The 72,089-nt window shown below is 39.1% G+C and overlaps 1 protein-coding gene across 1 annotated transcript; it reads right to left on the bottom strand.

Moving 5' to 3' along the window:
• Positions 1–34,222: 34,222 nt before the first annotated feature.
• On the bottom strand, positions 34,223–37,981 carry LOC147616686 (uncharacterized). The gene is made up of 2 exons (XM_086777182.1): positions 36,881–37,981; positions 34,223–34,303 (listed from the first exon to the last, which is right to left on the bottom strand). The coding sequence occupies exons 1-2, from the start codon at positions 37,979–37,981 to the stop codon at positions 34,223–34,225; spliced, it is 1,182 nt and encodes a 393-aa protein (XP_086633308.1).
• Positions 37,982–72,089: the final 34,108 nt, after the last annotated feature.

Below are 72,089 nucleotides of genomic sequence, written 5' to 3'. Positions count from 1 at the left end.
AGCAGATAAGATGGCAGGAGAGTGTTGGAAAAAAAAACTAGAAATAGTCTCGAAGGTAGACAACATGATCCCACAAGTGACAGTCATGCTTCGAGGATAGGATATAATTGGAGTCCTACTAGATTGATAACTATGAGTAAATATTATCTCAAAACAGACCACCTATAAGATTCCTCCCTAGAACACCATATTCGAGAATTTGGGAATCTCCCAATAGTTTGGGAATTCCAAATCAAAATGAATCCCGTGAATTTGGGAATTTCATTAATTTGGAACCTTGAATACTGGTGAAGTATATTTATTGTATATGTAGAAGATATTGATAAAATCTTAAATAGGTGGTGTTAATAAACACCTTATCTTTGGCACCCTCTCCAGCATGGAAGTCTTTAGCCCAATGATTCTTGTAGATTGGCTTTAGCCTTCAAGACAACCTTTGGAGGGATTTTAATTTTTTTGGGAACTTTGGTAGCTTTTGTTATCCAAGAGAAAACAATTGTATCCACTCTCTCCCAACGTTGAGGGTCTTTCTTGTTGCACATCCAGTATTTATCCCAGCAATTTTGATATACCTCTTCATCTGTAGCATTTTGTCGACCACAAACTGGTGCCCAATATTGTATACAGATCTTTTGATAGTTGCTTGATTTTTTATTTGTATCAACCTCACTTTGTGCAACACCAAGCCATACTGGATATATTGGATGTGAAGGTCAAACAAATACAAAGTCGTCTTTCTTGACATCTATCATTGGTTGAAATGCATCTTTTGGTCGCTTGCTGAGAGGACCACAGTAGTGGGCCATTAAATTTGGCTATCTCTTGTGCCGTGCTCATGATTATGTGAAGGGGGTCTTACCTCGATCTAATTTCAAGATTCAAGGGTAGTGTCTACCCTTTTACAACTCAATCTGGTGTTTAGGTGATGATTACAATAGATTTATCATCAGCATAAATTCACCAATCTGTACATAAAGCAAAGGGTAACAAATCTGTACTGAATGGTTGGGAGTATCAAACCATCTCTGAATTGTAATATGAAGTTATAGGGATTTGTATCAGATACCCAATGGTTAATTTGAACCCTCAATTGTACCAAAATACAATGATTAGTGCTGATTAATCACACCGATTTAGCAAAATAATCCTCTATTTTGTGTGCAAAAAACAAAGTATGCAGGGAATCCAGATCTGGGGCCTTAGAGTTCAAATGAGCTCAACCCCTTTCAAAGCCATCAATAGCAGTTAGTCTAGTAGAGGATTAAGCCAAGAAACACAAGATTTGACCAAACATTGAATGCTTAATCTCTGTTTTACCAAAGTCACCTGCAGATTTGATACAGAGCTTGGATCTCACTGTAGACTTGATGAAATCAAAAACTATCTTCACCAACTTGTAGAGCACCCTTGAAAACCCATGGGGCCAAGAGGAATTAGGCCAATTGTATCTGGTCGAGAGGGGATCTCAGTTTTCCTTTAGAAAAATGACACTTGAAGAATCGCTAAAATCAGCAGCAGCAGCTACAAAAGGCGGTTTGGCGATTCGAGTTGATGGGCTGAAGCACAGGGATGTAGCTATGTTTGGCTAAAAGGGTTTGATCCAATGTTATGTGTGAAGGGAGAGAGAGCTCCTCCACCAGCTGGGGGTGCAGAGGTTAATTGAAAAAGAGCAAAAAAAAATTGATTTTTTTAAAATCCTAAATAACTAGGTGATTAGCAAGATAATGGGCTCATAAATTTGATAGATTCTAAGCTAGCCTCTGATACCATGTTAAATTTGCAGCAATGTGATGAGCTATGGTGGATCAAATGCTAGAATCAACATCATTAACAAAGAGATTAGATGATGATTAAGACAAGATTAGTGAGCAATTAATTGATAGCTTAATGTAGGCATGGATAATCAAAAACCAAAAAATTCTCATTAGGCCAATGCCTCAATTTATAGAGTTTATATCCAAGCATCTAATCCCACTGATCTCTCCTTGATTCACTCCACCTCTTTTGCTTGATTCTCTCCACCTCTTCCCACAATATCTCCACTTATCCTAAATATTCTCATGCTACCCTTTATTCTCTCCCAGTAGATACTTATCACCTTTTCACAGCTTCTCTCTCATTTACAGATTCTCTTTTATAGCCTCTTGCTAAGGGCTTGTTCCCGCACACACCATATTCACTTGTATATTTCAACAAACAAGTGCTGCTAGAATTTGTTAAGGAGTGGGCAGAGGTCTGACCATCTTCACGAGGTTCGATGACACTTTGATTAAGGGTAGATCCCATGGATCACAACTCCTAGAATTCCTTATGGTTTTTCATCATCAACCTTTTGTCCTTGTCATAGGAAGGACTAGTATAGAGGTGGAGGTGGTATATAACTACACTAGTAGGTTTCCAAGCTTCTCCCTTTTCTCTTTGTCTCCTCTCCACTTCATAAGGTTCTGTATATTTTGTGATGCACCCTAAACCACCTTTAATTATGGATCCTTTGATCTAATTAAATGGATTCTCCATGGATAGGAGAAAGCTTTGATATATAGAAATGTGGACATAAGATTTTCTTCCATTTGAAATTTTGTTGAGGGGTCTAAAATCTATTTATCCCCTTTATCTAGGATAAATGGACTAACACCTTTGGATGCAAAAGTAGCTCCTTCTTTTGTTGTCAAAAAGGTAGTACTACTTCCTACACCTAAAGTAGCTAGTCATAAGATGTGATCGCCTGATTAAACAACAACTCTACTTGGCTGAGCACGATTGAGTTTGTGTTAATGATGCACATTGTTGTGGAGAATTGGAAGGTTTATACGTTTGAATAAATTTCTATAACTTCTCTTTGACTGACATTGGCAAATTATCTTTGGCATAACCTTATGCTAGACTTGTTAGACACTATGCTGCATACTCTAAACATTAGCCTTAAGCTTGTATTTACCAAGTTTTCATTATGTATTCTTGCATGCATTTGCAGAATTTTTTGTTGAAGTTCTTTTACTTTTGAATCCACTGCCTTTGTAGATTATGTAAACAAGGTCTTCCTTCCAACTTCTAATATTAATGTTAGTTTCTTTACTTTTTCTTTGCCCTCAATAGATCCACATATATTTTCATTCGGCTACTTTCTAATTGCATTACTTTCGTTCGGAGTCTCTGAGTTTTAGAATGTGCTACTGTTGACTGATTAATGGCTATTTTCAAGTGGTATTTGGGGCTCTCTAGATCCTCCTTCATGATTGACTTTATAGGGCATGAGCAATGGATAGGAGGTAGGACCATGAAGCCAGTTTAGATCACCTTCAGGTCAATAGCTTGCTTTTTAGCATCTTTGTAGGGTGGGTCCTTACCTCCTACATTGGTCTCTTCTCTGCAAGTATAGCAATATTGCAAAGGGGTTGAACTGATGGTAGTATCAGTCATTTTTAGAGTGTTTAGTTATGTGGTTAGTGTGATTTGGAGTGGATTTTTACATTCTCGTGTGTTATGGGGCATTTAGTGTAATTAGGAGTGGATTTTTACATTCTCTTGTGTTTTTTAGCTCTTTGAAAAAGACTATGTATTAGTGTGTTAATTAGGAAAAAAAATTAATCAGATAGCCATGCCATTGAAAACGTGTAAAGTGACTTCAAAAATCCAATTAAAAAAATTAAACTAGATATTAGTTCTCACTATTGGAATTCTAAGCATGTTCTTGAAACTTCTTATACTCATATTCTTCTTAGCTTTTCCTAAAGTGTAAACCCCCATATTGGAATTCTAAGCATGTTCTTAAAGCTTATATTCATTATCCAGCCCAACTCTTATTATTTGCATACTATGAATCTATATAATTAGTAAACATAACTTTACTTTTATTTATGCCAATTAAAAGTAGTTGCTATGCCATCAAAAAAACTTGTTCACAAAATCAATACAAAAAAACAAACTAGATACTAGTTATCACTAGTTGTTGAAAATTTATTCAAAGATTTTCCTTAAAATTATAATATTTATGGTATAGAGAACTTATCAGAGTTGATGCTTTGCATGGTCAGATGACATGTGCCACAAATTCTGAGTTTCAACTTAACCTTGTTTTGGTGCGATTCACAAACGTTATAGAGTGATTTGCTGACCTTGTTTTGATGTGATTTGCAGATGTCATGGAGTGATTTGTTGACGTAGCAAATCGCTCTATGATGTCTATAAATCGCACCAAAACAAGGTCATGTTGTAACTCAGAATTTGTGGAACATTGTTTGAGCATGACCACGCGGACGAAATCTCAACATCAGGCTATTTGTGAAAATCAACCTCCAATCCTCCAACTTTCTTCTCCAAAGCTATAAACTGATAGTTTTTTATAGTTTCACTCTGCAGCACATCCTCAATCGTGCTAACATGGCACTAGACCCAAGGAGTCTAAGCTTCAAGTGTACACATAGAAGAAAAAAATATATATGTGGATAGTGAAGAAGAGGATGCCTCGTCTACCTTCTCAGGGGAAGGCACATCAACTAGTGATGGTGATGGTATACATAGTAATGATCATGAGGAACCATAACTATGACATTAGTTGTATGTATAGAAAATAGCTCCTTTTTGCAGTTGTATCATTTTTTTCTGGATTGAAGATGCTAATGATAAACAATGTATCTATTTTGGCATGTTTTTGAAAACTTAGTATTATATTTTCAATTATAATCTCAAAAAGTAAGAAAAACCAACTTTTTGTTTTTCATGTCAATTTTGTAAGAAACGTGCAAAGTTCCCAAAATATTAAGATTTTTTTGTGGTGTTGTACGCATATGTAGATCACTTTTCAAAAAGAGGTAAAAGTGAAACTTTTTGATGGAATCTTTGAAAGATGCCAAATGTTTCTCATTTTCGGGAAATACTACCTATTTTTTTCGTAATAGTGTTTACCCTTAAAATGCTAAAAAAGGAAATTCCCTTTTAACTATCCAAGTTTTTTTTCATGTGGGTACTTAAATTTCTTACCAAATAAATTCTTAATAATTTAATAGCTTCTTTGTGGTCCAACAAACTCATCAATATCCTCCCCACTAGTAGGAGGAAAGTTGATCTCACAAATTTAGTTTCCATCATTACAAAAAAATTCAAACTTCCACCAAAGCCACTCAAAATGGAACCAAGAAATATTGCACCAAAATCACTCAAAAAATAATTAGAGACATGTCTTTTTAGGGCACCCATTTTCTTTTCTTTTTAACAAAAATCATCTTACATTTATCAAGTCCTTATCCTTAAAATTTCTAGCTTGTCAACCATGCTTTCATGCATTCACACTTTATCTTTTACATCATGTGATGACTATGTGCAAACTTGCATACATGAAAAAGTATATCACCTTGATTCTATGATTTTAGGAAACAAAAATGTTACCACCTTGTAAGTGGAGGGGTGATTACTTGTATTGATATAATAAACAATTTGTTGCACATTCTATAATTACATTTTGTTGTAACTACTAAAGATATTTCTTTAGTAATTTTCATTATGCATTGATTTTTTAAACTATAATTTCCCAATAAAAGTAGGATCTAGTGTTGAATTTTCATGTTAGCTTACTACTTCCACATTTACAAAGCTCTTGCATTATATGATTCTTTTTTTTTTGCATAAACTAGCTAGATCCACGTTAATGTTCTACAGCTTCTTAAAAACTTGCAAAAACATATATACAAACATTTTATGCATTTTTTAATACACGATGTTGATCCATGGGATGATCCACTCTTACCCGAAGTGCTACTGGATCTCATGAAGGTGGTTAGCCACTCCCTTAATAGACTCTGGCATTGACAATGCATCCACATGGTTGACTTCATAACGCCATCTACTAATAGCCGCCGATGTACCCACTACCTTATACAATACCTTATAGTCTGTTAGAATCTTAAATGTAATCAACAAAAGCACATATGTATAAGTAACATGTGTAGACGTAGAAATTTTAGTGAATGGATAACTAGCTAGTGAGTTATTCAATTAGAGAGAGAGGTAGATTCTCACTCACTCACTCACACTATAGTGTATTCTGATACAGTACACTAGCTCCCTTATAGTCTTGTCTTATAATAGTACAATCCTATTACATTTGTGTAATATTCTTTCATTGCATTTGCTTAGTCTCTTGCACTAGTTCATCGATGTACTTCTCTACATATGTGTGCATGTCGGACTGCACTATTTGACTGGTGATGATGCATATTGGGCATCCAAGCATTATTGATCTTCCCTAATCATGAGACACATGTCTTACTATGTTGGTTAACCCCTGACACTTTTGGCAATCGTGTTGGATATACATAGCTACCGTCAAGCTGCTGCCACACCAGAGGATCATCCAAGTTGCCGAAGTAGAATTAATAAATAAGGGAAAATTTCTAGCACTGAGGCCATTAATTTTGGTAGAATCCTGGCAAACAGAGAAGGAGCACTAGAGGATCTTGGCAAATAGAGAAGGAGCACTAGAGGATCTTGAAAAGTAACAACCAGCACAAAATAATGATGAAGAATCATGAAGACGATCAAGAACAAAAGGCATAGTAGCAGCATAAGGGGTATTCAGGATTTCATGAACTATTCCATTTGCAGCCACCTTTGGTGATGTGACAACAATGGAGTAGTTCATTGAGTTTGATGTTGACCACTTCGATAGACAATGAGGACATGAGGCATGCATTCTTCAGATATTCCAAAAGGTCAAGACTTCAGGTTACCTTATAGACATCATGAGAGAACTAAAGCAAGAAGACATGAGAGAACTTTAGTTTTATGTTGACCACTTCGACACATAATGAGGAGCTGAGGAATGAATTCTTGAAGAGGTTCTAGAAGGTCATGACTTTAGGTTATCTTACAGACATCATGGAGAAAACTACATCAAGAAGACATGGATGTCGAGGCCTATGTGACAAAATTCAAATCCATCAGGAAGAGACTAGAGCCAACAACAACGGGTCCTTTTAAGAATTGATGAGGGAATTATTCATAAGCGTGATAAATCCTAAGCTCAAACAATCATTGTGGATCTGTAAGAGACCTAGGGTTTAACAAGCTAGAAGAGGCGGCAACCACTAAGAGGAGTGAGAAGAACTTGTACAAGAAAACCAAGTGCAAGCAAAAGAACAAAGCAATGGTTGAGGATTTATCAAATAATGAAATAAAGGAATTGAATAAAATGTAATAAAATCAAAAGAGGAGTTGGAATTGAATAAAATGCAATAAAAGAGGAGTCGGAATCGAGACATCCTGGCAACAAATAATAAAGGTAAAATGGGTATGGTAAGGTGCAAAAAGCAAGGTGCTACTCCGAGAGATGAGAGACCTTACAACCATGACGACCGTCTAGATTTTGAGAGAGAGTGTACTTTGGAAGATGCATGCAAGGAAGGGCACCTCAAGGAAGATTTCACCTCTAAGTTGAGGTATTTGATATGTTTGCCATCATGAAATCACAAGACACAAAACTATAGATATAACAGATGAAATAGAGCCCCTGTAGTAAATCAAAAAATAGGTGATGAGAATAATTACGAGGAAAATATGCCTCTATCAATACTATAGTAGAGGATGAGGAAGAGGAACACAACCCCTTAGAGAAGGATACCTACTTATACTGTAGAGGTGCACGAAAAATAAAAAACAACTACCAAATTTTCATGCGGCATTAGCAAAAATAGCATAGTTTGTTAGTTTGAATTTAGCATTTCTAGGGAGGCTCATAGCAAGCAATAAACATCATGATTAGATAATAAGAACATCATTCCTATAAAGATTAATTAAATCATAATCAAGATACTAATCACATGATGATTGCATTAAACCTCCTAAAATAAGCCAAGGACTACATGGTTTAATAGCTCTCAAGGATCCCTCATCCACAGTTAAAACACAACCTAGTACGAAAGAATACGTAAAGTGTTAATTATACACTCACAAGAAACTATATATTTAAAGAGCTAAAATTTCTTGATAGTGAGGGTTCTATTTACAATATAATTTACAGTTTATTATGGCCCAAAAATATTAACGTATTTCTTTCTCATTCATCAATGCATGAGTAACTTCTGCAATATGCATGTTCTTTCTTTCTTTAACCCCAATATGGGGTGAACCTATACTGCTTAATTGATAAATTCAATGGAGAAGTATTCTCCCCTACCATCTCATCTTAGGTATTTTATGTGCATGCCTTTGTCTCTCTCAACCGTAGCCTTAAAGCCCTAAAAGTGCATAAACACTTCACTTTTCTCCTTCATGAAGTAGATCCACATGATGAATGAAAGATACACATCAGTGGCATCCTTTAATTCATAGCATGTTTGTTGGTCCCCAAACATCAAAATGACTTACATTATTACATGTGGAGCTACATGCTTAGATTGTTTTCCCAAATTGTCTACTTCACATACTTTATGCATTCCATCCACTTGGAAGTTAGGCAAACAACACTTTTAGGCCTACATATTTTTTAGCCATTAAAGTTTGATATGGCCAATAGGTTTATTCCATTAGAATTTGACATGATTAATGAGTTTATGCCAAATATAAATGTCTACAACCACACCCATATAATGTTCAAACATTGCAACTTTTACTTTAGGCATTCTCTTCTGTTCCTAGATCCATTGTAAACATTCTACCAATTCTGTTCCGACACAATATAAAGCCCATCTAATTCACTATAAAAGGAATCTCAAGATGTACACAATCTTATCCATAAAGGGATTTAAATGGACTCATTCCTATGCTTCAATGATGAGATAAATTACAAGAAACTCGAGAACCCTCAATCCCTCAAGCCAAATGAGAGCTTACAAGCTCCATGTAAGCTAATTTTCTTACTTTGTTTATGAATTTTAATAATGAAAAATCTATGATTTTCTTGATTTTTATGTTTTGCAAATGATTGAATTAAATTCAAATGCTATGCCTTTCATGAAAAGGCCACCCCCTTCTCTTCTTTACATTCCAACCTTTCTTAATCCTAGAAAGATTAACTAAGTGATTAATTAAACTCTTCTTATTGTTTACTCTCTTGAATTTAGAAAATTGTGTAGATTAGAGTTCTATAATTCTAAATTGGGTTAATTAAGTTAAGTGAAGAAAGATAAAAATGAGAAATGGTCAGCCATACAAAGGAGGTTATGGCAAACTTTTCTAGAATTTTGTGAAAAAGAAAGTTTGTTTTTATGTTATTCCAAAAGAGTAATTCCCACCATTTTTGCATCTAAAAGAAATATTCTAATTACTCCATGTACATATTCACCTATGATTATGCATGGATATGACTGATATTAATTATTAAAATTGATTTCTATGCATAGAAAGATGCATAAAGGAACTTTTTTATTATAAAAGTGTTATTCTTATTAAAATTGGTTTCTATGCATAGAAAGATCCATAAAGGAAATTTTTTAATTATAAAAGTGTTATTCTTATTAAAATTGATTTCTATGCATAGAAAGATGCATAAAGAAACTTTTTTATTATAAAAGTATTATTCTTATTAAAATTGATTTCTATGCATAGAAAGATCCATAAAGGAATATTTTTTATTACAAAAGTGTTATTCTTATTAAAATTGATTTCTATGCATAGAAAGATGCATAAAGGAACTTTTTTATTATAAAAGTGTTATTCTTATTAAAATTGATTTCTATGGATAGAAAGAGGCATAATGGATTTTTTTTAAAATAAAAGTGTTATTCTTATCAAATTTGATTTCTATGCATAGAAAGATGCATAATGGAATTCTTTTATTATAAAAGTGTTATTCTTATTAAATTTGTTTTTTATGCATAGAAAGATGCATAAAGAAATTATTTTTATTTTAAAAGTGTTATTCTTATTAAATTTGATTTTATGCATAAAGGGATTTTTTTTAAAATAAAAGTGTTATTCCCATTGAAGTTGATTTTTATGTTTAAATAGATGCATAAAGAATTTTTATATCAAAATTAGAATTCTCTTAAATTATATGTTTAAATTCTATGAGTATTTGATAAATGAATAATTAAATACTCTAAGAGAGAAATTAAATGAATAATTAAATACTCTAAGAGAGAAATTTCTATCGTTCTATATTCACACGGATTGTAAAAAAAGAAAATTTAAGAAATCTATCGAGATCAAAATATTCAGATAAATGATTAATTTATTCCTCATTGGAATTCCTAACTAAATTAGAAATCAGTTAAGTGAATATTCAAAGAAAGAAATTCAGTAAAATAGTAACTGAATTACCAAACCTTTTCGAGAAAGATAGTTCAGGAAAAATCTTATACGACTCGAACCTTGAATCAGACTATGACCAAGACGACCAAACTCTTTCGTCATTTTTGAGGAAAGAAAGTGTGACCAGTTTAGAAAAATACACTTAAACTCCTGCCAAATCTGAAACTAAGTTTGAGACCCTTCGAATTGATCTGTGGATCAAGGTTATAGAATTCGAGGAATTCTGGTATGAAATTCAGAATTCTGATCAAGAAGTTTTGGGGATACTAATTCAAGAAATACTCCTTGTATTCAAAAGAAAATCAAACTAAAAACTTGCTTATAAACCCTATTTTCTTAAAGGACTATCTTACGCCAGAATGCTGGAGGGAGCATTTGGTATATGTTTTTCTAAGGGAAGTTTGGTTGTAACAGCTGGCGGGGAGAGTGTTCAAAGGACGGCTCACGCGGGCAAAGCCTGCCAGGTCTTGACCAGCCTCGGTATGGTGAAAAAATGGTGCACTTCCGGTACGATGGGTGAGGGCTGATGAAGCGGTCCCTAAGTGAAATGCTAGGACACCTAAGAAGGATCTTGGAGGGTTTTAACCAGGAGATGCACGGGCTCGCAGTGCCTATGACACCCGTGCGTATGTCATGGAAGATATGTATGACGGACAAAATGATTATTGTAATATGTTACTGGATCTCGTTTTGCTGACCAGTTGGTCTCAATGGAGAGTCCAGAGTGATACTGTTTTTTTAAAAAACGAGGAACTGGATGGAATTTTTGAGTTATGACATCTCTAACCAATAACTGTTTGTTAATGGATTATTTTATATGTTAAAGTTTTAAAGAGGAGTGTGTGCGTATCTATATTCGAAAGCAAAATTTAAGAAAGACATTCAATTATGGGTGGGTGAGTAATTGTCTGGCTCTACCGATTCTAGTGGTTGGGTGGTGGCTAACCCATGGGCCGGATGGGGTTAGGCTAGAATCACTGGAGTTTGAATTAAATTGAAATAATAGGAATACACTTAGAATTTGAGTAGTTAAATAAAAACCTGAAGAATTTCTCAAATGAGTATATCAATGGCTAATTTCTCGGTTTTGGTTTCGGAATGACCACCAGATTAGTCTCATGTTCGGACATTCGAGGGCAAGGCCCCGAGTGGGAAACCCTACCCCGCGTAAGAGGAAGGTACTTCTGCTTGCTAGCAACTGGGAATCCGGTGCACGGAGGGGGCAGAGGGGTCTCACACAACCAGGAAGTTAGGTATGATGAACTAGAAAGAAATGCCATTCAACATAAGAATGTAAAATTAGAGGATAGTGGAACCATTAGGCAGAATAAAAAATGAGGAGATGGTTGGTGGTGGCAAGTGTTGGGGGGGTCACCGATATAGCAAGAAGACATACGTCCCCATTGATTAGATTCAAAAATACTTGATGTTTAATGTGCAGGATCACAACAGTCAGATGATGCAGTCCATTGTACACACTCACATAGATGTACTCTAATGGACTATTAGAAGAAACTAAAAGTAGATGTAGTGAAAGAAGATTACACATTTAAGATGTATAGAAATATATCATTAGCTATAAGAAATGAATCTAAAAGGAGTATTGTACATTATTGTATCAGGATACATTATGGAGTGAGTGAGTGAGTGTACTCCTCTCTATTCACTACTCTTTACTCACACTAACTATCTCAATGTATCTAAGTGTGCACATGCCTGTGCATGTTATGTTATATATATTAGTGTATCACAATACACTATAGAGTGAGTGAGTGAGTGAGTGTGTACATCTCTTTGTTAGCTAAATACTCTCTATTCACTATTCTTTACTCACACTAACTAGCTCAACGTATCTAAGCCTACATAGGTCTATGCATGTTAATTACATTCTAGATCCTAGCTAATCTATGTCTATTAGTTACATTCTAGATGCTAACTAATTGATGATTACAAAGTCTCTTGCATGATCTTCTCTCTTGCTTCATTAATCAATGGATTTGACACCACTGTGATTGCAAGCAAGGAGGCTTTTCTGTTGAGGGCATCTGCTACCACATTTTCTTTGCCTGGGTGGTACTTGATTTTAAAATCAAATTCCTGCAGGGTCTGCATCCACCTTCTTTGGTGCATGTTGAGATCCTTCTGAGTGAAGATCCACTTTAAGCTCTGATGATCTGTCATCAAAGTGAATCTTTGACCCAGCAGGTAATGTCTCCACAACTTCACGGCATAGACTACTGAAAGTGGCTCCAGGTCGTGGTGGACAGCATAGACTACTGAAAGTAGCTCCAGGTCGTGGTGGACAACATAATTTCTCTCATGCGTTCTGAGTTTTCGAGATTCATAGGCCCCTACATGATGTTCGTGCATGAGCGCACCTCCCAGGGCAAAACCACTGGCATCAGTTACTACCTCAAAGGGTAGAGAGAAATTTGGCAACTTTAGAATGGGATTGGTTACCAAGGCAGTCCTCAGCTTATCAAAAGCGCTCTAACACCTGGCAGACCATTGAAACAGGGTATTCTTCTTGAGAAGATCAGTTAGGGGGGAAGATATGAGAGCAAACTTAGGTATAAAAATTCTATACCAACCAGTTAATCCCAAGAATCCCTTGACTTCTTTCATTGTCTTTGGTTCAGGCCAATCTATGACTGCTTGGACTTTTGCTGAATCTGGAGAAATTCCGTCTTTGGATACCAAAAAGCCCAAGTATTCAACATGGTCAACAAAGAAAGTGCATTTTCTCTTTTTTACAAAGAGTTGGTGCTTCCTTAGAATCTCAAGAACTTTACGAACGTGAGCTTCATGGTCAGCTGCTTTCTTTGAGTGAATCAGAATATCATCAAAGAAAACAAGAACAAAATCATCCAAGTATTCTCTGAGAATGTCCTGCATTAGGCGATTGAATATAACTGGGGCACTTGTCAATCCAAATGGCATGACAGTAAATTCATAGGGCCCATAGCGAGTATTGATGGGGGCTGTCTTCGGGATATCTTGATCATTAATCCTGATCTGGTAATACCCTGATTTGGGATCTATCTTTGTGAAGATCTCGGCTCCATTTAGCCTGTCCAGAAGCTCATCAATTATGGGGATAGGATACTTATTCTTAACTGTGAGCTGATTGAGACCTCTGTAATCCACACATAGTCTTAACGTTCCATCCTTCTTTTTTTGAAAGAGAACTGGCGATCCCCAAGGTGAAACACTGGGTCTTACAAACCCTTGTTCTAACAACTGCCTAAGCTGTTCCTTGAGTTCAATGGCTTCAGGGACTGGCATTTTGTACGTGCGCTTGGGCTACTGGCTGAGCTCCGGGGGTCAATTCTATCTCATGATCTACTTCCCGAATAGGAGGCATCTCAGTTAGCTCTGCTGGGAAGAAATCATCATACTCACTTAACCATTCTGGTTCTTTAGCCTTTAACTTTGTGTCTACCAGATTCTACAACATAAATGAGCTACTTCTTTCTAAGTCCTTTTAGTAACCTAGAAGCTTTTACTAAATGCAGATCTAGGGATCCAAAAATTCCAGTTCCTTGAACTTTGTTCCTGTGAAGGTCACGGAAGGAAATGGTTCCATTGTGACGGTGAATGTCAGTTTGATTTTTGTGGAGCCAATCCATTCTAAGGATTCCGTCGAAAACTCCCAAAGGTAAGACTCTGAACTGGAAGTCAGTTACATTCCCATCTAGATGAAAGTGAATATGATCTGTCTCATGTGGTGAGTGAAAAGAATCTTCCCACTGGCCAATTCAACTTGCATAGGTTTCCTTGATTTCTGTTCTAAGACTACTAGATTACGCAAGAATCCTAGGGAAATAAATGAATGAGTACTGCCTGAATCAATCAAAAGCTTAAATGGCTTACCCTTATACTCAGCTAGAGTATGGATGACAGAGAATTGACGATTTGGCCCTTGGTTCTCAATCGCGGCATAAATCTGACCTCTTTTGCTCTCCCACTACTTCTGCCATCGTAAACTGCTCTGGCTGCAGATTGGGGTGGAACTCTTTCTCTTTGGTTACCCCAGTTCTAGGAGGGAGTTTTGAGATTACTCTGAACAAAGGCAGATGGTTGAGCTAGAGTCCTACTGGGATTGCCCTGACTTTGGCGAGACGGACCTTGATTTGACGAACCCTGATTTGACTGATACGAAGGGGCTGGTCTTTGCACTCTGGGTCCTTGACTTCCATGTCCTCTTGACATGGCAGGAGTCTGGCAGTCTTTAAACTGGTGACCAAACCCTGACACCCAAAACACCTGTTCTCACTTCTAAGCCCATCCCTTTGAATCCTTGAAAGAGGTGGGACTCCTGAGGGAAGGGTCTTCCTTCACTTCTGAATTTCCCAACATCTTGATTCTAATTAGGGCCTTGTTGCCTCTTTGGGGGTGGAAAGTTTGAAGCACTTCCTAGGGTTTAGAACCTTTTAAATTTTGAGGGTGCAGGCTTTGGCAGGACCTTAACAACAAATGATTTAGCAAATTCCTTTGCCATTCTAACAGCTTCTGCCACCATTGAGACTGGTTTGGCATTTTTCACTAAAGTGTCCAATGGCTCGTTCATCCCTCGAATGAATCTGGCCATCATCAACTGCTCTTCATCCACAAAAGTGGAGAATATTTGAGGAGAAGGGCAAATGCCTGATGGTATTCTTCAATCGTCCGACTATCCTACTTCAGTTCCAAGAACTCGTTCATTTTGGTTTCCAGGAAGCCCGGAGGACAGAACCTCTTCTTGAGGTAAGCTTTAAGATCTGACCAGGTCTGGGTATTTTGGTCGAGACGGTTTGTCTTACAATGGTTCCTCCATGCGACCCTGGCCGTTTCCACAATTTTCAATCTGGCGAGAGCCATCTTGATCTTCTCGTTATAACCGGTTACATCAAAATTCTCTTCCATTGCCTCGATCCATTTTTCCACTACTTCTCCTAACCGTTTCTCTTCACCCTTGAAGGGACCACGTTGGGATCGGTGCAGGGCTTTACGAACGTCCGGATCTGACTCTTCATCATCGGTAAGAGGATCCTGTTGCCTACCATAGCCCGCGCGCCTCATGATTCTAACAAAACGATATTTTTGTCAACTTAACTTTGTCATCAGATTTATGACTATTTAATTTTTGAGATTTATTTCTCAAACAAATAAATATTCCATCATAATTCTTGAAAACAAGATTCACTCTGATAATTTTATTAACCAATATTCTTAACCACGAAAACAATTTAGAATCTTTTGCAAAACATCATTTATTATCAAAAGCTTTTGATATATACATAGAGCGTCTCAGCTCCAAAAGTCACCGCTTCAATTGCGTACGCATAAAAAGGTGATACTGCGATGGAGACATGCTATGATATACATGATTCATCACTGATAATGGTGCTGTAATTCTTCTCCTAGGAATAAAGCAGCTAAGAAGTCTAAATATACGACAAGAATTTCTAAAATTTTGAGGTGAGTGATTATAGAATTATACATAATGAATAACTCCTAGCCTTAACAAGATCATGGCTAGCGAGATATTCTGTCTGAGTCTCTGTCGTTGATTGGTATTGACGCGAATACTTCGCCCTCCAGAGAACCACATATGCTGACATCGCTCTACTGGATCAAGAAAATATAGATCCTCAAAGTGACGAGCGAGTCTCACTCTGCTTTCTTGGAGTTGATGAGATTTTCGAAGGCAAAGGCGATCATATCCTGACTCTGGGGAGAGTCCAGGAATGCTAGATAGATTTGGGGTATCCATCTAAAAATCTAGTTTAATTTATGAGTTTTTAATTCATGAAGTTCATTTCAAACATAATCTTAACAAGTGAAAACATTATTTCCTAGATTTACTTTAAAATTTTAGGCAATTTCTGCTACTATTTTGTAAGTTTACAACAACGCTCTGATACCAGCTATGAGACCCCCCTGCCCCCTACGTGCACCGGATTCCCGGTTGCTAGCAACAGTGGAAGTAGCTTCCTCTTGTGCAGGGCAGGGTTTCCCACTCGGGGCCTTGCCCTCGAATGTCTGGACACGAGACTAATCTGTGATCTACTCATTTGAGAAATTCTTCAGGTTTTTATTTAACTACTCGAATTCTAAGTCTAAGTGTGTTCATATTATTTCAATTTAATTATTAAAACTCCACTGATTCTAGCCTAACCCCATATGGCCCATGGGTTAGCCACCACAACCAATGGAATCGGTAGAACCAAACAATTACTAACCCACCCATAATTGAATGCCTTTCTTAACTTTTGCTTTCGAATATAGATACGCACACACTCCTCTTTAAAAATTTAACATATAAAATAATCCATTAACAAACAGTTATTGGTTACAGATGTCAACTCAAAATTTCCATCCAGTTCCTCGTTTCTCAAAAAAATAGTATCACTCTGGACCCTCCGTTTTGAGACCAACTAGTCAGCAAAACGAGATCCAATAACAGATTACAATAATCATTTCGTTCAGCATACATATCTTCCACGACATACACACGGGTGTCATAGGCACCGCGAGCCCGTGCATCTCTTGGTCAGAACCCTCTAGGATCCTTCTTAGGTGTCCTAGCACTTCACTCAGGGATTGCTTTGTCGGCCCTCACTAATCGTACCGGAAGTGCACCATTTTTCAACCATACCAAGGCTGGCCAAGACCTGGGTAGGCTTTCCCACGTGAGTCGTCCTTTAAACACTCCTCGCCAGCTATTGCAACCGAACATCCCTTAGAAAAATATATACCAAATGCTCCCTCCAGCATTCTGGCGTAAGACAGTCCAACAAGAAAACAGGGTTTCTAAGCAAGTTTTTAGTTTGATTTTCTTTTGAATACAAGGAGTATTTCTTGAATCAGTATCCCCAAAACTTTTTGATCGAAATTCTGAATTTCAAACCAGAATTCCTCGAATTCTATAACCTTGATCCATAGATTAATTCGAAGGGTCTCAAACTTAGTTTCAGATTTGGCGGGAGTTTGAGTGTATTTTTCTAAACTGGTCACACTTTCTTTCCTCGAAACTGACGAAAGAGTTTGGTCTTGGTCATAGTCTGATTCAAGGTTCGAGTCGGATAAGATTTTTCTTGAACTATCTTTCTCGAAAAGGTTTGGTAATTCAGTTACTATTTTACTGAATTTCTTTCTTTGAATATTCACTTAACTGATTTCTAAATTAGTTACGAATTCCAATGAGGAATAAATTAATTATTTATCTAAATATTTCGATCTCGATAGATTTCTTGAATTTTCTTTTTTTACAATCGGTGTGAATATAAAATGATAGAAATTTCTCTCTTAGAATATTTAATTATTCATTTATCAAATACTCATAGAATTTAAGAGAATTCTAATTTTGATATAAAAATTCTTTATGCATCTATTTAAACATAAAAATCAACTTCAATGGGAATAACACTTTTATTTTAAAGAAAAATCTATTTATGCATAAAATCAAATTTAATAGGAATAATGCTTTTAAAATAAAAAGAATTTCTTTATGCATCTTTCTATGCATAAAAATAAAATTTAATAAGAATAACACTTTTATAATAAAAAAATTCCATTATGCATCTTTCTATGCATAGAAATCAAATTTAATAAGAATAACACTTTTATAAAAAAAAATCTATTATGCATCTTTCTATGCATAGAAATCAAATTTAATAAGAATAACACTTTTATATAAAAAAAAATCCATTATGCATCTTTCTATGCATAGAAATCAATTTTAATAAAAATAACACTTTTATAATAAAAAAATTCTTTTATGCATCTTTCTATGCATAGAAATCTAATTTTAATAAGAATAACACTCTTGTAATAACAAAAATTCCTTTATGGATCTTTCTATGCATAGAAATCAATTTTAATAAGAATATCACTTTTATAATAAAAAAGTTCCTTTATGCATCTTTCTATGCATAGAAATCAATTTTAATAAGAATAACACTTTTATAATTAAAAAATTTCCTTTATGGATCTTTCTATGCATAGAAACCAATTTTAATAAGAATAACACTTTTATAATAAAAAAAGTTCCTTTATGCATCTTTCTATGCATAGAAATCAATTTTAATAATTAATATCAGTCATATCCATGCATAATCATAGGTGAATATGTACATGGAGTAATTAGAATATTTCTTTTAGATGCAAAAATGGTGGTAATTACTCTTTTGGAATAACATAAAAACAAACTTTCTTTTTCATAAAATTCTAGAAAATTTTGCCATAACCTCCTTTGTATGGCTGACCATTTCTCATTTTTATCTTTCTTCACTTAACCCAATTTAGAATTATAGAACTCTAATCTACACAATTTTCTAAATTCAAGAGAGTAAACAATAAGAAGAGTTTAATTAATCACTTAGTTAATCTTTCTAGGATTAAGAAAGGTTGGAATGTAAAGAAGAGAAGGGGGTGGCCTTTTCATGAAAGGCATAGCATTTGAATTTAATTCAATCATTTGCAAAACATAAAAATCAAGAAAATCATAGATTTTTCATTATTAAAATTCATAAACAAAGTAAGAAAATTAGCTTACATGGAGCTTGTAAGCTCTCATTTGGCTTGAGAGATTGAGGGTTCTACTCTTGTTTGAAGCAATAGTGGCCACCAATTCACTTTGTGGAGAGGATTAGGCCAAAAACAATTGAATTATTAAAAAATTCAATATAGATGTCTCAGGGACAGGAGTAAAGTAATAGTGCATAAACACCATTAAGCTTTTACAAAAGGGGGAGGCTTCTATTTATAGGAAAAAGTGAGCCTCTAACCAAGCAAACTGATTTTAGAATTTTCCAGATCAGTTTGGTCAATTTTTGACCATTTTTGGGTCAGTTCAGCTTACCTTTTGGATCTAGTTTTGAAACAGGAGAGAGGAGAGATGAAAATATCTCATTTTATTGATTAAAGATTGGGGGTAATGATGAAAAAAAGGTTCCTACTTTATGAGGGGAGATGAGGTGTCAAAATTCAGTTTTTTAATTCTTTTCTTTGGTCCTTAGTCCACTCTTCATCTTATGTGAATATTTACTCATTTTTGGGGGATTTTTCTTTTATTCTTCAATTTATCTCCTCCCTAAATTTGTATTAATCTCATTGGCTTGTCAAACCTTTGTCTGGACCTTAATCCAAAATTTTCTGAAAACAGGGGCCCTTAGGCTAAGGTCTTTTGTGCACATTATAATTTATTTCTAATGCACCTTAGGAATTTCTTTTTAAACTTCTGTTTTGGGGGAATTTATTTTAATAAGAAGGGATATTTTTCCATCCAAAGATATCTAAAAACTAAATTATCTCTCTCTAGAATATTTTCTCTCTCTAGGCCAAAACAGGTAAAAACAAGATCTTTTATTATTCTGAAAAGGGGATTGATTACAGGGGAAGAACTGGACATCTTGAGGGGCTAGAACACCATATTGGGAAATTTGGGAATTTCCTAAGTCCCACTTTGAGAAATAGACCTATTTTTTGTGCATTTTGTATAGAAATATTTGTATTTTTATAGCCAAACCTAAAAGTTTACCTTATCTATGAGAATAAAGCAAATTAAATGTTGAAAAAATAACTAGAAAACTATAGAGTATGTGTGTTTTTCTAAGGAATTTCTTCTTTACTTCACTTTATATTAATACATGATGCTTGGACGTCAATGCATTCTCTCTCTCTCTCTCTCTCTCTCTCTCTCTCTCTCTCTCTCTCTCTCTCTCTCTCTCTCCAACCCTTGACCTTTGACTACATTGTGCGCTTTTGCCGCACAGGTCATAGCTGGGGACTTGCCGGACACCGTATGCGAGCCACGAATGGCTGCAAGCATACAACCAGGGAAGGAAGCTCAAACAGAATGCCAAAGGGTGTGTCACTCACCGCTTAACTGCTGCCTTGAAGGATTCCCGCGTCGCAGCCGTGAAGGAGGAGCCGCCGTCGCCGCTCTACCGCCTCTCCGCCGCCGTGCCGCTACACAGTGCTCGATCGCTCTCTCACTCTCTCTCTCTCTCTCTCACACACGCAGGAGAAGGAAACCAAAGAGATAAGGCAAGAACACTCTTGTATTCACAACACATGAGAATGAGGATTTTAGGGTTACATTTGACTCTTATAGGTGACTTGGCCATTCACACTTGGGCGCCCATACATGGCCGGCCGACCCTAACCCTTATCCTACTGATATCCAAGGTGCGCCTCTCATCGGCGATCACCCAATCCCTTTATCCTTAACATATGGTGCCGACAAGCCCGGCCCATGACTTAGAATATTTAAATTAATGATGTAAAACATAGTGCGTCCGCCATGGGTTAACATGCCCCCCTTCCTGATGTAGATTCCGTCCTCGGAAGCTATGGTATGGTAAGCTCGAGAGGGTTGTTGTGGTAGACCGTCTGCAAAATAGGGAAGTAGAGTGAAAGTATGCTAGAATTCAAAAGATATAAATTGTAGAAATTCAAGCATGCTAGACCACAATGGATGATGAGAACTTAGTTTAAGGGTTACATGAATGAGCTAGTGTAGTAAATTAACAGGAGTTTAAAATTATTGAAAGTAAATCAAGAGTTAGCAAGGTGTCAAAGGTTAATCAAGGTTTATAACTGGCCTAAGTCAAGGAAAAGAACCAAGCTTAATAAATAAACAGATGACCACACTGTGTTTACTCTAAGAACAAGTTTATACCACGAGCCTAGGGACACAAGAAACATTAGAGTTACAGGAGTCTTTTGCCTTTATTTCTTCACGCACGTGACAATTTTTATACACAATGGCGACCTTCCTAAGGCAAAACGAACATCGATCCTGGTACCATGTTTAACACAAGGCATTATCCAGGAATCTATTAGCTCACTTTAGGCAAGGCTACCCCCTACCAACCAAGGCATCGGTCTGGAGTAGAATACTCCTCGCCTACCAAGTATCAATAAGGCGATAGGCCAACATTAAAGCACATCATAGACTTGTATTGCCATTTATTGTAGGCTTGTTTTTTTTTTTTTTAATAAAGTTTCTTTTGATCTTCGCTCCTGAACTAAAATGTGTTCTTACATCCTTTCGACAAGGGGTAAAAGCTATGTCCTAGAGGTCAACACACACACAGCCAGGTGTTCAAACATTAAGATGGTTTGACCTTAGACCTAAGACAATCGTATTCCAAGGTTAACTAAAGACGTCATGCTGCCTAGGAATATTTCCAATAAAGTTAAGCTCATTAATGATTTACACTAGCATGCAAGCAACTTCAAAAACTAAGTAGTACATTGACAATTTCCATGTGGTCATGCCTTATAGTTTATGAAATTAATTGAACAGTAAAAACGAAAGAGAGTGGGTATGGAAGAATTACACCTGTTATTGGAGATCTCCTTGATTTGACGAGACAGCTTGCAATTTGATGTAGATATATTTTGATGAACGTTGCGGCAGTCTCAGGACTTGAAAGCGAACCCACCTCAAACCTTTTAACCTGTACAATCAACTAACAAGCACTATACCTCGAGAGGCACATCAGTGTGGAAAATTTCAAGACTCGTTTAAGGAATCTAAACTAGAAAAAACTTGAAAACACTAACCTACCTACCAGTCACCACACTACTACTGAGGATACGGTAAGAGGATGTTGTAGAGTCCTGGCTCTAGCCCTAAGGCTAAGCCTCTATCCGCATCATCCAAATAAATAAAATCAACCTCAGTAGTGCCATGAGTTTCATCCGTCCATTCATCATTGTCAGATATTTCCTTTTCATTTTCCCATCCACATAGACTCATCAAGAATGTAACCATGCGAGGATAGTCGTCTTGTGGAAAAGGAAAGCATTGGGCTATCGGGGATATGTCCTCTACGGAGTAGGGGTCAGTCATGGTCAATAGGCGAATTAGCCATTCTAATTCCTCAACATTTTCCTCATTGGCTAGTACATCTATATGATCCCATTCAGTTTCAATTACAGGATAGCACATGTGGAATATCTGAGAAAGGTACAGATGATACCTCTCACCAAAGGTAGGAGTGGATGAAGTGTATGATGATCGTGCATCTGCCATATCTGCAAACACAGATATAGCATCAGTAGGTTTGTGAGACAGGTCAATCTAGTTCTTGATTGTATACAGATATTTATCCTCTTTTTGTGCTCTTGCTCTTTTTACTATTTTTTGTTTTTCTTTTCTTTGTTTTTGTTTTTTTTTATTTTTAAAAATGTATGAAGCTATATATATACATCCCCTTGAATTTGGCAATTACATGGTCAGGGGAGAAGGTTAAGGAGGAAGCATTAGAATGTCGAGCATGAGTACATGCTCCCCCTTTCCTTGGGTAGATCATATTATTTGCAATGATGTTGCAGCCTCTTGGAACCAATTTGTCCAGCGGGTCATAGGTTGTGATGTGGGCAGATAGCTTTTTATGACCCTTGTGGCCACATCCAATTGTAGAGATGGTAGTGTACGCTCCCATTGACGAATGGAGGAAATGGTTTCCGACGATGCTATTACAAGGGGAGACGTGGACTCATCGGTTTTTTGTTGGATGTTGACAAGAGTAGGTGTAGAGCATGTAGAAACTTCTATATGATTGTGTGCCTGGCATGAGGAGCTAGAAGCTTCATGTGGCTCCCCCCTTCCTGAGCTAGGTGGTAATGATCGATATCGTTTGGGAATCCAAACTAACTCTGGAAGTGGTGCGGAGCACTCTGTTACCTTTCCCTTACCACGGTCTTGAATTGTCATTGGGGTGGCAACAATTGGTTTGCAAGGTTTTATAGGTGATGTAGAGGGATTCACCTTATGTTTAGGGACCCAAATCTGGTCATTCCCCTCGTAGTACCCTTGGGCTACTAATAATTTTTTAGGGATCCATCGCGATGTTACATTGCCCTTTCTCGGGTGGGTAGCTACTTTCCTTTTACGAGGCTTCTTGGTGGCTGAACGAGATTGAGCAGGGGAAGTAGCTGTTAACGAAGCTTTGGGGACCCATTTGTATGTACTCTTTGGCATAGTAAGCGAAGCTTTAGGGACCACCTTGCCTGTTTCCACTCTTGGCGTTGAAGCGTTAGAGGGGTGGCCAACAATCGAAGATGGTTTTGCCACTGGACTTTGTGATTTTTCGTTATCTAATATTTGAGTGGATGACTTAGGTGCGGGATTTTGAGCGGTCAGACCTAGTGTTGGTTCTTGCGTTGTGACTTGTCTGGTTGCCCAATCGATATTGCACTTGGTGGCCATCATCCATTTGCGCCCTAAGATTACAGTCCCTTCCATGGTACCAGCAGGCATAACCAAAAAGCTTTGAATTATGGTTCCCTTGTCATAAGCAACCGGAGTGTGCAGAATTCCTGAGACAGGGGTTTTCTTCTTGTTGATTCCTTGAACTTGGATAGAACTCTTGGATAAAGGTGGTTTTCCGAGTTGACACCACACGCCATATGATAGCAAATTGTGTTGAGCTCCTGTATCCAATAATGCATTATACAGCACCTCCCCGTAAGGACTCTGTAACTCAATTGGGTATCTTAGAGGTGGGTCAGATTCCAATGCATCCTCCTCTGCTTCCTCGAAAAATACTTGCGTAATTCCCAAGTTGGCTTCTCGTTGTCTCCTAGCACGCTGTTGACGTTCTTTGGCTTCGACTCTTGCTTGTATCTTTTTAAGCTCAGCCTGTTCTTTAGCTGCCTTCTTTTGATGGATTGCGTGTAACTCCTCCTGGCTCAGGGGGTCATAGTATCTTTTGAATTTACTCCCATTAAGGAATCCAATGGTTTCAACTCCGTCGAGAGTCTCCACTCTGATGGTACCTTGCGGTGTAATTTCACATACTCTATACGGTCCCTTACCAGCATATTTGAGCTTCTTCTTTTCGTTCCGCACTCCATACATCAAGACTTTATCCCCAACCTTGATGTCCTTGTCCTTTAGATGGCGATCAAACCATTTTTTCCTTCTATCCTTCTCCACAAGGGCATTGTATACAGCCAATTGTCTTTCTTCGTTTAGCCGCTCAAGGATATATAGACGCTCTACTAAGGGATTACCATCCCAACCCTCTTGAGTAGCAACACGAAGACTAGGAATGACAAATTCCCATGGCATGACTGCTTCTTGGCCATATACCATTTTGAATGGTGTGCAATTAATAGCCACTTTGTACGCAGTACGATAGGCCCATAAAGCTGTCGTGAGCTTTAGATCCCAATCCGTGCGATGAGCTTCAACTGTCTTTGTCAAAACAGAGATTAATGTCTTGTTTGTACTCTCGGCTTGGCCATTCGCTTGCGGATAATAAGGAGTAGATTTATGATGGGATATCATGAAATTTGTTGTGAGCTCCTTAATCACTTCATTTATAAAATGCGTACCATTGTCGCTCACAAGTTCAAAAGGACAACCGAAGCGTGTGATTATATTTTCAAAGAGGAACTTGGCTGTTGTCCTCGCATCTGCCTTACGTGTCGCTTTCGCTTCAGCCCATTTGGTCATATAGTCAGTGGCCACAATAATATAGCGAGATTGTGTGTTTCGGGCCGCTGGGCTAATTGGACCTACAAAGTCTAAACCCCACTTTTCAAATGGTTGGTTTACTTTGATTGGATGTAGGGGCATCTGATCTTTCCTCTGGGGTTTCTTATATCGTTGGCATTCATCGCAACCCTTCACAAAGAGTGATGCATCTTGGAACATAGTGGGCCACCAATACCCTGATTGTAAGATCTTTCGCGCAGTTAAGTCTCCTGAGAAGTGACCACCGGCTACGCCCATATGTGCCTCTTGCAAAATGTATAGATACTCATCCTCTCGGGCACAACGCCTAAGAACGTCATCCTTTCCTCTTTTATAAAGAGTCCCGGCTATCAGGCAATAGGGTTCGCATTCTTTGATCAGCTTCCGAGCTAGATCTTTACGAAGCTCCTTGGGTGGAAAGCCATTAACCAAAAAGTTAACAATCTTCTCACTCCATTCAGGCATTGTCTCCACCATGAACAGGGAAGTGTCAGGTATGCGAGACAAATGATCAGCCATAATATGTTTTTTGCCAGGTCTCACAACAACAGTGAAATCAAACTCAAGAAGAATCAATAGCCATCGTGTGATTCTTCCTGTGGAGCATGGTTTGTTTACCAGATACAACAATGCTTGATGATCCACATAGAAAACAAACTTGGTGGCAAGGAGGTAATAACGAAATTTCCTTACTGCATATATCATTGCCAACCCTTCTCGCTCCGTAGTGGTGTAGTTCATCTCAGCATCGTTCAACTGGCGACTGGCAAAGCTAATGGGGTAGTCTAGCTTATGTTCTCCAGGTTGAGTTAACACACACCCAATAGCAAAGTTTGATGCATCAATATGCACATGGAAGAGTAAATCCCAGTTAGGCATTCTCAAGATTGGAGCACTCGCCAAGGCCTTCTTTAATAGCTCATAGGCACGGTCACATTCTTAGGTCCAAATAAACTCGATGAGAAGCTTATACAATGGTCGAGCTATCTCGGCGAAGAAGAGAATAAACCTTCGATAATAACCAACGTGGCCCATAAAGCGTTGGACTCCCTTGTAGTTGGTGGGTGGTGGCAGTTCCAGAATGACCTTGATTTTACTCTCGTCTGTGGAAATCCCATTTTTGGACACTATATGCCCTAAGATAACTCCGTGTTTAACCCAGAATTGGCATTTGAAAGGATTCAATGAGATGCGATATAATCTACACCTTTCAAATATTTTTCGTAAACACATCAAGTGCTCATCCCAAGAGGAATGAACACAAAGATCATCTAAGAAAGCTTCACAGAAGTCCCTTAGATATTCCTTAAAGGCCGTGTTTATCAATCGTTGGAATGTTGCAGGTGCATTGGTCAAGCCAAAAGCCATGACGCGAAAGGCAAACACTCCAAACTCCGTGATAAATGCTGTTTTAGCTTGGTCCTCGACTGCAATTGTGATCTGATTGTAACCCGAGTACCCATCTAAAAAGCTATATGCCTCCTTGCCTGCCACTCTTTCAAGCACATGTTCAGAATATGGCAAGGGGTAATGATCCCTTCTGGTGGCTGCATTAACCTTTTTGAGATCAACGCACACTCTGAGTTTCCCATTCTTCTTTGGCACGATGACTATCGGAGAAACCCATTCTGAGTGCTCAATTGGGTATATGAATCCACATTTTACCAGCTTTTCAATTTCCTCTTGTACAATCTTTGCGTACTTAGGATTCATTGGGTAGGGACGTTGCTGGACTGGTTTAGCAGTGCTAATCATTGGAATCGTGTGTTGCACCACCGAGGGTGGGACACCCTTCATATCATGATATGTCCAGGCAAATATGTCCTTGAATTCCTTAAGAAGCTTCATAAGTGCAGCTTCTTCCGCCTTGGTGAGGTCTTGAGCAATAAAAACTGGTTTAGACTCCTCACCCGGATCTGCTAAGTCTATCTCCTTGACTACCGCAGGGCCATCGTAGACACCGCTACTCCCATTGGTAGGCGTTCGTTGGGCTTTTGTGTAGACTACTTTACGTTCCCCTGTGGTGAATGATTTGAAATGCTCGGGTGCGGGATGTAAGTCTACTGGTTCTTGTTGTGCCCGGTTTTTTTCTTTTAATTCCGCCTCCTTTTGTTGTTGAGCCAACTCTTGGTTTTGCCGCCTTCTTGCAGTACGACTTAGTTTTGGCTTCTCTTCGATTTCTAATTGGGCGACGTCATGAGGTTTCAGAATACACCACATGACACTTTGGAGGTATTGTCCCCAATTATCCGCTATCTTCCGGTGAGCATCAATGGCTCCTACATAACTAAGCCATTCTGCAGTGGATCGCTCCTTGTTTATTGCAGTTCGTACATTAGCTCGATAGCGTTGGCGCTTATGTCTCGTTTTCTTCTTACCAAGTTTTTGATTTTTGTTTCTATCAGATTCGAACTCACTTGGTCGATCTTCACTTTCGGATGAACTGCAAGAGGTCACTATCCTAGGCCTTGAGCACCTTGCTTCCACCTTTGGGTGAATATTTGATTCATTTTCCCCATCAGGCTCAGGGTCAGTTTCTTCTTGAGATTCATACTCAGAGTTGCATTGGTCAGAGTCTTCGCTACTTTCAGTGTCGGTGGAGTTTGCCACGTTCTCGCCATCAGGAGTCAAGTGCATAACACCTATCATGTTTATTGGCACTAACGGTGGCATATCTTGCCCCTCAGGTGTTACCCAACTTGTGCCTCTATTTCTCCATGTGTCTATGGTTGCCGCTAGGTGTACCCAATCCACGTTATCCGACTCAGTCATACCCGGTAGGACATCCATATAAGGAGAATCTTTCCCATCATCAGTCTCTTTTTTGCATGTATAGCAATACCTTAATGGGGCGGAGTGAATAGTGGTATCCGATCGATTATCAATGATAACCTTGCTTCCTAAAGGATGTGCACGACCATTCTCAAGATCAACTCGAATGACAGAGTCCTGGAATTGTAGGTAGACATGGTTTTTCGACCAGTCATGCACCATTTGTGCTTCCCTCATGAAAGGACGTCCTAAGATCATTTGATATGACATAGGATGCTTGGAGAAATCCATTACAATGAAGGTATGTTTTACCTTGTATCCCAGGACCTTGATCTTAAGGTCCCTTAACATTCCAATAGATTTAGCAATAGTTCCGTTTGCCATCTTAACCACTATGTTTGTGACTTCGAGGTGAGGTCTCCCCATAGATTCCTAACAGTTTTTAGTCACAATGCTCACTCCAGCACCACCATCAAGGATTCCCTTTAGAGTTAATCCCTTGGTAGTAATGGGGAGGGTTGCATTAGATTCGTCACCTTCAAAGTACTGTCCCAACTTGTTCACAGGTATTTCAACGACCGAATCTTCATCAAAGTTGGGTTGTAGATCCCAATGCTCCCCTTCATCTTGAAGCGTGTCGGGTCTATCCATATTTGCAAATTGTGGTAACCCCGCCTTTAGTTCTCCATTGAGAAATGCCCGAAGAGCTAAGAATAGCTCAGGATCTCCGTATAATTTGGATATGATCGTGGTTCTGATCTCAGAGGACATGAAATCCATTAGCTTGGACACATTCAATGGTACTTTTCGAGACATCGCCCCTTGACTAGGGACTGGTGAAGATGGAATCACTTCCTCTTCGATGGGGTCAGGCATTCCCTCACTAAACATTCTTTCCAGCAAGAAGGGTGTTTGCCCACTTCCGGATGTCCTATCCTCACTTTCTTCCCGAATGATACTCGGTATAGCTAACGGTTTATGGTTCCGGTGAGGCTGAACTTGCGTAGGAAACACTGTGTCTGAAATTTTGACTTTTCTCGGGTTTGGCTCTAGTTCTCTTTGTGTTTCTTCCACCAAACCCCTTAAGTGTTGTACTTGTTCAATCTCCTCAACTGGGTTTGGGTAAGTTCCAATCTTTTTCTTGAGGGTTTTTGGCCCACGTGGCTTGTCTTGGGGAGTCTCAGTCAGTTTGGGTGGTCGAAAGGGCATTAACTGACTTGGTTGTGGGGCCGAGGAAGTTTCCTTCTGTTTCCCCTTATTTATGTACTCGCTTGATTCTCCTTCATTGATCTCCCGTGTGGGTTCCTCCCTTAAGGTAGTGGCTTTGGTCCCCATGGTTTCTATTGAATCAGAATCGTCTTCAGGATCATTCATATACACGGGGTCGTCTCCTGTCCCTATGTTAGTCTTTGAACTAGGCTTGGAGCTCGTGGCATTAAGCGATCTCTTCCGCCGTGTTTTCTTTTTCTTTGCCTGAGCGATTGATGCAGTATCCCTCTCTTCAAGAATGTAGTTTTGATTTTGAAGCATTGACCGTGTAACTACATTCGCGGGTACAACGGGTGTGGTTCCTCGTGCTTGGTTGGTGACCTCAACCAAATTCAATGGCGTAATCTTGGGTGCATTAGGATTATGTGGACATTGAGCGATCAAATGATCTATGCCACAACGATTACATGTAAGTACCGGCATTCCCGATGTGCTCCCTTGATTTGGTTGCATTTGAGTAGCGATCTTCTGTAGCCTATTAGGGCACTCCGCTACACGATGCGGTCCACCACACTCATAGCATTGAAGAGGTGGTCTCCTCGCCAAGGTATTAAGGTTTTGCCCTCTTGTGGCGAGAGCAGCCGCTTGATATACAGGCTTAACTTGCCCGAAATGATCCTCCATGTAGTACTGGGGAATCATTTCAAACGTATCAATCCCGTATGGAGCAGTAGGGTCTATCTCCTCTTCATAATCCCCACATGCACTATGTGACTCACAACCCATCTGGTTTATTGGGGTAATCCTTGGATGTGGAGGTTGTGGTCCTAGCACTGGCGGTGGTAACGGCACAGACTGGACTACATTCGGATTCCTTGGAACTATGTGCTGTGACGGTTGCTCGATAGGTTGTGCAGGCATTAGCGCGGGTACTTGAGGTGTGTTTGACCAAGCTAGTGGTGCCTGGTTTGCCAACATTCGCTTAAGTGTTAGGCAATCTTTAGATTGATGGCCATACTTACCACATGCATTGCAATTCCCATTGAATTTGACTCTGAATGTGGGACATTCACTCGTGCTATGTGGTCCTAAGCACACCGAACACCATTGTTGCTCTCTCCTTGGGTACATATGGCTATTCTGAGGAGCTCGATTACCCCTGAAGTATTCTTGGAGAGCCTTAGTAAGGTCGGTCACAGACATTTCAGATATCTTGGGCTCCTTGGCAATTGGTTTTACCGTCATTGGCTCGTGCCCAGATACTTGCGAACTAACGGATTTTGTTTCTGAAGACACCTTTTTACCTGCAATCATCAGGTTGTCTTCTAACTGGATTGCATTGGCAGTGACTGCTTCCCACGTTGTAAGACCTCTAATGACTAGGCCATTGTAAATGTCCTCGTGGCGCAATCCTCGGATAAATCTATCGAGGAGTTGGTTGTTATTGAAGCGTTCATCAGGAGTGCAGCGAGAATTTAGATGCTTCAATCGACTTATAAAGTCTCTCACTGACTCCCCTTCCTCGCGTTCAGCCTTTTGGAGTTGAGATGCTACCCCCCAAAGCACACCCTCACGTATGTATTCTCTCAAGAACAATCTCTTGAGAGTGGGGTAGTGAGTGCGCTCTTCAACCCTTAAGGTTCGATACCAATCTCCGGCCTTCCCACTCAAGGTTAAGCCTAAGGCTTTACACTTATGCAACTCATTGTGCTCTTCCAAGGAATCACACACGTGTTCAAAGACTTCAATGTGCTTCCTAACATCCTCGTTACCACTGAAGTTTTGAGTGAGCTTAGCCACTTGTACTGCCTTGCTTCTAGGTTCTCTCTCAGGCATACCCCGCATGTTTTCCGCAATAGATCGTCCGATCGTCTGAGCAAACGCTGCGAGATCACCTAGGTGAGCAGGCATAGTTGGTGGAGGCACTTCTGGGATAGCCTGGCTGATAGGAGTTGGCGTTGGTCTGAGTAGGTTGGCAAATGACGTAGGATATGATATGTGGCTAGGCCTAGCTCCCCTTGGATAATGGTTATGATAAGGTGGTCGTGGAGCATACGCCGTTGGCATACTAAGAGGCGTAGGAGCTACATGAGCATGAGTAGCGATAGGTACATATGGTTGATAGGCACCGGCACGCACTGTTGTAGGTACTGTTCCACTAGGTAGTGGTGTTGTACTAACTACAGTGGTAACAGGTGCGCTTTCTGTCATGCTCATCATTGGGGTAGGCATTGTGGATTCCTTAATGGAAAGTTGAGCCAAGGTTGGAAAACTAAAGTTACTGCTCGTGGGCTCAACCTGCATTGAGACTCCAGGCGAAACAACATATGAAGGGTCTATGGGACTCACCGAGGGAGTCTCCAATTGTGATAGGGTTGGTTGTTTGGCCTTGCTCGTATCCAAAAACCTCATAGGGCCAGTGGAAACTAGGTCCACTCCCCTATTTTGCCTCTCAATTTGGATAATTCTATGAATAACATCACATATCATGTGTTGTTGCTCCTCTAGATTAGTGGCGCTAGATGTAGATCGTAGGACTTCTAACCAACCTACATGGTATGTGTAGCCTGTGTATAGGTCGGTTAGAGTCTCTGTGTGTAGATCATATTCCCAATTTTCATTGAGAAATATCCCATCTAGACTTGGTGTGCCAAACGGTTCTCTTGAAGTGGACGCAATGTCACTTCTTATGGATTGGCTTCTAGGGACCTCTACTTTAGGAAGAGCATCGGAAGTTGGTAGCTCAGTAGGGCCCTCATTAAACGAAGTGGGTAGAATATCCACATGGACACTCTTTGGGAGGGTAGGGTCTACATAAGATGTGAATGGTGAATCTACTACCCCTCCTTCTTCATTTACTTTGCTTGTCGCATGCTCAGAGCGTGTAGCTCTACTAAAGGTCTCTATTAGACGACTAAACATGCTAGATCCGGGTTGTGGGGCCCACACTGGCATGTTTTGGCTTGTCTCCTCAGGGTTCTTGGTAGGGTATCCTTCCATGGCTTCTGAGTCAGAGGACGAGTCACTATCCACTATTCGTGGATCTTGGGTTGCACTCCCTTGGGTTCCAGCCGAAGGCCAAGATGCCAACGTGGAGGGATGGTGTGAGCCTGCGTAGACTGAAACGCTTTCTAGTGGCTCAGGCTCTAGTACCCGACCAGAACGTAGATGCATGTGACGTGGGTACCCTACGTGCGTTGGTAACTACCCTTGAAGCCCACACAAGTGGTTTCTTGGGTATTTTGCACCTCGTTTTTACTTGTTTTTAGATTGTTTTTAACTCGTTTTTGACCCCCTTACTTACGAACTTGGACTAGGGCGTGTGATAGCTCGAAACGAGCGTATCGTTTAAAGGGTCGTAGTGTGCTTTACAGCACCGTGTTCGCCTATCTAGAGCTCCTGTAGTTCTCAAAATAGTCCGTTTCCTTTGGGGGAAGGGGCAAAAGCCTATTTGCTTGTGGAGGAAAGGGTGAGGGCTTTATCCCACATGCTCACTTTACTCCTTGGGGAGTGGGCTACATATAGGGCATGACTTCCCATAAGCTCTCACTTGAGAGAAAGCTATGGAGGCTCACTCTCCTATATATATATATCAAAAGACCGAGACCGGGGCCGGGGCCGGGGCGTGGGTCGTTTGGGGTTCTTTCTTTTCAAATTTTTTTTCTCCAATTAGAAAATCTTTCCTCTCCACATGTTTGGTTCTTTCTTTGAAAATAAAATTTAATTTTTTTCTTTTTTATTTTTTATAATTTTTTTCTTTTTTATTTTCTGTTTTTTTTTTGTGAGATAAGTTTCCTAGGGTTTCCTTAGGGTTCAGCCTTGGCCGCGGTGCAGTTCGCACACACAGCACAGATCTGGGGATTCAGAAATCCCTCTCACACGCAGAAACCAGATAACAAAACGTACGCCCACACGCGGAGCGAAAATATAACAAAAGAAACAGGAATACAGAAGACAAATTGCAGAAACAGAGATTGAAAACCACAGAAACACCTCAACAGCAACACAGACGCCTTTCCTACAGTGTAGATTAAACTTCACGCAGCAGCCGAGCTGCAAACTGGAGCTTGGTGCAGGGCAACTCCCCGGCAGCGGCGCCAAAAATGTGCGCTTTTGCCGCACAGGTCGTAGCTGGGGACTTGCCGGACACCGTATGCGAGCCACGAATGGCTGCAAGCATACAACCAGGGAAGGAAGCTCAAACAGAATGCCAAAGGGTGTGTCACTCACCGCTTAACTGCTGCCTTGAAGGATTCCCGCGTCGCAGCCGTGAAGGAGGAGCCGTCGTCGCCGCTCTACCGCCTCTCCGCCGCCGTGCCGCTACACAGTGCTCGATCGCTCTCTCACTCTCTCTCTCTCTCTCTCTCTCACACGCAGGAGAAGGAAACCAAAGAGATAAGGCAAGAGCACTCTTGTATTCACAACACATGAGAATGAGGATTTTAGGGTTACATTTGACTCTTATAGGTGACTTGGCCGTTCACACTTGGGCGCCCATACATGGCCGGCCGACCCTAACCCTTATCCTACTGATATCCAAGGTGCGCCTCTCATCGGCGATCACCCAATCTCTTTATCCTTAACATATGGTGCCGACAAGCCCGGCCCATGACTCAGAATATTTAAATTAATGATGTAAAACATAGTGCGTCCGCCATGGGTTAACATACATATGCATAGTTGCCATACAATATAATAGTATGGTTATAATTCTGGTTAGCTCTTTCTAGTAAGTTGGAAAGAATATGTATGTGTGGTTAATAGTCTCGAAAAGAAAATCCCAAAAAATATTACTTAGAATTATTTGAGATCAAAGCACACTATATTCTTTTTGTCTATATTTGTGCTAAATGTTTCTAAGTTGGAAAAAGGATATCTACGTTACCCTTGAAAATAAAAATCAAAACAACAATAATGAGACTAATTTAAGATTTAATATATCTAGTATACTTTGCATTCATATTGCAGTCATTTAATATCAAAGCACAGTTGGTATATTTTTTCATCAAAGCCTGTTCTCTCCATCAAAATATAGTTAGAATATCACTCTTCCACAATGATCTTGTTTACAAAACAATCAAGTCTTCTATGAAATCACAACCCAAAAACCTTGAGCTAGTCTCCAATTATAAACACCAAGGTATAAGTTAGAGACATGAATGTATTGTTGCCTTGTCACATCATTTTTGCGGAAGGTAAAATTCTAAAGTTTTTTAATGAAGTGTCTAGCTACATGACCACAAGATACTTCATAAAAGTATATTTTTGACCGTGTGGCCAAAGATTACAAAAGACAATATTATAGGACTATTGAATTAAGAAGCAACAATGCATATAGTTGCAATGAACATTTTAGAATATATTTCCATACACACATGCTACAACACTTCCCACATTAATATGCATACAAGACATATGTGTATATCATACTTAGAAAAACATATTTTAAGAGGAAAAATATTCGACCATGTGGCCAAATATCAATAGACACCAACTTGATACCTTTGATAATATAAGTCATACTAATATTTCAATCAAAGCAGTGCAATTGCAATTGGCAAAAGCATTGTAGCTATATGATACAAAAAAAAATTCTTCCTATATATTTGACCATGTGGTAAAACATCAAAAGATCCAACACTTTAGACAAATATTTGGATCAAAGTAATGCAATTGGAATTGATTCAAGCATTCTAGCTACCATACAAGAAATTGCTTCTTCCAATATAACTTCAACAATATACTTGAAAATAAAATTCAAAACAACAATACCGAGACTAATTTGGGATTTAAACTTTTCTAGTATATTTTGCATTCATGCACGCATTCATTTAATATCAAAGCACAATTAGTATACCTTTTCATAAAAACACATTTTCTCCATCAAATTACATTTAGAATATCATTCTTCATTGAGGAGCTTGTATATAATACAATGAATTCTTCCATGAAATCACAATCTAGAAATCTTGAGCTAGTCTCTCTGATGTTGAACGCATTTATAAACACCAAGGTACAAGTTGTAGAAAAGAGTGTATTATTTTTGTGTCACATCATTTTCGTGGAAAGTATAATTTTTGAAGGTTTTTTATGAAGTGTCTAGCTACACGACCATTTATGTAGTCATCCTTATATCCTAGCTGATGAGCAAGTTGCATTGCTTCCATATCCTTTAGAGTAGAAACCAAAGGAATCCGCTTTAACCTCGATACTTGTGAGACACCCAATGGATGGGTTGGATGAATTGAGACTCTTGATGATGATCCTTGTACAATTGATGATCTCTTCAAGCAAGAAGTGATTGAAGATTGTTTCATATATATTCCATCTCCACGATGGATGTTCTTGGGTTGTACTGATGATGAAGATGACATAGCATTATCATCTCCTTTAAGCCATGTGTCAATCACAACCTTGAATTGTGTGTACAACTCATGTCCATATTGAACTGGCTCAAGTCCATATCGATCAAATTTTATGACTTCACGTGCATCATGGGATCCACTTAAGCGAGTCAAGTAGGGTAGAAGTTCCTCAATCAAGATTGAGTCTCCTTGGTTAACATCAAATGTCTGTGGATAGATGCAGTTCTCAAGAGGGTTAGGACACCCCTTGTAGGGACTATCATCTATCAAAATAGTCTTGCTATGTTCACAAACATTGCCATATTCATTCCACACATACTGAAGGGGCTTGAACATTGCCTCCACCCCCATCTTGTCTGGCCGATAGATGATCTTGAGTGGATGCGTATGGCATTTCTCCTGTCCCCAAATCATGAAAAAAATATAGTTTGGTAGCACTTTTCGCCAAGGCCACATCACTTACTTTGTTTGCTCTGCTCAAATCTGCCAAATATGCAAATAGACTATTCTTAGTCAAATTTGAATCATTCTATCATACAACACAAAGGTTAAGAACAAAATAGACATCTAGTCTCTTACAAGTTTTTTTTTTCATTTTAGAGCTAGTAAGCTAAGATAAAAACATTATATATAGTTCAATAGGGCTAAGTTTATTGTACTATTCCATATATACATTGTATAAGACATTAAATTTAATATGCAAATAGTATGCATGGATGGTAGATATTTCATCAAAATATATTTTTGACCATCTGGCAAAAAAATCTCAAAAAATAATATTATATGACTATTGAATTAAGATACAACAATGTATATAGTTGCAATGAACATTTTAGAATATTTTTCCATACACACATGCTACAATATTCCACATTGATGTGCATGTAGGACATGCATGTTGAGCATACTTAGAAAAACATATTTCAAGAGAAAAAATATTAGATCATGTGGCCTAATATCAATAGACACCACATTGACACCTTTGATAATACAAGTCATACCAATGTTTCAATCAAAGCACTGCAATTGAAATTGAAAAACTCAATGTAGTTGTATGACACAAAATATTTTCTTCTAATATATTTGACCACATGGCAAAATATTGAAGGACACAAAACTTTAGAGAAAACCAATACCAACATTTGGATCAAAGTAATGTAATAGCAATTGATTGAAGCATTCTAGCTATACCATACAAGAAAATATTTCTTCCAACATTATCATGTACTTCATACTTGTATTTTAATACAGAAGCACAAACTTTTTGCAACCAATTTTAGGTACAATATGATGAAAATATTTCTAGAAATAAGGACTCTTAAACAATAAACACAAAACTGAGAGAAATAGGCTTGTAAGGCTTGCTTTAGATAGCACCACAAAATGAGAAAATATGTAGGAAATGTTATGTCATGAAATCATCCTCCAAAACACAAGTTCAACCTTACACCATAGTGTTCTCATTGACAAAAGTTAGAGATAGAGAGGTTCAAACACCTGAAGTAGCCTTCAACCTCTCTTTCATAATAATATTTGCTATGTCTTGGCTTGATTCATCCACACCCTCCGGCGGTAGGTCAAGAGCTAGAGCACCAATGGGAGGAACCTCTTGAGCACTTGTAGGTGGGTTGGCGCTCTCATGGGCTCTCCAACATGCTGCTTCAATCTCTCTTTGCTCTTGACTATTGCACACCACTGCAATAGTCTTCATGTGATGTTCCAATGCGAGCGTTGATGCAACACCACATGAGAATATATCACATACAACCTCATGTGCATCATTGAATGCCTTGATTGTAGCCTTGATGACCTTCTTTTTCTTGAATGCCTTGATTGTAGCCTTGATGACCTTCTTTTTCTTTCTAAATATGGCCTTTGCAATAGTTTGTTCTTCTTCAAGCTCTCCATCCTTTCCTTCTTTGTCAATGGCTTCAATGGATTCATTATCCAAAATGCATGGCTTGTTGGAATTTCCAACATATCGATCTAGATTGATGAAGCTTTTCTCCATGGTCACAAGTGTCAACACAACAAATGAATCCATGGCCCCAAAAGCAAGACTCTTGGCCATTGGTAGGAAGTCAACACTTCCAACTTGCATATGGTACTTGCATGAAAGATTCTCAAGGGCCTCCTCCATAGCTGCCATTTGTTTGCGGTTGAGAAATGACAACAAAATGAATTGTTTAGGCTCACATGTCATTTTTAACAATGTGAAGACCACCTTTCCAAACATGATAGAATCCCATGTCATGCCCCCAACTCCATGTGCCGCTTCTAGGACAACCACACCAATGGTAATAGGATCTTTATACACATTGTATATAAGATCGAATGCCTCAAGGTTGCACCCCACAATATATACTTGCCAAGGTAAGGTAGTAGAAGAATGAAGAGGATCTTGCTTCTTCACAATAAGAAAGTTCACAATGTCTTTTGCACCATTTGGCAATGGTCCTGCATCAGCCCCACGTGTGAGCTTTTTTGACACCCAATCACTGCAAACACCTAAAATCTTTGTGTATACATCGTTGGTGATGTTGTATTCAGCAACAAGATCTTCCCAACTCTTCATCATACTATTGCTAGCATGAGTTGAGGCATTGAAGAGAGAAACTAGCTCCTCATGGAGCACCCTATCTTGCTTGATTTGCTTTGCCCTTGTCTCCATGTCAACAACATCCTCTTTGTCCCATTTGTTTCTAAGAAAGACGATGTGTCCATCATTAACTTCCTTTTGTAATGTGAGGATGTCCCCATCCTTTAGACCCATAAGGCAACGAAAAGTTGCAGGAGAAGGCTGCCTTCCCTTCTTTGTGGTGGTATCCTCTTGAGATGAAAGCTCCCCCTTTGAGTATCTCTTCATGATGGTAATCCAACCATCAAATATCTCTTGTGTGCTCACTATCATATGACAATCACGTGATGCACACTTTTCTCCAATGTATTCTAGAAATCTCTATCAAAAATAAAAATATGAAATGAGAAAGAAAACACCAAATGCATCTTGAATAAGACAAGCTAAGGTTGTACATCATTACCTCCCATGGTACTCTTTGGTGAGGACTACCCTTTGGAAGCCCTTGTTGAGGTTTTGGTGGAGACCCAAATGCTATCCATTGATCCCTTACTTGTTGAAGTTGCTCAAGATAAGGACCATTCTTCATAACATTGTGGGATTCCATATTTGTCATCCTAGAAAGCTCAATGCACATTTCAGCAGGACAGTCCACCAAGATTCTTGCATTCCTTGTGGCATATAGATGTTTGGTTGCTAGGCATCGATGAGTGCTACTTAGGATATAGATCTTTGCCGCATGGATTGAGTGAAGACCTGATATGATCCAATAGGAGTAAGAATGTAGCTTATCCACTTCCACCTCGTCACGATGCATGGGTCGCTTCACATCACTCTCCTCCAAAAAGGGCATGAGGTATGCTACTGTTGCTGGATTCATGGGATTCTTTACAAAAGATGATGTCAACTTTTGCACATAATCCCAACAAAGTGTTCTATAGGCATATAAAGGTGGTGCCTCATAGCATCTACCAACATCAATAGGAAACTGTGTGGTTGAGCCAAATGGAAAGTATTTTTCAAACATGTGAAATCCTGAACCATCCTTTTTACCCTTCTTCTTAACCATGTTTGGAAAGTCAAAGGTTCTTTCAACACCCTTGACTTCAAGTGACACCAAAGGTGTTGCTTGGATTACTTGTGCCTTTGAAGATTGGTTTGTGTTGTCTAGAGGAGTGTTAGGAGGTACACTCACACCAAGAGCCTGTGAGTTTGAAGCTATTGATTGTGCTTGTGCATCTTGAATCTTTGTCCTCTTCTTTGGTCGAACACCATGTTTTGTAGGAGAAAGAAGTTCACTATGCTTGATAGACTCAAATGTAGCTATTATGTCCTGTGTGCCTGATATCTCCTCTAGGAGGCTCCAACCCATTGCTCTCAAAGAGTATACTTCATCCTCTTTTATATGTGTAGATTGAAAAGATAAGGGATCCAGGTTGTATTCAATGTTCTTTCCCTTGATCTTTACTACAATACACAGGATTCCTTCCTTCCCAGCACATCCATCCATCAACCCCTCAATGATCCCAACTTGATCATATGTTGAATCCTCAAGCTTTGAAGCATATAAAAGGACATTGTTTGCCCTTTTTCCTTCTTTGTCATAAACATCCATAAACCAAGGCCACACAAAATCCCCACTAACTCCATCAATGATTTGATTCTCCTTCCTTGCCGAAGTAGATTTCTTTGCCATTGAATAAACCTACATAAGTACAAAAAATAAGATATATTAGAAACAAATCTCAAGTTTTGACCACATGGCCAAAGCTTTACTCAATAGTGTTATGATTACCATATGCATGCATAGGATTTGACCAATGTATGTCCAAATATCATCATAGAAAGGGTTTAAGTTAGAATTTAACCATATGGCAAGATATTGCATTGAATAAACCTACATAAGTACAAAAAATAAGATATATTAGAAACAAATCTCAAGTTTTGACCACATGGCCAAAGCTTTACTCAATAGTGTTATGATTACCATATGCATGCATAGGATTTGACCAATGTATGTCCAAATATCATCATAGAAAGGGTTTAAGTTAGAATTTAACCATATGGCAAGATATTGCATTGAATAAACCTACATAAGTACAAAAAATAAGATATATTAGAAACAAATCTCAAGTTTTGACCACATGGCCAAAGCTTTACTCAATAGTGTTATGATTACCATATGCATGCATAGGATTTGACCAATGTATGTCCAAATATCATCATAGAAAGGGTTTAAGTTAGAATTTAACCATATGGCAAGATATTGCATTGAATAAACCTACATAAGTACAAAAAATAAGATATATTAGAAACAAATCTCAAGTTTTGAACACATGGCCAAAGCTTTACTCAATAGTGTTATGATTACCATATGCATGCATAGGATTTGACCAATGTATGTCCAAATATCATCATAGAAAGGGTTTAAGTTAGAATTTAACCATATGGCAAGATATTGCATTGAATAAACCTACATAAGTACAAAAAATAAGATATATTAGAAACAAATCTCAAGTTTTGACCACATGGCCAAAGCTTTACTCAATAGTGTTATGATTACCATATACATGCATAGGATTTGACCAATGTATGTCCAAATATCATCATAGAAAGGGTTTAAGTTAGAATTTAACCATATGGCAAGATATTGCATTGAATAAACCTACATAAGTACAAAAAATAAGATATATTAGAAACAAATCTCAAGTTTTGAACACATGGCCAAAGCTTTACTCAATAGTGTTATGATTACCATATGCATGCATAGGATTTGACCAATGTATGTCCAAATATCATCATAGAAAGGGTTTAAGTTAGAATTTAACCATATGGCAAGATATTGCATTGAATAAACCTACATAAGTACAAAAAATAAGATATATTAGAAACAAATCTCAAGTTTTGACCACATGGCCAAAGCTTTACTCAATAGTGTTATGATTACCATATGCATGCATAGGATTTGACCAATGTATGTCCAAATATCATCATAGAAAGGGTTTAAGTTAGAATTTAACCATATGGCAAGATATTGCATTGAATAAACCTACATAAGTACAAAAAATAAGATATATTAGAAACAAATATCAAGTTTTGAACACATGGCCAAAGCTTTACTCAATAGTGTTATGATTACCATATGCATGCATAGGATTTGACCAATGTATGTCCAAATATCATCATAGAAAGGGTTTAAGTTAGAATTTAACCATATGGCAAGATATTGCATAGAAATATTAGGTTTTGACCACATGGCCAAAACTTTATTCAATAGTGTTATGATTATAATATGCATGCATAGGATTTGACCATATGGCAAAAACTTTTCTCTTTCTAGTTTTACTTTGAGAAGGAATCTCTACCTAGACTTGAGGCTTTTCCATATACAAGTGATCTTGATTCATATACAATTTCAGAACACAAAAAGAACCATCTTTGTAACTAGGTGCTCATAGATTTTAGCTATAATTTCATGCAACAATCAAACACAGGTGAGCATGGATTTTATCCATACTCTCATGCCACAATGAAAGGTTTATTTGTAATGCCAATTTTCATGTAGACATGGTCATAGGTTCATCATGGACCTATTATAGTGGAAGTGGCCAATTGATAATTCATATTCATGGGCTTTTGAAGAGATGTCTTCTATAGAATTTGACCATGTGGAAAAAACTTTGCTTTGTTTAGTTTTACTCTTAGAAGACACCTCTACTTGGCCAACTTCCTTGAGGCCTTTCAATATACAAGTGATCTTGTAATTAAGATGATTGAAAAAGAATTTTAGAACAGAAAAAGAACCATCTTAGTAACCTAGGTGTCCATGGATTTTAACCATGATTCCATGCAACAATCAAACATAGGTGCTCGTGGATTTTAGCCATACTATTATGCAACATTGAAAGAATACATGATTTTCTTACTTTTTTCCCATAATTTCAAATTTTGTTTGACATGAAATAGAGACACAATGTGTTACATGTAACAATTGAGATAAAAAGATTTGACCACAAGGCAAAAGCCTATGTGTCCAAAATGTTGAATGTAATAATTATAAGGTAGAATTTGACCATATGAACAAATCTTGTGACAATGGAGAGCACTAATGTTAGAGATCACTAATGGATATACAGAAGTGAGCATGGATTTTATCCATACTCTCATGCCACAATGTTTGGTTTTTTTGTAATACCAAATTTCATGTAGACATCGTCATAGATTCATCGTGGACATATTGTCATGAAAGTGGCCATTTGATAATTTATATTCTATGTGTAGCATGGGTTTTTGAAGGAGATGTCTTCTATAGAATTTGACCATATGGTAAAAACTTTGCTATGTTTGGTTTTACTCTTAGAAGACAGCTCTACTTGGCCAACTTCCTTAAATCCTTTCAATGTACAAGTGATCTTGGATATAAGATGATTAAAAAAAATTAGAACACAAAAAGAACCATCTTAATAACCTAGGTGTCCATGGATTTTAACCATAATTCCATGTAACAATCAAACATAGGTGCCCATGGATTTTAGCCATATTATTATGTGACATTGAAAATATGCATGATTTTCTTACTTTCATCCGATTGATATGCAATAGAGACACAACATGTTACGTCTAATAGTTGAGGTACAAAGATTTGACCACAAGGCAATATCCTATGGCTATTTCAGAAAGAAGCTTTCATATTGACCATGGCTTTTGGCCACACAGTCACTTTTGTTTGAAGCATCATATAACCAGAAGTATATTTTTGTTACCTCTTTTGTAAGCACAAGTATATGTGTGTCTTGAAAAAGTCATTTCATGTGAAATGCATACATATACATAGAATTATTCTACAATGTCCAATTAGTCTCTATTGTGCTACATGGATAGATCACTATTTTCTGCATAGCGAGTGATTACACATATGTGCAAGTAGTATATAGAAGTACGCTTATACAAGCAAGGTCAACGCAGCATACAAGAAGAATCAGCAAGACAGAAGCATTCTCAAGGGACAAGGTCGCATCTTTGCCATAACAAGAGTGTTGAAAAACTGATCAAGGCTAGTTTCATACTTGTTTTCTTATTTCTGCATTGTTTGTTTTTTCAAGTAGGCTCTTAGTCAAGAAACATTCTCGATTTTAAGAAAACTGGGTGTGAAGTTAACCATATTTTTATTTTTATGTCATGAATGTACTATATGATCTCATTTATCTTACTAGGCTAATTAAGATTAAGAAAGATTAATTATGTAATTAAGTATTATGAACCAGAAAATCAAGAAAACAAAGAACATGCATGAGGCAAAGAGCCTACCTTTAAATGGCTATGGTTACGATGCTTGCTGGCAAAGTTCTGATTAGCGTCAATATTGTGAATGACTGTTGTTGTTGCGAAGCTTGCTGGAAAAGTCGCTTCTGATTAGCGTGTGAAGACAGAAACAAGAAGATGAAAAGAAGTAGATATGCAGATGAAACATACATGAAGGGTCAAAATCTTGCTTAAGCACAACTAAATCTTTTGATTAGAGAGCTTAGGTGAGGCGTAATGCAGAGAAAACATCACAGAGAGAGCAAGAATAAAAACCAGGGTCGAAAGTGCGAGCAAGAAGAAGAGTACGTTTTTAGGAGAAGAGGGAAATCGTAGAGAGAGAAGATAGAAAGAGAGGACCAAATTCAAATTCTTAGAAAAAGTTCACATCAGTAAAGGATATCTTCTTTAATGAAGCATATATTCTCAAGAATATATCACATTTAATGAAGAACGTTTATAAAAAATGGACGTTTGACAATAAATGGAATTATCTAAAAAAATCACTTTTAGTTTCACATCATTAAAGGATATCTTCTTTAATGAAGCATATATTCTCAAGAATATATCACATTTAATGAGAACGCTTATAAAAAATAGACGTTTGACAATAAATGGAATTATCTTTAAAAAATCACTTTTATCAAAGTTTGTAATAAGAATTAAGCAATCGATTTTTTTTTCATATCACACATAGGTCTTACCGTGGGGCCGGGGACTACTGGCAGCCCCCGGACCCCGCCACTGGGGGCGTTGCCCCCCATCCCCCACTGGGGGCGTTGCCCCCCGGTGGGGGCGTTGGGCGTTGCCCCCCGGACCCCCGGCTGGGGGCGTTGCCCCCAGCCCACCGGGGGGCGTTGCCCCCGGACCCCGCCACTGGGGGCGTTGCCCCCCAGGGGCATTGCCACCCCCACCGGGGGCGTTGCCCCCAGACCCCACCGGGGGGCGTTGCCCCAGACCCCCACCAGGGGGCGCTGCCCCCCAGACCCCCAGCTGGGGACGTTGCCCCCACAGACCCCCACCAAGGGTGCTGCCTCCTACACCCCCATTAGGGATCATTGCCCATAGCAACTAGTGCCTCAAATGTCGTTTAGAGTTTCCAAGAAATCCACCACTATAGTGAACAATATTATAATATTATTATATTCCAAAATATACTATTATAATATAATATTATTTTATATTATGATAATAAGTTATATTATTAAATATTATATTAAATAATAAATATTAAAATATTATGTTATTAAATATAATATTAATTTATTGATATATTTTTTTATAAGACAACATAGAAAGTAATAAGTTAGTTACATAGGATTACTCATTTTGCATCATTTATTGCTTTGCTAAAAGAGTTCCTATGTCTACATAGATATTTCAAGAGGTGTTGAGGCTATTCTAATATTAATGCCATATAAAATAAGATTCATATCTTGCTATTCTATTTTCACGACCTTTACTTTTCATTATATGGATAAATCTACTTTTTAATTTGACACAACTCATATTAGTTACTTCATGTATATTACTGACAATGTGCACTACATTTAGGCCATAATACCAACTATTGGTATATGATTATTCAATTTTGCATCCAAAATTATTGCTTGTGCATGCACTAACATTTGTGCTTCCCAATATATTAATAACTATTCTACTTACCACGTGGACATAAACTTTGCACCAACCAAATCTTATTCATACTATGCCTGCAATACATTAAACCTTGAGAGAATTTGACCATGCGGCTAAAACATTCTCTACACTAGCACACAATAAATTGTCTTCCTTCGAAAAGTTACATATGGCCTGTAAATATTTTAAGAACGATAAGCCTTGAGAGGATTCGACCATGTGGCTAAAACATTCTCTAAACTTGCACACCATAAATTGTCTTCCCATGGAAAAGTCACATATGATCTAAGTATATTTTAAGAATGATAATCCTTGAGAGGATTCAACCATGTGGCTAAAACATTCTCTACACTAGTTCACAATAAATTGTCTTCCATGAAAAAGTAACATATGATCTATAGATATTATAAGAATGATAAGCCTTGAGAGTATCGGACCATGTAGCTAAAACATTCTCTATACTAGCACATAATAAAGTGTCCTCTGCAAAAAAGTAACATATGATCTACATATGTTTTAAGAATGGTAATCCTTGAGAGGATTCAACCATGTGGCTATAACATTCTCTACACTAGTTCACAATAAATTGTCTTCCATGAAAAAGTAACATATGATCTATAGATATTATAAGAATGATAAGCCTTGAGAGGATCGGACCATGTAGCTAAAACATTCTCTACACTAGCACATAATAAAGTGTCCTTTGCAAAAAAGTAACATATGATCTACATATGTTTTAAGAATGATAATCCTTGAGAGGATTCAACCATGTGGCTATAACGTTCTTTACACTAGCACACAATATATTGTCTTCCATGGAAAAGTAACATATGATTTGTACATATTATAAGAACAATAAGCTTTGATAGGATTTGATCATGTGGCTAAAACATTCTCTACACTAGCACACAATAAATTGTCTTCCCATGGAAAAGTAACAGATGATCTACCCATGTCTTAAGAATGATAAGCCGTGCGAGAATTTGTCCATGTGGCTAAAACATTATGTAGACCATCACACACACCATGAATACTTTTTATACTAAAGTAAGATATGATGTGCATATATACTAAAGTAAGATATGATGTGCATATATTATAGGCTATTGAAGTTTTGGCCATATGGTCAAAGCATCCATTTCAACTAAGCAATGATGACTACATAGATCTTTTTTATCTAGTAACTCAAGTAATCTAGATCAAGGATATACTACCATGTTCATTGAGAAAACAAGTTTTGGCCATGTGGTCAAATTTATTCTCTCTCTTATGATGTTGGAAAATGGAATACTGCACTAATTTTGCAATGTATACTTCAACTTGTCATCTATTAATGCATGTTTTCATTATCAATGCTATGTGATTACTTGATGAATATAAGATCACTCAATCTCTTATGATTAAATGTCTTATGATGAATATAAGATCACTCAATCGCTTATGATTAAATCTCAAATTTTTTCACTTACTCAGGCAACATGGACCAAGACTTTCATTGTGGGGATGGTGTCAATTTGATGATGGATCGAGATGTTGTTGCACTTGGAACAGTATGTGCAATACGTCCAACTGACACATGCCATGGGCAAGTCCTTGGAGATGGATTTTTGTCAGTTTCTATCGACAACTGCCTAAATGATGTAGCTTGCTTGCCATTTCCAAACAACAATGCAACAAAGGTCATTCAGGTAGTGGGTAGTTTTGTAAAGTGGAAAAAGAAAGATGTGGTGGTTGTTACAGGTGCCGTGATGATTGTTAATGATGATCATGCGGTGCCACCTTCTAATGATTGTAATGCTGTTGGAGATGAGGACACTCCAAGTATCTGTGAAAGTTGGAAAGAGCGTAAAGTGATGCTCTGGATAGAAGGCAATGAGAAGTACGTTGGAACAGGGATTATTCTCTTAACATTTCCATATGATGTGATTAACTTTGATCTATTAGGAGAAGAAGATGTGGGTGTGGTGGTAGATCAGATCCTTCATCCAACTACAGGGACAGACACATGTGACATGCTTCGGTGCGTCAATTTGGTTAGGTGGCCTATCAAATAGGTCACCTTTGATGATGGTACACCACTGCTACATGAACAGGAAACACAAGCTTTCACATCTCCAAATGAGAGCATAAAAGATGTGTGTGAGGAAACTGAGGACTTTATTTCAGGTTCAAAATCCATTTTCTTACAGAAGAGATCATATTGTATGATCAATAGAAGGCCTAGAATTCTTGCTCTCAAAGCTTCGAACTTGAGAACCTCAATGGAATCAGTTTTACTTGTTGCTACAATTGATTGTTGTCCTGCAAAGTGTTGTCAATATGCTGATAGAGATACAGTACACCAATTGCGGAGGCACTTCTGGGGGTTACGTTTGGAAGAACGTACCAACTATGTTTATGATATTTTGGAGTCATCATGCCGCATTGACAATATGGGTACACGAAAATACAGTTTTATATTCAATGGGAAAGTTGTATGCGGTAGGGCATGGTATGGGATGCATGGCATCCCCAAAACATCTTTCTATAGGTATAGGTTACATTTTGAGAATGGTGTAAGGAGGGCAATGCATGGCAATAAAGGAGCAATTAGAGCAGCTTGGGATCACACACAAATGGGCAGGGCAATCTTGAGAGACTTTATTGAGAAGAATGCAGAGCAAATGCCACATAAAAGTAGAACCATGCAGGATGGTTCCAGAGAGACACAATTGGTCATCCCAGATGTTTATAAGCAAATAGACATATGGGGAGAAGTGAATGCCACATTAGATGCTATTGGATGTAAGCAAATGTCTTTGTCCACATAGTACATGGCAAACAAAAACCATGTATTTGTTCATGAGTGATGAGGAAAAATCTGTGGGGCTAGTTGAAGGAAGAGATGAATGCCCAGAGGTGAGTGGGGAAAATGAGTGGAAGAGCAAGAATGAGAAAGCATTAGGACTCATCGCACTCAATTTAAAATGATGAAATCATTCATCACATCATCATAGGGATACAATGGGCAAAAGATGCATGGGATAAACTCAATAAATTATTTGGCACTCAAGCAAAAAATTCAAAGATAAATCTATTAATGCAATTCTACAAACTAGATATGAAAGAAAGTGAACCTTTAATCACACACTTGAACAAATACAAAAGCATGAAGCAAAAACTGGCAGCCATTGGCAAGAAGGTAGAAGATGATGAGGCACTAGCAGTGCTTCTGGAAGAGTGTGGACAAAGGTGAATATGAAAACATTGTAGCAACCTTAAAGAATGTACCTGAATTAAAGCTACACAAGATAGAAGGAGCTCTACTAGAGCAAGAGACCAAGGTCAAAGAGAAGAAATGGCTGGACTCAAGAGCTGGAGAAGAAAAAGCATTCTTCACCCGAGGAGGATTCTCTTGAGGACGAGGACGAGGAAGAAGGAAGGACCTTCACTTGCCACAATTGTGGGAAGCCAGGACACATGGCAAGAGACTGCGACATCGGCAAACTTCATGGAGGCTCCTAAGGAAGTGGAGTCAGATCATCTTTTCTGAGAGAGAGAGAGAGAGAGAGAGAGAGAGAGAGAGAGAGAGAGAGAGAGAGAGAGAGAGAGAGAGAGACCCCACAACCCAATGTATCCCCAATAGAGTAAAACCACCTCTGAGCCACCGATGATGTAGGCCATGTGGTAGATGTATGTGTGAGCACTTTAGTCAAGGTCACGGGCACTTGTAGTAGCCTTGGACACATAGAGAGAGAGTGTGTGTGTCAAGGACTATGAGTTTAGGGACTTGAGGTACTGGTCGCAGACTACCAAGTAAGAGGGAAACTTGGTATAGGGTCCAAGTGTGCTAGGATTATTCACTTGAGGGGAGGTGTTGAAATATACAAGTGAATAGGGTGTGTGCAGGAACAAGCCCTTAGCAAGAGGCTGTAAAAGAGAATATGTAAATGAAAGAGGAGCTGTGAAAGGGTGAGAAGTATCTAGTGGGAGAGAATAAAGGGTAGCATGAGAAGATTTAGGATGTGTGGAGATATTCTGGGAAGAGGTGGAGAGAATCAAGCAAAAGAGGTGGAGTGAATCAAGGAGAGATCAGTGGGATTAGATGCTTGGATATAAACTCTATAAATTGAGGCATCGGCCTAATGAGAATTTGTTGGTTTTTGATTATCCATGCCTACATTAAGCTATCAATTAATTTCTCACTAATCTTGTCTTAATCATCGTCTAATCTCTTTGTTAATGATGTTGATTCTAGCATTTGATCCACCATAGCTCATCACATTGCTGCAAATTTAACATTATTTTGCCACATGGTTGACTGTAATACTACTCTCAACCCACTACTTGTACTACTAAATGAAGATAGTTCATTTAGTAGATATCTTTTGGATTCTTGTTAATGAAACATTGGAAGGATATCTTTAATCACTTGGTCCACTCTCTCAGTCAGGCTATCAATCTCCATCTTTGGGGTTCTCATCATTGATCACCTTGTTCACTCTCTTGGTCAAGTTATCGGTCTCTGTACAATAGTTAATATTAAAAGATTACGGGAGAAGAGAGTGCTTGAGCTCTTGCAAGCACACACATGCACATAACAATGGATAAGACACACACAAAGATGGAAGGATGAATTTGTCTTCTCCTGGTTGATCTCAAAAAGAGGTCTACAAAAGATAAGTGAAAACCAATATAAGTACTAGAGTACTATGTTTATGTACAAGCGGTCCATAATGTAAGCATGCTAAGTAGGTGAGCTAGTAAGATAAGTATGCCGGTTGGACTAGGTAGGTGTGGAATCACTCGTGAAGATCCATTGTGTAAGCTACCAAACGCGTCAATGGTGTAAAAGTGGAATGGTCACCTAGGCACATCATGAGTGTCAACTTGTGTTGAGCTTGACATCTCGACACTCTCCCTCAAGCTTAACTCCATCTTCAAGACTCTAAGCATAGTGCGAATTTACTAAGCTTCTCTTCTCCAAAGGCCTTGGTGAAAATGTTAGCAACATGCTTCTCTCTATGCTGACGTATACTAGATCAACATTAAGACCTTCTCTCTAATGAAGTGATCATAATCTATTGTGGACCTTACGTAGCATAGTGGGTGCCTCACACTATCCAAATGTGGCTTTTGAAGAACCTACATAAAGTGACTCTCTAGCCTAACTATGTAGTTCATGTCTGGCTTGGTGATCATCATGTAGACCAAGCTGCCCACTATCTCCTGTACATAGTGGCATTCTCCAAAATCTCACCCATGTTTGCACTTTCCATTTTGATCCAATGATATAGTTATGAGAATGGATGATCTTAATTGAGCCACTTTGGTCCAACATAAGCACAATCATCACTAAACACAAATCCATCTCGCTTTAAGATAATCAATGGCCCTTTGCACCTAATTTGTTGCATAGGCACGTTCCATACATGTGTGACCCATCAACATGATCTACTTGTCTATCCTCTTTGTGGAAAATGATCAACCATCCCTTGAATCATTGTCCATGCCATCATGCCCCACTAGAGATGCTTCCACTTACTCTTCATCTTCACTTGAAGAGTCATGGCTGTCCACAAGTTCATTTTCAGCCATAATGGCATGCATAAGATGTCCTTTTCATGCCTCATTGGTATCACAATCTTCCTTGGAAACCTCCTCATAATAACGAGGCTTTTCCAAAGGAGGTATGGACTGAAGTGAAATACGTACAATATGCCAACAAAGTGATGAAATTTGTATGTGGAAAAGTCCAAATAATACCAAGATTTCGCCAAGAGCAATGAGATTGTCCTTCTCCATAATGCAAATTATAAACCATTTTCTTGAATCCTTTGCCTAATCTTTGTACAAAGTCTTTAATGCTTTCCTTCTCCTTAAGGATTAGCTCAAAGAAGGAGAGATACCAATAATCCTTTGCAAATCTAGGCAAGGAATCATCATGTAGAAATGGCATACATATCTTTCTAAAGCTCATTTTCTCCCAAGCATCCTCAAAGTTTTGCATAACATCATAGGCTAAACTTTCCCAGCACCATTCAAAATCTAGCCTCACTGCAAACCACCACTTCTTAGCTTTTTGCCGCAAGAAAAAATTTACCTTTTGGATAAGCTCCCAAACTCTGATTTGAGTGATCTTTATGGAGAGGTGACGGAGTGTACAATCCATGTATGTGATCACCTTTGAATTGGTCAAAGCTATAGTACTCTTTGTTTTGACTTTTATACAAAAAGACAACTGGTAGTAAATTGGCCTTTGACCCCCAAACCAATGTCCGCTTTGGGTGTTCTTCAGCTCTATAAGATGTTCTAAGAGTGTACTATCTATTTATGAAGTCAATTTTGGTTCAATCTAAGTGGATCAAAACTGTTAAAAACATGACACAACCAGTACAAAATATGAACTAGCCGGTTACTCGGTTGTTCTAATGGTGGAGAGGTTAAGGTCTAGAAAGAGAGCTTATGGAATGGGGAATACAACTCTATATCCACTTTTGCTTTAGTCCAAATCCTCTTTTATCTATTTATGAAGTCAATTTTGGTTCAATCTAAGTGGATCAAAACTGTTAAAAACATGACACAACCAGTACAAAATACGAACTAGCCGGTTACTCGGTTGTTCTAATGGTGGAGAGGTTAAGGTCTAGAAAGAGAGCTTATGGAATGGGGAATACAACTCTATATCCACTTTTGCTTCAGTCCAAATCCTCTTTTATTGAATTTGGGTTTTGTCCTTTGCTATAAAATTGTCGAGTGCTAAAACCCCAAAATCTAAAGCATCCCTTTTGTTCTTGGTAACAATCCATTGCTTAACAATGTATCAATCAATGACCATTAAATGTTCCCAAGGAAATTTTAAAAAATTTATCTCAATGAAACACCATGAATATTCCCATTGCATTGTCTTACATAATCATTGCCAATTCAATACCAACGCCAATACCAACCAATGTACATTGATGAGAAGAGCTACTTGCCAATCTCTCGGCCAAGTCTTCCCACCCCCTTTACCAAGGTTTAGAGTCTGATGGCAAGGGTTGGGGCCATGTCTTCACATCCATGTACCTAATCCTCTTTCGTACCACTTTACCAAAGCACTCACGACACGAAAGTTTCAAGCCATGCTCCTCGTTGGTCTCTTCACCAATGCCAAAGGTACCCTCTCCACAATTTAGATTCTATGAACTTGAGATAACCAAATGTAGATTGCTTGGAGAGAGTAAAGTTACTTACAACATGGGGCATTTATGCACCATGCCATTATAATTTCTCATAGAATACCTGTTAATTAAAGCTTTTCCATTGTCAGTTAACCAACACAATGCATCTAACTCAATCTCACATTAGTGTTAGGTCTCACAAGCATCAATGTGAATCCAATGCATGACGTGTAATGAAACCCAATCACATTGCCACTAGTTTCTTCTCAAGCCCTTTATTTAAACATCTTGGCATTCCCATAGCTTCAACCAAGAGTTTCCAAGCTAACTTCCATTGCCAATAGCCCGAATTATATTCATGACCTTGCCAAGGTTGTCATTTCTCATGGAAAATGCATGAAATGAGAGGAAATAGGATCAAAATGGGAAAGATATGCATTCATAATGCATGGTGATAAAGCTTGGCTAAGATTAGTGCATTAATCATGGGAAGATCTAAAGCATGCAAGAATGATGAAGACTTTAAAAAAACCTTAGATTTTCATCAATGTAATCAAGAAGGCCCATATAGAACCATATTGACGATGAAGATGCTTGCAAAAAGGTTGAGATAAGGCTTGAGTAATGCTTCAATTAGTGTAAGAGTTGTAGAAAATCCCTATTTTCATGAAAATGCCCCAATCCCTTATGAATTTTGGCAAAACATTATACAAGATAATATGCATCATTAGCAAAAAGTAATGTAGTGTGAAGAAGTTGTAATGCAATATTGGAAAAGATTAATGAAGATTAACATAGAGTTAACCCTCAAATCCACCCTATCTTGTTCAAGGAGCTAATAAATGTATAAAACTTGAAGAAGAGAAACTTTCATTCACCATTTGAGGCGTTACCTAAACCAAAATTTCTACAAGCCCTATCATCCCAACTTGAAGTATTTCCATGCTTGGAATCAAGATTTTTCAAGAAAATTTGAGGAAAAATCAAGAAGAGAAAGAAACCTTGCATGACATCAAGAAAAAAATTTGCTAAGATCAAAACCAATAACTTGCCAATATCAAAGCAAAGCTCCACTGAAAGAAAGCTACACTTAGATTAGCCTAACTAACATGGATTAGAATTAGATTAGCTTAGCTTAGAGAGATTAGCCTAGGTTTAGGAAGAAGAATGGTAGTTTCCATTGATAAAGTGATTAGTACCCAATTAGGTTTATTTTGACATATACATGGTTTTCCCTTTCACACTACACTTAAAAGTGTCCATGGGCATGCCCAATCCTAATCCTAACCCTAACCCTAACCCTAACCCTTGGCCCCTTTCACATACCCTTGATCCCTTGGCCTTAGGCCCAAATTGACTTAAGTCCCTTTTTAACTTTGTTACAGTAAGCAACTTGAAGTGGCCATCTTCTTGTACCACACTTACTGGTACCTGTGCATCCTCTTGGGATAATTTGGATCCCCCTTATTGATGTAGCGTAGGATGGTGTCACTATCAGACATGATCACCACAAACGGTTTCAAGTACACATATTCATGTACTTGAGGGTCTCCTTGAAGTCCTCTTTAGTGAGGGGTTTCAAAGTTGATGGTGTAAGTTACCTCCTAACTATATTATATTATTTAATAAAATTTTTAAATATAAATGTGAACAATTGTGTGTGTGTGTGTGTGTGTGTGTGTGTGTGTGTGTGTGTGTGTAATATTAAGTTAGCTTTTGAATTCTTAAAAATTTAATTAGACCCTTGGAAATATGCACATGAACATTAATATTAAAAAATTAAATTAGTATTGTAGGTTGGGATATAGGCTTAAAATATTGTAAAAATAAAAAATAATAAAATTGCATTAGGTTTTAGCATAAGGATGTGCAAAAGTAATGAGAATACATGTGTAGTAAGTGCACATATCCATTAATTGGTAAACTAAGGTTTACAATGATATTTTATGGAAGTGTAAGGTTAAATGGTTTTCTAAGGTCTAAAACAATTAAAATTTGAGTGCATAAGGACCTCAAGTCTTAAAAAGAGTACTTTGTGGGAAGCAGAGTCATGAACTCCTAGAAAAGGAAGGGAGAAAGAATGAACACATGAATTTTTCAAAATTAAGGAGATAAGGAGTGGTAAGGCTAAGATAGAAAAATAAGACAAAAATGGCGGGGGGAAAAGAAAAGGGTGTGAAATAAATCCATTCAAGCTCATTTAGGGGCCCATAAAAGGGGGGGGGATTATGTTTTTCTCCATACCTACTTCTACATGGATTCCAAGTCTATTTTTCAAAAAAGAGTGTCGTAGTTACATTTAAGCTTATTTATATATACCAAATAGTTTAAGCTTATTCATCTATACCTAGTAGTTTGTACTAGTCCTTTTTGTATTATACCCAAGTAATGCCATAATTTTATAATTGAAAAAGGAGCATCAAATAGAGCGTGTGGTAGCATGTAGGATGAAGTCCCAAGTGATGTACTTCATGGATATATTATGAGAGTAGTCATTGTAATAGCATTAGGCCTCTTATGAGCCTAAAGTGCCCGGCCGGCCATAGTTTAAGTGAGTGTGAATACTTATGGCCATGTATATAAGTGAATTTCTCTCATAATACAACATACTCTCCCATTGTGCAATTGAGTCTTGATCTTGCTAATGTCTCTCCTCCCTAATGCATGCTAGTGAGTGTGTGTGAGTGAAGTGAGGTGAGAGGAGGGACGAGTACCCATAGTGCAACGCGGCGGTGTGACAACGCTCGCGGGCGGGAGGGGCGATGGAATTGCTTCTCAAGGAGTTGTAGATCTTGGAGACCTCAAGGGTTATGAGCTCGACCATTGGAAATATCCTCACAATAGTTGCGGTTCACCAGGTAATCTCTTGTTAGATGTGTTTCAAGGGAGGTTAGGGTGAGCCATAGCAGCTATTGTTCCATGTGAGTTATTAGCTTGATTCTCCACGAGTCAATCCAGACCCAAAATTCCTTCGTATAATCCCAAGGGTAAAATTTTAAATCTGCACTTGGTTGGATTCTTACCAAACAAGAATTGAATTGTGTTTATCTCTTATGTGAGTAGTGAGAAGTTTCCCACTAGCTAACTCCACTTGCATCAGTTTCTCATGCCATTGTTCTAAGACTAGTTCGTGCATGCATCCATGCGAAATGAAAGAATGAGTGCTCTAGATCCTAACACAACCTTAAATTCCTTACCTTGATAGTTTATCGGTGCTTGAATCACTAAAAATTATCCATTCTACCCTTGGTGTTCTATGGCTACATGAATTTTACCTTTTTCCTCTTCTTTTTACTACTTGGCAATTGTTATGGCTTTGGATGCTATGGGCTAGGTATTGAAACATCCTTGATAATTTTCCTGTTTCTAAGGAGGGGATCCCTAGCTACTCTAAAATGAAGGAGTAGGTGCTTGAGATCTCTAAATATTCTAAGTTGGCACCTTGGTATTTACCTAATTTGGATATTTACAAACTTTATAGCTGGTTTCATACACTAAAACATGCATTAGCTTTAACATAAGGTATTCCTTTGTTCTTCAGATAGAAAGGCAACACTTAGAGTAAACACTTGGGCTCTTCAGATAGAAAGGGCACACTAATATTAAGAGACTAAGGTTATGTAAAAGGGGAGGAGAAGGGTGTGTGTGTGAATGGACGTATGGTCCACTAGCTCACCTATTTAAAGGTGGAGCTAGAAGGCATTTTATGAGCATGAAGCTTAGTTGTATTTTGAGAAACTTAATAAGCAAGATCTTTTCTTGTATTTTGTGAGTCTCTCTCCTCCACATATTTGATCTAGCATGACCACCACGAAATTCTAACATGATGGTATCTAGAGCTTGGCGATTATAGGCTATGTGGGCTTAGGGCTTTTGAAGCCCATAACCTCAAGTATCTACAGCTCAAATCTCGGCCCCAATGGCTACTCCACACGTACGCTACAGTCAAAAAACAGGTTGCTCACTTGATAGCCATTGAAGCTTCCATTAAAGCTTCAAAATCAAGTGTCCTTTTTGCACTAATCCTCTCCTCTTAGCTCAAAATCTCTTAAGTGCTTCTTGAAGTGTTTTGCTCCAGATTCTCTGATGTTGTGGGCATACACCATGAGGTGTTCATAAGCCTCATTGTCATCAATCTTCATCAACATCTTCAAGTGCACAAAGCTTCTCAAAGTGTGCTTATAAAAGCACTAATAGTGTTGATTAACACATGAGGCTACTAATCCAGCAAAGGGGAGCCATTCCAAAGTGTTTCTAAACACTAAGAGTGTTCTTAAACACTAATGGTGAATATAATCACCAATGCAAGTGTCATTAGATGCTAGAAATGTGCTCTTAAGCACTAATAGTGTTGCTAAACACTAATGGTGATCTTAATCACCAAACAAAGTGTTCTTTCACACTAATAAAGCTAATCTCCATCAAAATTAGTGGTTGGGCACAAACCCTAATTGCTAAACCATAAACTTCACCATCTTAATCTCTTTTTTTATGCAACATCTTTGGCTTGATTAAGGGTTGTTGCACTCTCATAAGCCTTTCTCTTTCTACTTAAGCTAAAACATCACAAATTTTTGGTTTTTTCTTCTTCATAAATCAGCCCATTACTCTCTAGAAATCTCCTTCAATACCCAATGTCAAAGGACAACACCCAAATTAAGAAGTTCTCAGGAGAGGGCCCCACACTTGGCAAGTCCTTGTCAAGTACAAGATGATGTCCAAAGGTTTTTGGCCATTCATCTGCGGCACTAAGGTTATTGATCGAACTAAGACTGAAGATATTGAAGATGATGACATCACAAATTTTTAGTTTTTTCTTCTTCATAAATCAGCCCATTACTCTCTAGTAATCTCCTTCAATACCCAATGTCAAAGGACAACACTCAAATTAAGAAGTTCTCAGGAGAGGGCCCCACACTTGGCAAGTCCTTGTCAAGTACAAGATGATGTCCAAAGGTTTTTGGCCATTCATCTCCGGCACTAAGGAGGTTATTGATCAAACTAAGACTGGAGATATTGAAGATGATGAGAGGGCACAAGCCATCATCATGCTTCATCTTAATGAGGCTCTCATTCACCATGTGGACCAGCTTCCGACTGCAAAGGAGAAATGGGATGAGCTTGACAAGCTCTATGGAGCTCGTGGTAAGAATTCCAAGATCTCACTTAAAATTGATTTTTTTAGCTTGGAACTCAAAGAGAGAGACGGCATTGGAGCCTTCATCTCTCACTTGATGGGCCTTATGGCTCAACTTGCATCAGTGAATGCGAGAATGGATGAAGATGATGCAGTGGCTGTTTTGCTAAAAGCAGTCAAGAAGGTGTACCCCACCTTAGTCTCACCACCCTGAAGAACATACCTAATCCCACCCTTGAAGGAGTCATTCAATCTTGTCTTGATGAAGAAAAGAGGCCAAAGGGAGGAGCTAAATCTTCAAATGCAACAACTTCATCGAATATCAAACAAGCTTTGTCACATCAAGTGATCAAAGTAAGATGTGTCCATTGCAAAAAGGTGGATCATTTGGCAAATAATTGTTGGATCAAATATCCCAACAAAATGAAATGTAACAAGTGTAAACAAACGGGACATATCACTTCCAAATGTCCTAACAAAGAGTTAGAAGCTAACTTTGTATCAACCTCTAACTCCACTGAGAAATTGTTTTAAATCTCAACGTAACCACACCTATATTCCTAACCTTGTATGCCTAATGTTATAAAGGCATCTATGTCCAATACCACCTATTCCAATTTTTTCATAGTTGGTATTAAGGGGGGGTATTAAGAGACTAAGGTTATGTAAAAGGGGAGGAGAAGGGTGTGCGTGTGAATGGACTTATGGTTCACTAGCTCACCTATTTAAAGGTGGAGCTAGAAGGCATTTTATGAGCATGAAGCTTAGTTATATTTTGAGCAACTTAATAAGCAAATCTTTTCTTGTATTTTGTGATTCTCTCTCCTCCACATATTTGATCTAGCATGAGCACCACGAAATTCTAAGAGTAGACACCTGGGATTGATAACGTCCTCCACCTCTAGGACCATTGAACCTTGGTATTTGACTTCCATTTGTCCTACAAATCCTCTTAGGGTTTTCAATATTTGGTGTAGGTCTTTGGGGTAATTTCGGTTTTCTCACGAGTACGTTAGTGTTGGCTTATGAGCATCTTCATACGAAAAGTCTTAACAAAATCTTCTACCATATTGATGACTTCATAGATAGAGACGATGGCTTAGCATTCTTAACCATATCATGTCTAAGGGAGGGTTGAATAAATTAATGAAGTAAAGTTACCTCGTCCATCTAAGGGAAAAAGCATAGATTACTGATTGGTGATACTCTTCTATACACTTGCCCTTTTGGTCTACTTCTCAAAATTCATTCATTTTATCTTCTCGAAAATCAAGTGGACAAAATTGGTCGCTAAGGTAATCCCTTGTATCATCCCATGACATGCTGATCTAGCCCCCCCATTGGTCTCATAATAATTTTTCCATCCAACCCTACCTACTCCAATGACTTTCAATGAAGACAAAACTAACTTACTTTGCTCGTTTTATCCCACCCATATCAAAGTACTCATCCATAGATTCAATCTAGGACTCCACAACTTCACTGAAATTCTTTCCCTCTCCTTTGAAAAATCTCAATTGAGCTTTATGCAAGGCTTCTCATACATCATGACAGGTGGCTCATTTTCATCTATGAAGTTATCCTGATTATACTTGGCACGATTCATGATTCTTAATTACACAGAATAACCCATAAAATTTTATACACACATACACATGAAGGAAAAAAATATCTCTGTGCGCTTTTGTCGCACAGGTCGTAGCTGGGGACTTGCCAGACACCGTATGCGAGCCACGAATGGCTGCAAGCATACAACCAGGGAAGGAAGCTCAAACAGAATGCAAAGGGTGTGTCACTCACCGCTCAACTGCCGCCTTGAAGGATTCCCGCGTGCAGCCGTGAAGGAAGAGCCACCGTCGCGCCGCTCTACCGCCTCGCCACCACCGCCGCCGTGCCGCTGTGCTCGATCGCTCTCTCACTCACTCTCTCTCTCTCTCACACACGCAAGAGAAGGAAACCAAGGAGATAAGGCAAGAGCATTCTTGTATTCACAACACATGAGAATGAGGATTTTAGGGTTACATTTGACTCTTATAGGTGACTTGGCCATTCACACTTGGGCGCCCATACATGGTCGGCCGATCCTAACCCTTACCCTGCTGATATTCAAGGTGCGCCTCTCATCGGCGATCACCCAATCCCTTTATCCTTAACATATGGTGCCGACAAGCCCGGCCCATGACTCAGAATATTTAAATTAATGACGTAAAACATAGTACGTCTCAATGTCTGCCATGGGTTAACATGCCCCCCTTCCTGATGTAGATTCCGTTCTCGGAAGCTATGGTATGGTAAGCTCGATAGGGTTGTTGTGGTGGACTGTCTGCAAAACAGGGAAGTAGAGTGAAAGTATGCTGGAATTCAAAAGATATAAAGTGTATAAATTCAAGCATGTTAGACCACAATGGATGCTGCAATGAGAACTTAGTTTAAGGGTCACATGAATGAGCTAGTGTAGCAAATTAACAGGAGTTTAAAATTATTGAAAGTAAATCAAGAGTTAGCAAGGTGTCAAAGATTAATCAAGGTTTATAATTGGCCTAAGTCAAGGAAAATAACCAAGCTTAATAAATAAACAGATGACCACACTGTGTCTACTCTAAGAACAAGTTAATACCACGAGCCTAGGGACACAAGAAACATCAGAGTTACAGGAGCCTTTTGCCTTTATTTTTTTTAATGCACGTGATAATTTTTACACACAATGGTGACCTTCCTAAAGCAAAACTAACATCGATCCTGGTACCATGTTTAACACAAGGCATTATCCAGGAATCTATTAGCTCACTTTAGGCAAGGCTACCCCCTACCAACCAAGGCATCGGTCTGGAGTAGAATACTCCTCGCCTACCAAGTATCAATAAGGCAATAGGCCAACATTAAAGCACATCATAGACTTGTATTGCCATTTATTGTAGGCTTTTTTTTTCTATTTCTTTTGATCTTTGCTCCTGAACTATAGTTTGTCTTGCATCCTTTCGACAAAGGGGTAAAAGCTATGTCCTAGAGGTCAACACACACATGGCCAAGTGTCAAACATTAAGATGGTTTGACCCTAGACCTAAGACAATCGTATTCCAAGGTTAACTAAAGATGTCATGCATTCTCAGGAATCTATCCAATAAGGTTAAGCTTGTTAATGATTTACACTAGCACGTCAAGCAACTTCAAAAACTAAGTAGTACATTGACAATTTCCATGTGGTCATGCATTATAGTTCATGCAATTAATTGAACAGAAAAAATTAAAGAGAGTGGGCATGAAAGAATTACACCTGAAATTGGAGATCTCCTTGATTTGATGAGACAGCTTGCAATTTGATGTAGATATATTTTGATGTACGTTGCGGCAGTCTCACGACTTGGAAGCGAACCCACCTCAAACTTTTTAACCTGTACAATCAACTAACAAGTACTATACCTCGAGAGGCACATCAGTGTGAAAATTTCAAGACTCGTTTAAGGAATCTAAACTAGAAAAAACTTGAAAACACTAACCTACCTACCAGTCACCACACTACTACTGAGGATATGGTAAGAGGATGTTGTAGAGTCCTGGCTCTACCCCTAAGGCTAAGCCTCTATCTGCATCATCCAAACAAATAAAGTCAACCTCAGTAGTGCCATGAGTTTCATCCGTCCATTCATCATTGTCAGATATTTTCTTTTTATTTTCCCATTCACATAAACTCATCAAGAATGTAACCATGCGAGGATAGTCATCTTGTGGAAAAGGAAAGCATTGGGCTATCGGGGATATGTCCTCTACGGAGTAGGGGTCAGTCATGGTCAATAGGCAAATTAGCCATTCTAATTCCTCAACATTTTCCTCTCTGGCTAGTACATCTATATGATCCCATTCAGTTTCAATTACAGGATAGCACATGTGGAATATCTGAGAAAGGTACAGATGATACCTCTCACCAAAGGTAGGAGTGGATGAAGTGTATGATGATCGTGCATCTGCCATATCTGCAAACACAGATATAGCATCAGTAGGTTTGTGACAGGTCAATCTAGTTCTTGATTGTATACGGATATTTATCCTCTTTTTGTGCTCTTGCTCTTTTTACTATTTTTTTATTTTTTTTTCTTTGTTTTGTTTTTTGTTTTTTTTTTAATGTATGAAGCTATATATATACATCCCCTTGAATTTGGCAATTACATGGTCAGGGGAGAAGGTTAAGGAGGAAGCATTAGAATGTCGAGCGTGAGTACATGCTCCCCCTTTCCTTGGGTAGATCATATTATTTGCAATGATGTTGCATCCTCTTGGAACCAATTTGTCCAGCAGGCGGGTCATCGGTTGTGATGTGGGCAGATAGCTTTTTATGACCCTTGTGGCCACATCCAATTGCAGAGATGGTAGTGTACGCTCCCATTGACGAATGGAGGAAATGGTTTCCGACGATACTATTACAAGGGGAGACATAGACTCATCGGTTTTTTGTTGGGTGTTGACAAGAGTAGGTGTAGAGCATGTAGAAACTTCTATATTAGCGTGTGCCTGGCATGAGGAGCTAGAAGCTTCATGTGGCTCCCCCCTTCCTGAGCTAGGTGGTAATGATTGATATCGTTTGGGAATCCAAACTAGCTCTGGAAGAAGTGATGCGGAGCACTCTGTTACCTTTTTCTTACCACGATCTTGAATTATCGTTGGGGTGGCAACAATTGGTTTGCAAGGTTTTACAGGTGATGTAGAGGGATTCAGCTTATGTTTAGGGACCCAAATCTGGTCATTCCCCTCGTAGTACCCTTGGGCTACTAATAATTTTTTAGGGATCCATCGCAATGTTACATTGCCCTTTCTCGGGTGGTTAGCTGCTTCTTCCTACGAGGCTTCTTGTCTGAACGAGATTGAGCAGGGGAAGTAGCTGTTAACGAAGCTTTTGGGACCCATTTGTATATACTCTTTGGCATAGTAAGCGGAACCTTAGAGACCACCTTGCCTGTTTCCACTCTTGGCGTTGAAGCGTTAGAGGGATGGCAAACAATCAAAGATGGTTTTGCCATTGGGCTTTGTGATTTTTCATTATCTAATATTTGAGTGGATGACTTAGGTGCGGGATTTTGAGCGGTCAGACCTAGTGTTGGTTCTTGCGTTGTGACTCGTCTAGTTGCCCAATCGATATTGCACTTGGTGGCCATCATCCATTTGCGCCCTAAGTTTACAGTCCCTTCCATGGTACCGGCAGGCATAACCAAAAAGCTTTGAATTATGGTTCCCTTGTCATGTAAGCAACCGGAGTGTGCAGAATTCCTGAGACAGGGGTTTTCTTCTTGTTGATTCCTTGAACTTGGATAGAACTCTTGGATAAAGGTGGTTTTCCCAGTTGACACCACATGCCATATGATAGCAAATTGTGTTGAGCTCCTGTATCCAATAATGCATTATACAGCACCTCCCCGTAAGGACTCTGTAACTCAATTGGGTATCTTAGAGGCGGGTCGGATTCCAGTGAATCCTCCTCTACCTCCTCGAAAAATACTTGCGTAATTCCCAAGTTGGCTTCTTGTTGTCTTGAGTAGCAATACGAAGACTTGGAATGACAAATTCCCACGGCATGACTGCTTCTTGGCCATATACCATTTTGAATGGTGTGCAATTAATAGGCACTTTGTATGCAGTACGATAGGCCCATAAAGCTGTCGTAAGCTTTAGATCCCAATCCGTGCGATGAGCTTCAATTGTCTTTGTCAAAACAGAGATTAATGTCTTGTTTGTACTCTCGGCTTGGCCATTCGCTTGCGGATAATAAGGAGTAGATTTATGATGGGATATCATGAAATTTGTTGTGAGCTCCTTAATCACGTCATTTATAAAATGCGTCCCATTGTCGCTCACAAGTTCAAAAGGACAACCGAAGCGTGTGATTATATTTTCAAAGAGGAACTTGGCTGTTGTCCTCGCATCTGCCTTACGTGTCGCTTTCGCTTCAGCCCACTTGGTCATATAGTCAGTGGCCACAATAATATAGCGAGATTGTGTGTTTCGGGCCGCTGGGCTAATCGGACCTACAAAGTCTAAACCCCACTTTTCAAATGGTTGGTTTACTTTGATTGGATGTAGGGGCATCTGATCTTTCCTCTGGGGTTTCTTGTATCATTGGCATTCATCGCAACCCTTCACAAAGAGTGATGCATCTTGGAACATAGTGGGCCACCAATACCCTGATTGTAAGATCTTTCGCGCAGTTAAGTCTCCTGAGAAGTGACCACCGGCTACGCCCATATGTGCCTCTTGCAAAATGTATAGATACTCATCCTCTCGGGCACAACGCCTAAGAACGTCATCCTTTCCTCTTTTATAAACAGTCCCGGCTATCAGGCAATAGGGTTCGCGTTCTTTGATCAGCTTTCGAGCTAGATCTTTACGAAGCTCCTTGGGTGGAAAGCCATTAACCAAAAAGTTAACAATCTTCTCACTCCATTCAGGCATTGTCTCCACCATGAACAGGGAAGTGTCCGGTAAGTCATCATCAACCCCCGTAGGAGCCTCACCATTAGGTATGCGAGACAAATGATCAGCCATAACATGTTTTTTGCCAGGTCTCACAACAACAGTGAAATCAAACTCAAGAAGAATCAATAGCCATCGTGTGATTCTTCCTGTGGAGCATGGTTTGTTTACCAGATACAACAATGCTTGATGATCCACATAGAAAACAAACTTGGTGGCAAGGACGTAATAACGAAATTTCCTTACTGCATATATCATTGCCAACCCTTCTCGCTCTGTAGTGGTGTAGTTCATCTCAGCATCATTCAACTGGCGAGACTGGCAAAGCTAATGGGGTAGTCTAGCTTGTGTTCTCCAGGTTGAGTTAACACACACCCAATAGCAAAGTTTGATGCATCAATATGCACATGGAAGAGTAAATCCCAGTTAGGCATTCTCAAGATTGGAGCACTCACCAAGGCCTTCTTTAATAGCTCATAGGCACGGTCACATTCTTCGGTCCAAATAAACTCGATGAGAAGCTTATACAATGGTCGAGCTATCTCGGCAAAGAATAGAATAAATCTTCGATAATAACCAACGTGGCCCATAAAGCGTTGGACTCCCTTGTAGTTGGTGGGTGGTGGCAGTTCTAGAATGACCTTGATTTTACTCTCGTCTGTGGAAATCCCATTTTTGGACACTATATGCCCTAAGATAACTCCGTGTTTAACCCAGAATTGGCATTTGAAAGGATTCAAGGAGATGCGATATAATCTACACCTTTCAAATATTTTTCGTAAACACATCAAGTGCTCATCCCAAGAGGAATGAACACAAAGATCATCTAAGAAAGCTTCACAGAAGTCCCTTAGATATTCCTTAAAGGCCGTGTTTATCAATCGTTGGAATGTTGCAGGTGCATTGGTCAAGCCAAAGGCCATGACGCGAAAGGCAAACACTCCAAACTCCGTGATAAATGCTGTTTTAGCTTGGTCCTCGACTGCAATTGTGATCTGATTGTAACCCGAGTACCCATCTAAAAAGCTATATGCCTCCTTGCCTGCCACTCTTTCAAGCACATGTTCAGAATATGGTAAGGGGTAATGATCCCTTCTGGTGGCTGCATTAACCTTTTTGAGGTCAACGCAGACTCTGAGTTTCCCATTCTTTTTTGGTACGATGACTATCGGAGAAACCCATTCTGAGTGCTCAATAGGATATATGAATCCACATTTTACAAGCTTTTCAATTTCCTCTTGTACAATCTTTGCGTACTTAGGATTCATTGGATAGGGACGTTGCTGGACTGGTTTAGCAGTGCTAATCATTGGAATCGTGTGTTGCACCACCGAGGGTGGAACACCCTTCATATCATGATATGTCCAAGCAAATATGTCCTTGAATTCTTTAAGAAGCTTCGTAAGTGCAGCTTCTTCCGCCTTGGTGAGGTCTTGAGCAATAAAAACTGGTTTAGACTCCTCTCTCGGATCTGCTAAGTCTATCTCCTTAACTACCGCAAGGCCATCGTAGACGCCGCTACTCCCATTGGTAGGCATTCGTTGGGCTTTTGTGTAGACCACTTTACGTTCCCCTGTGGTAAATGATTTGAAATGCTCAGGTGCGGGGTGTAAGTCTACTGGTTCTTGTTGTGCCAGGCTTTTTTCTTTCAATTCCGCCTCCTTTTGTTGCTGAGCTAACTCTTGGTTTTGCCGCCTTCTTGCAGTATGACTTAGTTTTGGCTTCTCTTCGATTTCTAATTGGGCGACGTCATGAGGTTGCGGAATACACCACATGACACTTTGGAGGTATTTTTCCCAATTATCCGCTATCTTCATATGAGCATCAATACTGTGTCTGGAATTTTGATTTTTCTCAAGTTTGGCTCCAATCCTCTTTGTGTTTCTTCCACCAAACCCCTTAAGTGTTGCACTTGTTCAATCTCCTCAACTGGGTTTGGGTAAGTTCCAATCTTTTTCTTGAGGGTTTTTGGCCCACGTGGCTTGTCTTGGGGAGTCTCAGTCAGTTTGGGTGGTCGAGAGGGCATTAACTGACTTGGTTGTGGGGCCGAGGAAGTTTCCTTCTGTTTCTCCTTATTTCTGTACTCGCTTGATTCTCCTTCGTTGAGCTCCCGAGTGGGTTCCTCCCTTAAGGTAGTGGCTTTGGTCCCCATGGTTTCTGTTGAATCGGAATCATCTTCAGGATCATTCATATACACGGGGTCGTCTCCTGTCCCTATGTTAGTCTTTGAACTAGGCTTGGAGCTCATGGCATTAAGCAATCTCTTCCGCCGTGTTTTCTTTTTCTTTGCCTGAGCGATTGATGCGGTATCCCTCTCTTCAAGAATGTAGTTTTGATTTTGAAGCATTGATCGTGTAACTACATTCACAGGAACAATGGGTGTGGTTTCTCGTGCTTGGTTGGTGACCTCAACCAAATTCAATGGCGTAATCTTGGGTGCATTAGGATTATGTGGACATTGAGCGATCAAATGATCTATGCCACAACGATTACATGTAAGTACCGGCATTCCCGATGTGCTCCCTTGATTTGGTTGCATTTGAGTAGCGATCTTCTGTAGCCTATTAGGGCACTCTGCTACACGATGCGGTCCACCACACTCATAGCATTGAAGAGGTGGTCTCCTCGCCAAGGTATTAAGGTTTTGCCCTCTTGTGGCGAGAGCAGCTGCTTGATATACAGGCTTGACTTGCCCAAAATGATCCTCCATGTAGTACTGGGGAATCATTTCAAATGTATCAATCCCGTATGGAGCAGTGGGGTCTATCTCCTCTTCATAATCCCCACATGCACTATGTGACTCACAACCCATCTGGTTTACAGGGGTAATCCTTGGATGTGGAGGTTGTGGTCCTAGCACTGGGGGTGGTAACGGCACAGACTGGACTACATTCGGATTCCTTGGAACTATGTGCTGTGACGGTTGCTTGACAGGTTGTGCAGGCATTAGCGCGGGTACTTGAGGTGTGTTTGACCAGGCTAGTGGTGCCTGATTTGCCAACATTCGCTTAAGTACTAGGCAATCTTTAGATTGATGGCCATACTTACCACATGCATTGCAATTCCCATTGAATTTGACTCTGAATGTGGGACATTCACTCGTGCTATGTGGTCCTAAGCACACCGAACACCATTGTTGCTCTCTCCTTGGGTACATATGGCTATTCTGAGGAGCTCGATTACCCCTAAAGTATTCTTGGAGAGCCTTAGTAAGGTCGGTCACAGACATTTCAGATATCTTGGGCTCCTTGGCAATAGGTTTTACCGTCATTGGCTCGTGCCCAGATACTTGCAAACTAACGGATTTTGTTTCTGAAGACACCTTTTTACCTGCAATCATCAAGTTGTCTTCTAACTGGATTGCATTGGCAGTGACTGCTTCCCATGTTGTAAGACCTCTAATGACTAGGCCATTGTAAATGTCCTCGTGGCGCAATCCTCGAATGAATCTATCGAGTAGTTGGTTATTATTGAAGCGCTCATCGGGAGTGCAGCGAGAATTTAGATGCTTCAATCAACTTATAAAGTCTCTCACTGACTCCCCTTCCTCGCGTTCAGCTTTTTGGAGTTGAGATGCTACCCCCCAAAGCACACCCTCGCGTATGTATTCTTTCAAGAACAATCTCTTGAGAGTGGGGTAGTGAGTGCGCTCTTCAACCCTTAAGGTTCGATACCAATCTCCGGCCTTCCCACTCAAGGTCAAGCCTAAGGCTTTACACTTATGCAGCTCATTGTGCTCTTCCAAGGAATCACACACGTGTTCAAAGACTTCAATGTGCTTCCTAACATCCTCGTTACCACTGAAGTTTTGAGTGAGCTTAGCCACTTGTACTGCCTTGCTTCTAGGTTCTCTCTCAGGCATACCCTGCATGTTTTTCGCAATAGATCGTCCGATCGTCTGAGCAAACGCTGCGAGATCACCTAGGTGAGCAGGCATAGCTGGTGGAGGCACTTCTGGGATAGCCTGGCTGATAGGAGTTGGCGTTGGTCTAAGTATGTTGGCAAACGACGTAGGATATGATATGTGACTAGGCCTAGCTCCCCTTGGATAATGGTTATGATAAGGTGGTCGTGGAGCATACGCCATTGGCATACTAAGAGGCGTAGGAGCTACATGAGCATGAGTAGCGATAGGTACATATGGTTGATAGGCACTGGCACGCACTGTTGTAGTAGGTACTGTTCCACTAGGTAGCGGTGTCGTACTAACTACAGCGGTAACAGGTGCATTTTCTGCTATGCTCATCATTGGGATAGGCATTGTGGATTCCTGAATGGAAAGTTGAGCCAAGGTTGGAAAGCTAAAGTTACTACTCGTGGGCTCAACCTGTATTGAGACTCCAGGCGAAACAACATACGAAGGGTCTATGGGACTCACCGAGGGAGTCTCCAATTGTGATAGGGTTGGTTGTTTGGCCTTGCCCGTATCCAAAAATCTCATAGGGCCAGTGGAAACTAGGTTCACTCCCCTATTTTGCCTCTCAAATTGGATATTTCTATGAATGACCTCACATATCATTTGTTGTTGCTCTTCTAGATTAGTGGCGCTAGATGTAGATCGTAGGACTTCTAACCAACCCACATGGTATGTGCAACCCGTGTATAGGTCCGTTAGAGTCTCTGCGTGTAGATCATATTCCCAATTTTCATTGAGAAATATCCCATCTAGACTTGGTGTGCCAAACGGTTCTCTTGAAGTGGACGCAATGTCACTTCTTATGGATTGGCTTCTAGGGACCTCTACTTTAGGAAGAGCATCGGAATGTGGTAGCTCAGTAGGGCCCCCATTAAACGAAGTGGGTAGAATATCCACATGGACACTCTTTGGGAGGGTAGGGTCTCATGAGATGTGAATGGCGAATCCACTACCCCACCTTCTTCATTTACTTCGCTTGTCGCATGTTCAGAGCGTGTAGCTCTACTAAAGGTCTCTATTAGACGACTAAACATGCTAGATCCGGGTTGTGGGGCCCAACCTGGCATGTTTTGGCTTGTCTCCTCAGGGTTCTTGGTAGGGTGCCCTTCCATGGCTTCTGAGTCAGAGGATGAGTCACTATCCACTATTCGTGGATCTTGGGTTGCACTCCCTTGGGTTCCAACCGAAGGCCAAGATGCTAACGTGGAGGGATGGTGTGAGCTTGCGTAAACTGAAACACTTTCTAGTGGCTCAGGCTCTAGCACCCGACCAGAACGTAGATGCATGTGACGTGGTTACCCCACGTGCGTTGGTAACTACCCTTGAAGCCCACACAAGTGGTTTCTTGGGTATTTCGCACCCCGTTTTTACTTGTTTTTAGATTGTTTTTAGATTGTTTTTAACTCGTTTTTGACCCCCTTACTTACGGTCGAACTTGGACTAGGGCGTGTGATAGCTCGAAACGAGCGTATCGTTCAAAGGATCCTAGTGTGCTTTACAGCACCGTGTTCGCCTATCTAGAGCTCATGTAGTCCTCAAAACAGTCCGTTTCCCTTGGGGGGAAGGGACAAAAGCCTATTTGCTTGTGGAGGAAAGGGTGAGGGCTTTATCCCACATGCTCACTTTACTCCTTGGGGAGTGGGCTACATATAGGGCACAACTTCCCATAAGCTCTCACTTGAAAGAAAGCTATGGAGGCTCACTCTCCTAAATATATATATCAAAAGACCGAGACCGAGGCCGGGGCCGTGGGTCAATTGGGGTTCTTTCTTTTCAAAAAAAATTTCTCCAATTAGAAAATCTTTCCTCTCCACACGTTTGGTTCTTTCTTTAAAAATAAAATTTAATTTTTTACTTTTTATTTTTTATTTTTTTAATTTTTCTTTTCTGTTTTTTTTAAGATAAGTTTTCTAGGGTTTCTTTAGGGTTCAGCCTTGGCCGCGGTGCAGTTCGCACACACCACAGATCTGGGGATTCAAAAATTCCCCCCGCACGCAGATAACCAGATAACAGAACGCACGCCCACACGCGGAGCAGAAAAATAACAAAAGAAACAGAAATGCAGAAGACAAATTGCAGGAACAGATTGCAAAACACAGAAACACCTCAACAACAAACACACAGTCGCTTTCCTACAGTGTATATTAAACTTCACGCAGCAGCGGAGCTGCAAACTAGAGCTTGGTGCAGGGCAACTCCCCGGCAGCGGCGCCAAAAATGTGTGCTTTTGTCGCACAGGTCGTAGCTGGGGACTTGCCAGACACCGTATGCAAGCCACAAATGGCTGCAAGCATACAACCAGGGAAGGAAGCTCAAACAGAATGCAAAGGGTGTGTCACTCACCGCTCAACTGCCGCCTTGAAGGATTCCCGCGTCGCAGCCGTGAAGGAGGAGCCGCTGTCGCGCCGCTCTACCGCCTCGCCACCGCCGCCGTGCCGCTAGACAGTACTCGATCGCTCTCTCACTCACTCTCTCTCTCTCACACACACGCAAGAGAAGGAAACCAAGGAGATAAGGCAAGAGCACTCTTGTATTCACAACACATGAGAATGAGGATTTTAGGGTTACATTTGACTCTTATAGGTGACTTGGCCGTTCACACTTGGGCGCCCATACATGGCCGGCCGATCCTAACCCTTACCCTGCTGATATTCAAGGTGCGCCTCTCATCGGCGATCACCCAATCCCTTTATCCTTAACATATGGTGCCACAAGCCCGGCCCATGACTCAGAATATTTAAATTAATGACGTAAAACATAGTACGTCTCAATGTCCGCCATGGGTTAACAATCTCTCAACTTATTAAATCAACAAGAATTCTTCTCATGGAATCAAAGTAGTCAGGGAAAATAATAATATCCAACTATCACAATTTTAGCCCAAGGCAAATACATAGAGATATGATGAAAGTCTCACAATGTATTTATCTAAGGGTAAAGGGGGTACTACCAAGAATTCTATATTCTTCTACTAAGTCTAGTTTCTCCATTATCATTGATGGGTTAAGGTTTTACACATAGAAGGATCGATGATCCAATCTTATTTCCACTATGAATACCCGCTTGGTTTGTAAACAAACACTATCGTGAACCATAAGAAAAGATGCTCGTCAGGTTGACCGAAGTAATATTCTTTAAACTTCAGATAGCACTATTAGTATTTCTCAATCCCCTTCTCAGCTTACTACCACATGTGCTCTCTTCCTCATTCCTCTGTCAAATAGCTCTCTGATATTCTCTGGTCGGCACATGATAAATGCGATCCATAACTTAACGTGAGCAGCTATACGAGGAAGTGTTATAAAAAATCTAATGATTCTATAAATTCTCCTATATGATCTAGAATTATAATGCAATGGCCCACACTTACTACTTTTCTCTTCAAAATCATAGCTAGGCACATATTCTCTCTAAACATCATATCTTGGCTACAATATATCTTAATGGTATATGCCCCCAAAACCAACATTACCTCAAATGATCGTAGGAAATGATCATAGATAGCTGCTCAAAGTGTCATGCTAGAGAAATCCTTTTGTGTCATCCACGATTTGATAATAAATATTCAAACGCGAATGCTATTACATCTTGCTCAACTATCAAACCCATGATACTAGATAAAAAAAGTCATGGTCATATGGACATAAGAAATGTTCGGGTAAATGCTATATAGCCAATGACTTCTCAAGCACATCTTAGTATACTCATTAAGACTTTGGTACTAATTACTAAAGTAGTACACATCTTAACTTTGGGCTTCAAAGGTTTTGTAAAGTTTGAGAGTTTTAGGATATATTATCTTCCTACTATGAGAAATATACAGACTTAAGGACCTCAAATTTTGGACATAATCATCAAATTCCCAAAAAGTACGATCATGGATGATTTTTTTAAAAACCAATCTAATCTCTCCCTAACCATGGATTAGCAAACATTATTTTCCCAGTGTCCATTTTCTCCTATATGTATATGGGAATAATTCCTTGCCCTCCACATAAAAGCTTTATCTTCGGGCTCAAGGAAGAATAATTCTTCAAAATGCTCGAGGAATGCCTTCTTCTAATCTTCCTTTGAGATGCCATATGTTTCAATGAAAACATGATCACGTCATCTTATTGTGTTAACCCCAAAATCCTAGATAATGAAACCAATTGGTTTCAATCAGGTCCTCAAGCCATGAAAAATATTTTGCATTAATTTAATCATAGAAGAAGGAAAAATAAAAAATCTATTTATTTACTCTATCATTAGTTTTATAAATCATAAGGAATTAGCTATGTGCTTAAATGCCTTGTATAAATATTGCATCGTCGCCTAGGACAACAATCCTATCTGAGGGAATGTATCTACTACGAATTCTAAGCCATCTATGATGTAATATGTAATATTAGGTTGCAGGGGAGTGCACTATACAACACTACCTCACAAATGACACCAAGTCTCATAAGGACTAAAGTCAGATCTAGGTTCTTCCAAAATCTCAATATTATGTTGTAATTGTTGTAATAAACATGGACTTGCTAACTATAATACCATTAAAAACATCGATCATAACAAAAAAACATCTTTATACATTGTCACACTAAAGTAATCCAAACCTTTGGGTTGCGAGTGAGGAGATGCTTGAAGGAATCAACAATCCTCTATCAAGATCCTCAATGAGTCCGTGTACATAGTCAAGATGGTAGGAAATCGTTTGACAAACCATCTGAAAAAGAAGGACTTAAAAAATTTTCATCACCGGACTTTGATACCAACTGTGAGGCCCCTGCCCCCTATATATCCTTAGAACTTCGTGGAAGTTGAATCTCTAACTCGAGTAGAGCCACTCACACGATGGGGGCTTGT

Source organism: Cibotium barometz, chromosome 38, assembly GCF_041138505.1.
Source record: "Cibotium barometz isolate CiBa-2024 chromosome 38, ASM4113850v1, whole genome shotgun sequence".
In the NCBI taxonomy this organism is placed as follows: Eukaryota; Viridiplantae; Streptophyta; class Polypodiopsida; order Cyatheales; family Cibotiaceae; genus Cibotium; species Cibotium barometz.
This window is presented reverse-complemented; position numbering and strand designations above follow the sequence as displayed.

Coding starts and splice junctions, on each gene's coding strand:
- LOC147616686 (XM_086777182.1), bottom strand. CDS start 37,981: ATGATAGTGAGCACACAAGAGATATTTGATGGTTGGATTACCATCATG. Junction 34,304..36,880: donor AGGCATTCAAGAAAAAGAAG/GTCATCAAGGCT, acceptor TCAAATATATAG/GAAGAATTTTTTTTTGTATC.